General features: G+C 36.0%; 1 protein-coding gene and 1 long non-coding RNA gene across 2 annotated transcripts; both read left to right on the forward strand.

The window, feature by feature from the left end:
- The first annotated feature begins 12,361 nt into the window (after positions 1–12,361).
- On the forward strand, positions 12,362–21,787 carry LOC102800994 (hematopoietic prostaglandin D synthase-like). Its single transcript, XM_006824973.3, has 4 exons — positions 12,362–12,602; positions 19,250–19,342; positions 19,479–19,699; positions 21,498–21,787. The coding sequence occupies exons 1-4, from the start codon at positions 12,452–12,454 to the stop codon at positions 21,660–21,662; spliced, it is 630 nt and encodes a 209-aa protein (XP_006825036.2). The 5' UTR covers positions 12,362–12,451; the 3' UTR covers positions 21,663–21,787.
- A 4,158-nt stretch (positions 21,788–25,945) lies between these two features.
- On the forward strand, positions 25,946–28,339 carry LOC146731536 (uncharacterized). Its single transcript, XR_014927091.1, has 2 exons — positions 25,946–26,095; positions 28,003–28,339. It is a non-coding gene; the product is annotated as an uncharacterized LOC146731536 (long non-coding RNA).
- The last annotated feature ends 43,750 nt before the right edge of the window (positions 28,340–72,089 follow it).

Genomic DNA, 72,089 nt, shown 5'->3' on the forward strand with positions numbered 1-72,089 from the left:
GTTTTCAATCAATCAAACATTTCATGTGATGTCGAATTATATTATAGTGCACTACATTTGACTGTGTAATGATCCACTGACCCACATAGCGCTGCTCCATGTAGTTAATGTACTTAATATTTGTATTATGAAATAATATCATAAAAAAGTGAGCTTAGTGGGCTGTGACATGAGTTCTCCCGGAGTTATTCAAAACTGGTCTGTCAATCGAATAACGTGAACACAATCTGTTGATTTAATGATACAATCGGACAATAGAAGTTTTGTAAAAAACGAATCCAACAAGAAGTTTTAAAAACGTTAACTTTTTGTTACAGATAAAAGAATCTGGTGATTTTTTCTTCTCGTATGAGATCTGAATATTGTGGAATCATTGTCAGGCTTGGATGTCACCTTAAACTTTCGACTTGTCTAACAACAGTCACCACTCTGTTTACAGCAGTCGTTCCTTCACTTGAAACTCATCCACAGGGCCAACCATAATCCAATGTATTAAGGTAGCGAGAAGGGAAATTTTCACTTTTTTCTTGATTTTTCAAAAATTGATAAAACGGTTACTTTAGACCTTGATACATCACCCCAGGTTTACAAAAGATCGAAATTGCGAAATAACGTTGCTCAAATTAGTGTTTTAAAACATTAGCAGAAAAGACTACAACTGCCGTTTCGTGGATATTTGCATAGTGTTTATCTTTGGAAGGAATTAAATGATAAAATCTTATCTGTATACTCTGTTGTTGACGATTCTGATATAACGGGTGATAAGCTTCCAGTTGCAAACAATGCGTGTTTATCTAACGTCCATTGTCAACATTATTGTCAGTCGAGACTTCGTCGGAGAATCATGGTCATACAGTACTCATTTCGCCCAACCTTCCGCTTTTACATCGACCGCTTATCGCTTAATTTCCGACCACGCGGTCTTGTCCGACCGGAAACCGACCGCATTTTAATCGCGTTTTTTTTTTCGCTCGCTCGCTTATTGAAAACATTGACCGCTCGCCCAAACACTGAAAACTGGCACATGGGTGGTCGAAATGGTGGTTTTGATAGTGAAGTGTGAACATACAACTAGTATTAACTATTATTACATTCTGAACGACACTTCAAATCTAATAGCTGTATTACACTTGTATAGTGAAAGCAACTGAACTGGGACCTCTTGTTACGTGTTTTGGGTGCTTGTTCTAGATGTAATATTTTTATTTTTATTTTAATGAGAAAGTTACGTGAAAAAAGCCTAGGTAACTCCTTTTGACAGAGCAGAGAAACGAGGAAATGTTAGTGATTAATTCCAAAAATAACGATATCGAATCCACATCGGTCCACGTCTGGTAAAATTTGACATTCAATTTTTAAAATTAAGTCACGATCATTGAATGAGCTCGGTCTATACTGTATACGTACCGCAAAAGTGTTCCCACAAAAATATTTTCGACTAAAAACGGCCACATGCCCTGAAAAAATCGAACAGAGGTTGACATGTATGAATAATTTATTGGGCTTAAAAGAAAAACGTGTCAAATTTAGTTATAGCCATAACTATTTGGTGGCCAGTCGATGAACAATTCAATGTCCTTCAGGGCTGAAAATCATCGACGCTACTCTGGTTTACTTTATTTCACAACTTGCAGAGAAAACTGATTCGCGTGAGCTCTAATGTATCTTAGCCTAGTATTTTCTTTTTGAACTAAGGTCAAATTCCATCAGTTTGTCAAAATATATGTTTTTCAGCGAATAATTTTGAAGCCTGTTACAGCACAAACAACTATGTGAATCGACGCCGGTGATTGGATTGTACGACGACCCTTCAATTAGCGTCAAATATGCTTTGTTACAACATCATTGATTGGCTGAGAGTCACCTGATCGGAGCACGAACTGGGTCACAGAACCATATTTGTCCGTATTATCAACAGGACTTTGCAAAATAACCACACCCACATTTTCAATCTTTTTTAGCGCGGAAGTTGCCAACAAATGTAAAAAAAAATCGTGAATTTCATGGATTCGAATAAAATAAAGCAAGCGATTGATAAGGATGATCTTTAATATTTTCCCCGATGCTCTTCGAATTTTTATTTTTTTTAATTTCAAGGTAAGAAATGGCTAGTTGAAGTTGCATCGTCTTCAATGCGGTTGTTTCACCGCGAACAACTCTAGCTCTGTTTTGGGCATGGTTTAGTTGCGATGTAAAATAAAATATATATTAAAATAATAATACTTGATTAATTATTTGGGGTTTCAGCCCACAAATTACGGACATGATCTCCATGAATTACGGTCAATGTTTGTCTTCTCTCGGCTGATTGTCACGGTGTTGATCGACGCCCTTCCTAAACTCAGTATGGAGAAACCAATGGGGATCGACATTCCAAACAAACAATCGAAATTATCAACGAAAGACGAGATTTTTCTAGATATTTACAAACATACTGTCATGACAAACATATGTACGAGTAAAATTAACAAATACACAAAGAGGTGTAATATTAGGTTTTATTTTAGGCTTAGAAATATTTTCTTTCACTCAGCCCATGCATGTAACTGCCATTTAGCTTTACGGTCCTTCAGCATCGGGGGAAAACAACAATAATTATACAAAACACATTGCGAAGACTCAACAATCAGGAAAGAAACCCCAGACAACCATGTCGTACTTGTGTTGAAATACATTTTGTATTTCACGTCAGAATATTGTTTAAAATAAAATATTCAGTCCACGCCAAATCGAGGTCAAAGGGTCAGATTGCGTGCATATAATTATATACAGTTAAAACAAAAAGTATTTGAACTTTTGTCAGCTGCTCAACATCTATACAAACCAGAAAGACAATTAAAGGACAATGTGAACCTCGGAAATTATTCTGTTAGTCCGAATTTCAAATGCGCGCGAGCGAGCAGGTGGGCGGTGATATTTCGGGGTTTGCGCGGTCGAAAAAAAAGCGGAAATTGTCCGGTTGAATTCAACAAGCGGTCGCAAAAGCGAGAGAAAAAGGTGATTGGAAAGCGGAAGCGGGCGGGAGGTTGTGCGAAAGGAGTACTGTAACTTTGCACAACTTTCTTTTAAATCGTTTTATTTTCCAAGTCAATATTCTATTTTACTAATACATGTTTTTCTAACGCAATGGCGAAGAAAAGAAAGAAGGCGTTGACAGGCGAGGCAAAGAAAAATCTGCCACTCAGTGTCGCACTCTGACACAGCAATTTTTTTTCAAACATCGGCCATTTTGTTTTACCATGAAAACCGTTTTATTAGATGTCTTATCTGAGACACTTGAAGGATTAGCTTGTTTGTAAACTGTCAGCGTGTACAGTGGGACAGTAATGTTTGTCAGAGGATTATCCCTCGTTGTTCGTTTGCATAACAATGGAAAACCCGAACGTTCCTGGAGTACGGACTCAAATGCCAGCAGTTTTCTTCATTTTTCACGCTCGAGCTTGAAATTATTCATTATCTGACACTCTTTATGAGTTCTATGATATCAGTGGGTAATATGTTTGGCCATTTTTAGTGTATATTTATAATAATGCAGCAAATCTACAGTGTTTTATTAACCAAAACTGTTTTTCGCGTTTTTCTCGAGTTGAAGTTTTGATCGAGAACGACTCATTGGGACCGTCGCCAAATCAAGTGCGTTCGGACTAGGACATTCAAACTCGCAGTTATCGTTCAAAAGATAATGATGGCGCGAAATATGTCTGGGTTTTTAAAGAAAATGCTTTGTCACAGAATAATAGTCTGTTAAAAGTGCCAATTATGAAATAATTTGGGGACAAAAAAACAAACCTGCATAGAAATCGGAATAATAGGTCTTTTGATTATCGGAGACGCATTTCAATGGACTTGATTACGGACAATGCATAACTTAAATTTCACCAGGAAATTCCGCAGTGTGCTCTCGCAATCGCGTACTTAGTCATTTTTACAAGGTTCGCCATTTTTGATGTCACGTGATAATTATGTAAACAATGTCTGTCCAGTTTGTGCGAACTTGCACCTCTATACTTAGTCTTTTGATATATATAACCTAAATTACTGTTCTGAACGAGACAACAGACAGAGAATGTTTTATTTAAAAACGTCACAAAACCTTCTCGCTACCTTAGTGTGAACACTTCAACTTAACTGTCGTTCCTGTTGCTAGAATCTGATCTCGAATGAGTTCTTGTTTCCTAGGTCAAGTCAGCAATGTTCTTTCCTACATCTAATGTAGACTTCCATATAATCGTTGTCAACGACATTAGTGTTATACACAATATAAATTTACCATGTCTTTCTAACATGTGAATATAGAAAAGCATATTTACGTAATTTGTCTGTAAAACAGACTTTAAGAATTGTTTCTTTTGGTAGCTTCGGATCTCTGTAATATCTCACTTTAATTGCATGTGTAACAATTGAAAAAACGTGTGGAGAGTCGCACACGAATTGCTGAGTGGATGAAAAAAAGACCAGAGTCTACCATATGAATGGTTGTTTCACCAATGTTCACATGAATTCACTAATTGATATAGAAAAGTATTTTTGGATGTCATGATATCATTAACATTAGAGTAGACAAGATAGTCAATGAAAGTAACATATTAACCTCTGTGAATCTGTCATGTCATAACACTTTGTTTGTGTGGAAGGGGGTTTATGATGCAACACGAGCAATTCACTTCTTTATTTTGTTTCACATTTCTTTCTCTGATAGTGAATGTTTATTATCTAGTCCATAGTGAATAATTGCCAAGTAGGCAGCAATATGCCATTGACACCTTCATTATACTCCTCACCACTGTGAAATCAATGATCAGGTTAATTGATGAGTCACAAACAAATTAGAAACATCAAATAGTTGTATGCTTTAAAATTCTTTCTCGACAAATCAAGATGCTCCATTACAGAACTTTATATACATTACATCTCCTGTTTCCACTCCGACTCGTGTACTTATTTTTGTCACAATTAAAATCACATCGCTTTCCGGGGACTTTTATATACATTACATTACATCATTGATGAGAACCACGACCTAGTTTTGTTGCAGTGTGAAGAATCCATCAGGGCTGAGTTCAAACTCAGATGCCATACAATGATTGGTATGATACACATGAACTACCTAGACCTCGATACTCGATATTCTCATGTCATTAATTCATAATGCAACTCAATAACATCCACTAGCTTCCAGCATAATCTATTTGAACATAATAGAATGGTTCACTCCTCCTGTACACAATTCGAGCGAACTCGTTGACTGAACTTCTAGAATGACTTCATATTTACCCTTTTGTTTCTTTAAGATTAATTTGCTTGCTTTCTGTCTTCTCTTTCTGTTTCTATTTCTCTGTCCCTCCCATTCCCTTCCTCTTCCTTTCACCTCTTCCCCTATTCCTCTCCCTCCTCTTCTCCTCTCTTCCCTCTCATTCTACCCTCCCCGCCTCTCTCATTCTACTCTACCTCTCACCTCCCTCTTTCCCGTCTCGTTTCTTCTTCCCTGACCACTCCCTTCTCTCTCTTACCCATATCTTCTAGCAGACAAGACCATATGCTATTACAAAACGAGCATTTAAATAGCCTAATGTTGAATGTTGACAATGCTTATATCATAATTGATGAAATGCATTGTATTTATTCAGTAAAATTACACACACAAATGTAATAATGACAGTCACAACACAATTATAAAACCGATAACTCCAATAATGACAAAATTAACAATACCAAGATTCACTAAGAAATCGGTGAGGAGAGCAAATAGATGCACCCTGGGTTCCCTTATTTATATACTCAGTATGTGTTCCAACGTTGTAAGATAAGCGTGCTTCGCAGTTTGCAACACTATTCCACCGGTTTGCACAATAGTTACGTACTTTTCACCACTATCCCACTGCTTTGCACTAAAGTTACGCACTCTGCACCACACTATTCCACTGCTTTGCATTGCAGTTACGCACTCTGCACCACTATCCCACTGCTTTGCACTATAGTTACGCACTTGGCACCACTATCCCACTGCTTTGCACTATATTTACGCACTTGGCACCACTATCCCACTGCTTTGCACTAAAGTTACGCACTCTGCACCACACTATTCCACTGCTTTGCATTGCAGTTACGCACTTTGCACCACTGCTCCACTGCTTTGCACTTTAGTTTCGCACTTGGCACCACACTATTCCACTGCTTTGCATTGCAGTTTCGCACTTTGCAACACTATTCCATTATTTTGCAGTATAGTTACGTACTTTGCATCATTATTCTATTATTTTGCGTCATATTTGCGCACTTTGCATCATCATTTAACTATTTTGGTATTTGTTACGCACTTTGCCCCATTATTCCGCATCAAAGTGCCACACTTTGCACCACTATTCCACTGCTTTGCACTATAGTTACGCACTTTGCACAACTGTTACACAGCTTTGCACTAAAGTTACGCACTTTGCACCACTGCTCCACTGCTTTGCACTTTAGTTTCGCACTTGGCACCACTCTCCCACTGCTTTGCACTATAGTTACGTACTTTGCACCACTATTCCACTGCTTTGCACTAAAGTTACGCACTTTGCACCACTATTCCACTGCTTTGCACTAAAGTTACGCACTTTGCACCACTGTTCCACTGCTTTGCACTATAGTTTCGCACTTTGCACCACTATTCTACTGCTTTGCACTATAGTGACGCACTTTGCACCACTGTTCCACTGCTTTGCACTAAAGTTACGCACTTTGCACCACTGTTCCACTGCTTTGCACTGAAGCTACGATCTTTGCACCACTGTTCCACTGCTTTGCACTATAGTTTCGCGCTTTGCACCATTTTCCACTGCTTTGCAGTATAGTTACGCACTTTGCACCACTATCCCACTGATTTGCACTAAAGTTACGCACTTTGCACCAATATTCCACAATTTTGCATTATAGTTATGCAATTTGCACCACTAGTCTTTAAGTTTGCTCTAAAATTACGTACTCTGCACAATTATTCCATTACTTTGCACTATATTTACGCACTTTTCCGCACTATTCCACTGCATTGAAATATAGTTACGCACTTTGCACCGATGTTTCGCACTGTGGTTACGCATTTTGCACCAATATTCCACTGGCTTTCACTATAGTTTCGCACCTTGCACCATTACTCCACTTCTTCGCGCCATAGTTACACACTTTGCACCATTATTCCACTGCTTTGCACTGTAGTTACGCACTTTGCACCACTATTCCACAGATTTACACTATAGTTCGTACTTTGCACCACTATTCCACTGCTTTTCACTATAGTTACGCACTTTGCACTACTATTCCACTGCTTTTCACTATAGTTACGCACTTTGCACCACTATTCCACAGATTTACACTATAATTCGTACTTTGCACCACTATTCCACTGCTTTGCACTATAGTTACACACTTTGCACCACTATTCCACTGCTTTTCACTATAGTTACGCACTTTGCACTACTATTCCACTGCTTTTCACTATAGTTACGCACTTTGCACCACTATTCCACAGATTTACACTATAATTCGTACTTTGCACCACTATTCCACTGCTTTGCACTATAGTTACACACTTTGCACCACTATTCCACTGCTTTGCACTATAGTTACGCACTTTGCACCACTATCCCACTGCTTTGCACTATAGTTACACACTTTGCACCAATATTCCATTGTTTTGCACAATAGTTACGCACTTTGTATCATTATTCCATTATTTTGCACTATATTTACGCCACTATTCTACCGCTTCGCACTATAGTTACGCACTTTGCACCTTTATTTCACATCTTTGATTATTATTATTATTATTATTCAATTAACGTTTCTTTCCTATTTAGTTTAAATAAAACTCTTTGAAGTGATATATAACTTGATGGGTTAAATTTATATTTTACTCGTGTATTTACCGTAAGTGGAGCCAAGTAAAAATAATGCATCCCAACCTGCAACTCTATCTTAAATCATTCCCTTTATGTAATGTCCTTTATATTCTGTGGTAGCTGGTTCCCTATCTTGGGGCCAGTGTTTTAAATGGAATGTTGGCTTGCATTACTACGGTACTTTGGAATGAATAAATTTCCCTTAGTTTGAAATCCAGTTTTGAATACATGCTGAAAAAGTTGTGATATAGAATTAGGAAACTGTCCATGAAGGTTATCAAAGACGGAAAGGACTAATAGGAACTGGTGTTATTTTTATATGTCAAGTATATTATAGCAATTAAAGAATGGGAAAGTATGTGAAAATGGAGGTGAACCAGAAATAGTACGGAGAATTCGTTTTTGAAATATGTGTATTTGGATGTAAATGAGTTTACACATTATATGAAATATGTGGCTTAATAAATGAATTATACAATAATAATTAAGTTAACCTTTCATAATTTTTTCTCAATTTATATATGATACCTGCTTTGACACTTATTTTGCTCAATATGTTTTTCCCTGCACCGCATATTAGTACAAGTCTGATGTTACACTATTCACACTAACATGTTGTTCCCTGGTAGGCCTCGAATCCCATAACCAGATAATAATAAGTAAAATTGAGTGATTCACGATGTAGACCTTTCTAAGATCTAAACAAATACATTCTATATTCCCTTTATCAATTCCATCCAATACATTTTGTGCTAGAAAAGACTATGACTCTAATATAATATTCAGGGAATAATAATACATACTCTGGGAACACTCTGATTGATCGGTTGCCTAATAAATGTCACAAAACATTTTGGTCTATCATTAGTGCAGATCTTATGTTCGTCGCTTCAATAAATTATCTTTCTCTTTCTTGTTAATTCCTTGTTGCCTGCCTGCGTGCGTCTCCTGTGTAGCAACTAGAAAACAATTTACATAACCCTCTCTTTGAATCTTTGCTCGGTCATGGGTGATATAGTTAACAATGAGTAAAGTCGATGCGTTAATCCTCGACCTGAATAATGTTTTAGCACATACAGGAGAATCGAAAGACATGAAATTATTATGCAAATTAGTCACGTGTCCATATGATAATTTAATAATTATTAAGTTATTTTCACAGTAAATTTTGCAAATGAACCACCGTTCGTTATAGTCCGGTTTAAAACCAAACCGATGTGTCACTGATACAGCTGTAATCTGTGTTTGACCTTTTGTCTATAAGCAAGCTGCTGTGTAATGTGGAAGACATAGAAAATTTGTGCCAAGCTTGAAATCTGTACCTATCTTTTTCTCGAGGTATATTGCAGAAATACATACATACAGTATGATACTTCTTTCAATGGTCAAACTAATTTCAATTTGCCAAAACGAATGAACAAGAATCGATGGACAAATACTATAACGACGTCTTCCCTTTGTTATTACAAGGCCTTGAACGTGTATTGAAGGAAAACGATGGTGGCGATGGATACTATGTTGGAGATAAGGTACGGGGATTGTTTCTCAAATCGAATGTAATCCGTAATCAATCTCGGCCATCGCATTAGGATCGGAAATTAACAAAATAAAATATTTCGAAACGTTATATCGATTATTTGTGATTCATATTTGGTTGCCGTTTTCCTCAGACCTTCTACTGGTTCCCTAATGCATCCATGCAACAAAATACATGTTAAACCACGGGTCCGGATATATAGGAGGAAAGATGGCCGCCAGTTTTTAGTATGCAAATGAAACATCGCTTAGGGGTGCTCCGCAAAATCACTCTTTCCGACAATCTTAACGCATGGGGTGCTTTATTTTCATGTCTTACACAAAAATGAATATATCCGCGATTCAACTTTGATGTTAATTCACAAGTTCGGAGCGATGTCAGTGTGATTTCAGCGTAAAAGATACGGGAAAGCATGACTCAGACAGTCGTTTTGACAGCTCGAAGTGATATCATGAAGCATAGACCCTCTAATAAATTTATTAGTTGACTGAGCTCTAACAGAAGGTCTATATGCATTGAGCTAATAAAAATTGATAAGCTGTTTGTCCTGTCACTACAGGGGCGTCGTCGGCGCTTCACAAAGTGATCCGTCCCGAGCGAGTGCGTTTGGCACGAGCTGAGGTGTGCACGAAAACGGAGGGGCTGTACGTAAACATTCCAATAACTTTTTTGGTGTATGTGACGTTCGCGGTTACAGGGTTGTAAGCTTGCTTGTTTATCATTTTTTCAGCGGGAACAAAGGTGAACAAGGTCAGTTACGAGAAGGAAAAATGGATGTTTTTCACCCAATTTTCGATGAAAAGATCAATCAAGTTGTGGGTACTACCCTAGATGAGTTGGCGGATGTGACGGGCCTGGCTGGTCATGATAATAGCAGGGATCGTTCGAGGGGCTCATCAACAAACAATCCCCTGACAATATGTTTTGAATATACGGATGTTTCTTGAATTAATAATGACGTTTTCGACAATTTCAAAAGTACAAATGTGTCTCGAGATAAATAAATTGTAAATAAAGAGATCCCGCAAAAATGTTATGTTTCTTGAACTATATTCCCGCAATGAAATGATTGCGAGCCGACAAAATTGCGTATACAATTTATGCGAGTCCATGTTTTGTAACATATGAGTCGGACATTTATTTGTATATTCGGCGTCGGGCAACTGGGCATGCCCGTGCCACACACCCATATCACAAAGTTTTGTTTTTGTTTTAATTTGTTGGAGCCTTTTATTTCACGTTGCATGACGTCATTATTGTCTAACCGATAAGACACGTTATAGCACACGTTTCACAATGCAATACTATACATTGTGTATGTAATTCAAATAAACCACAGTTTTTGTTGCAAGCACGGAACTATACAAGGAGCTCCATGATTCAAGTAAGAAAACTGCTTTAAAAAGATTGCGGGGACCCGTGGGCATTGAGTCGAATAACATCGTAATGCATGATGTTAGCTTACAAAATTAACACCATCGATTGAAATGATAACAGCTGTGTATCAAGTGAACAACGGAGCGGACCATGCAAATTACATTTCCCATGATGCACTGGTGCAATCCCTGGGATTGCGGAGCCTTGCTTTAACACTAATTGTTATATCTTGAACATCCAAAGGAACAAAATGTGTGTTAAGTGATATCCACTATCGATTACTCTTAATCATTATGCGATGGTCATGAATGCTCACAAATTGGGTGTTCTCGATTGAAGAGCATAACACACTGTAAGATAGTCAAAAAATACTCATTATGCTATCTCAGTAAAATCCCTTTGAAGATTAAAGTTAGTTACACCGTTGATGCTCTAAAGATTGTCACATTAACAGTTACAAACATTAACAGATAGAAATATGATATTGTCAGAATACTGCTACACCCCTCTCTCTGACTTATTTGCTCATTTTTACCACACTCATGGGTAAAATTACTCCCAATTGCTGCAATGTAAAAGATGTGCTCTTATTTTTTGTTATTTGACAGGCAGTGTTACAGTGTATTAAAACCGCCTCCAGTGTAAGTAATTTCGTGCACGTGTTCTCAGTAACACCATAAAGAGACATTTTTTAAATCTCACATATAGCATGTCAATTCGTGTTTATTTCAGCTATGTATTCCTGAAAATATATAATAATGTAATTTGTTTACTCTTAGGTGACACTCGCTGACTTGTCATTTGCCGATATATGCTACTGTAGGATGAAGCTGCGACTTGATGTTTGGAAAGATTACCCCAAATTAGATTCATTGAAGAAACGCGTTGAGAGTCGACCAAGAACTTCCGAGTGGATGAAGAAGAGACCAAAATCTATCAAATAATAATAAATTTAATAAACGAACATTCGTGGTTGAACAACACGTGTTTTAGTTCTTTTTATTATTTTCAGTTTGTTAGTTGAATTTTCGAGCTCACGAAGATCAGAAGATTGTTATGTTTGAAATCATTGCCTTGCTTTATAATATTTTAAGTTAACTGTGCATATCAATTTACATGCTCCATTTCACATCAGTATCATAAATGAATCGGACTAAGCAGCCAGCAGTACTTACAGGTCATAATATGTAAATATTAATGGATAGTTTAGCTAAATTGTTAGATCCATTAAATAGTAAACAGTCTTCTTTTTACTTCTCTTGTCTGAATTTGTTGATCTAATAGTATTAATCAACACATATATAATGACGCTGTTGACAATAAGGTAACGTGATCAGGCCGCAGTTACAAATACTAGTTTCCCCTCTAGCAGAAGCATTTAATTTAGGATGATACAATTGTTGACAATTATAACTACAGATGCTACGGGAGTAGCACGGTTACCCTCGGAAAAATCTCTTCAGTTGTTGCAAAGTTTCTACGTAAGTAGGTCAAGGCAACTAACATTAGAATAACAATGAAGCAATACAAAGGTCGGCGTTGGACAGAAGCGCCGCCTATAATTGTAGGCAATGAAATACGTGCGGTCGCGATTACTACACGATTACATACTAGTTCGAACATTTTCGTTCACTAGCGCTTTATCGAGAAAATCACTGAAATGTCACAATATAAGCTAGTATACTTTCAGTTTAGAGCACGGGCAGAATTGGCGCGGCTGGTTATGGCTGAGGCCGGAGTCGAGTACGAAGACGTCATAATAGACGAATTTGAAGAATGGCCGGCATTGAAAAGCTCACCAGGCGTCAAAAGTAAGTGAACTCAGTGTTTATGTCTTGCATATTTGAGTAGGCATTACGCAGAGCGCCATTGTGATTTGAGTTTATTGTACAAAACATCTGTACAGATAAATGACGAATGTTCATTCTGCACGTTTTTATATTAATTGTAATTTAAAACACATGTTGATATTATCAGACTATTACCCGAGAATGTCTGAATATAGTCAAATAGGGTTAGCAGACACATACCGTTCCGCTTTGGATTACCATACACAATGCACACTTAAGTTAATTCTATTGTGGGCAACGTGAAACGAGCGAAAGATTGACCTGGATTTTGTGTGATACGTGACCTATATCACCCACCTTTCTTGAAGATATTACTGGTACAGTTCAATTACAATCGAATTTTCTAAAATCAGAGACAAATATTCCTAGAAGGGAACAACAACAAAATAGATGCAGGCACTGGTGGGCGGAATACAATCGATGGTCACACCTTGACAAATCTAATGACGGGATTGGATAAAAATATTCTTAATCAGATTATGAACACGGAGATGTGGCAGAATGTAGAATCAGCGTCATATATTTGAATGAAGTACTTGGCAAAGTGTGGAAATGGTAACATTTATGTAATTCCAGCGAAACAAAAGACAATGAACACTTGATTATAAATACCTGACATATAAGAATAAATACGTTGACGAATGAGTTATTATCAAAACATCGATGGCAGTGGTGGATCCAGAGGAGGGGCCAGGGTGGCCATGGTCCCCAAACCCCCCTCATCTGGCTTACGCATAGCTTCTCTGCGATTTTTGCTCCGTAATGTTAAGCGAAGCTTGGCCCCCCAATACATTTTGCTGGATCCCCCACTGATCGATGGCAATAGTTTAAATTAGGTTACAAAATAATTATTGTCATATAATTAGTTCTACTAAGCTAACATCTTGGCCTCAGTTGTGTGAATATTTCATGCGTGAAATTTGTTGCGTTATTCTATTATTTGCTGTAATATAAATGTATTTTGATAATGCCCGGTTAGCTAGCGAGGCTTTCCCAGCTGCGAAATTAGAATAGACAGCATGTATTTCCATTGCTAATTAATATTCTTTTATTCGTGCTTGTGTAAGACGAACGTGAACACAGTCAGTTGTCATCCATCGTCCGCCTGCACGGTGTTGCTCCGTTTGAACATTCCTCCCTCCACAACACCGTGCGGTAATTTTATTCATTCACGTGAATGTCACGTGGTTGCGCGATAGAAAGTTTATCGGCCAATGGAAAGCTTTGTTACGATGACTACCAAAAAGCGCTTGGGGCTTTGCATTTCTTATGTCTTCATCTTCGGCTTCATTTCTGTCAATATATGTTGCAGTGACACCATGAGCTTTGAAGTATAACACCTACTCTTCTATAATACTCAACAGTGGCTCAACACTATTACCACGACCACGCTCGATGCAAGGCTGGTAAAGCATAATAACATAATGATTTACCATTTCCAGTGCGACTAAAAACGAACACATCAGACTCGGAACTCGGTACCCTGAACAGCTTTTGTCCGAATATTGTATTCCTCGACATCAACTGCAAGCCAACACAGCTTTAACTGAGCGAGCATTTTCATCGCCTGGCAACCATCATGGTGAAAACAAAGGCCAACAACTCTCAGAAAACAGTACTTTGGAATGGTTGTTGACACCCCCTGAACCGTGTAACAAGATTACCCTGCATATGCTGCATATGCAACATATTTAAATTTGGTTGTTTAGGATTTCTTGAAAATTAAGTTTGTGCTGTTTTTTCGATTTTAGCTATTTTCAACGGCTTTTCGACCGGCGTTCCACAGAGTCCATGGACATACATGGTAGAGTGGTGCGCGTCTTTAAAGCGTCTTGTGACTTAGCTCCGTCCCGACAATGTTGATAGCTTGGCCAAGCGCGTTGATGAAAGAAGCAATATGATTGGCTGTTGGTAAACTGATTCAAAACTGTGAGGGCATTGTCACATACACATATTCCTAAGTAATACTTCAAGGTAATAGTGGAATTCTTCGCCGGAACATTCACCTTGAAAATTCAAGATGGTTGTCACCCAGCTCCCGGCCAGTGCACTGCAGTTCAGCTCCGCTCCGTTGACGTGGCAACCAGCGCACGTCTCAAGATAATGCCTGTCCAATTCGGCATGTGAGCTGGTAGATGTAAGACAGCGTGCTGTGGTTCTGCGCTGAAAAAAAACAACATTACTAAAGATTGGTCTTTTCTTTTCACGGTTGGTATGGAAGTTGGGTAACATAGTGTAGTTTTCCTTCCTTGAGACCTCGCCGTTAGGAGCTGTAGAACCGATTTCGTCGCCGACATTGCTTTGAATGACTGTACTGTCGCTGAAACTACGCAGTACGAGTTCTGCACCTAGATAGGCTAGGCAATGTTCATTATTGTTATTATTGTGATGTATATTGCAGACCAGTTTGTGATTTATATTATTCCTTTATATTATATTATGGTTTATGTTATTGTATTATTAAATAAGTATTATTTGACATATTCTGGTTGTGTGGCTTTTTTCGACCTTTAGTGTTGCGTCCTGGAGCGCGGGATATTGGCGGCAAGGTTCGTATTCCCATTCGTAACAATTTTACTTAGTGAAACCATTCTTACCTTGCACCTAATCAATAAATATCGATTGCGCATTACTCGAACATGATCCCAAATTCGATACCCTTTCAGGGCCCTTTGATTAAGTTTAATTTTTTTGACAGTTGTCATGATTTTTCGTATATCAATAAATAAATCAACAGGGCAAATCTACCAAACGTAGGAAGCTTTTTATACCACCTTCGGTGGACAGGTAATTCAGTTAGAATATATCATTATAAGGGCTTGAATTCTAAAATCATTGTACTCGACAAATGTATCGCTTTTTAGTAGATTGTGTGAACTTACATGATGTGTTTAAAATATTAACTATGTAGTCAAGGAAGCTGATGTTCTGCAAGACTGGTCTGAAAAAATATGTAAATACTATATCTTAATACACATAACAAAGTCAAATCAAATAAAAACAGGTTATATAACATCCATGCTAAAATATAACAGTCAATGTGTAAGGAAATCATGTCATTTTATTGACAATGCTTTCATAGTCTATGATGCAAGTGGTTGCTGCTAATAGTTCGATACTTTAACTTCACCACATGCACCAATCTATACAAGTACACACAAATGGTTACATGTAGTATGAGTAACAATGAAAAGATACCACATCCAAAATATTCTAGCAATGAAAACTTGCGAACACATCGTGATTTTAATGAGTGAAAGGTATCTATGGATTCAAATTTTTAAAACAGCCATCAAGTTGCAAAAGATGAGCGTGACACTACACGAGTCGCGAATTGGTGAAAAATAGTGGGAAATCACATGCCTGCATTTCACTCCTACATTTTTGTGGTGAACAAAAGCAAGAGTGCCAATTATATACCTAAACTGACATAAAACAGATTCTGTGCGAACAAAACCTCCAGCACACATGTGCTAATATGATTTCCTAGCATCATTATATCTAAACAAGGTACATATCTGCATATACCGATCCACTCGTAAGGGTGCTGAGGAGTCAAGGTCTGACACGTCGGATTGAATGTTGCTGCTATATATTCACAATGTTAGGGCATTGTTATGAAGACCGAAATCGAACTAACGCCCGACGTATAAATGAACAGATACTGGACTATGAGGCATATCTAATACAAATGCATATGATATTTAATACAGCAATACGAAATTGGTACACGGAATTATTACATCAAAACGCAAGTTGTGCAATACAGAATGGGTGTATGTCAGCATCCTTTATTTTATGTTTTTTGTCTTATCACCTCAAACCCTGCAAATAGAAGTGTGCATGGAATCATGGGAAGAAACGGTGTGCATTGCCGGCGATAACTGCCATAAAGGTGATTGACAGGTCATACTTGTTTTCAACTCTGGAAAGACAGCTGGAATCTACCAGGTATGCTGTTATTTGAATAACAAAAGATGGTTATGATCTACTGAGTTGCCTACGTGACACAGTTGCTAGCAAGTCCACATTCTGATTGGTTCATGTGGAAACCCAGGTGGTGTCACTGAATCATGTCTATAAATTAGACAGACTGAGGACAGTTGTGGTCCATCATTTCAACTTAGTATCCTTTGTGTTGCTGCTATATTGTAAGACAAGTGATACAGGCTTCACCATCATTCTGTGACACTTGTATGAACTGCTCTGCGATCTCCTTCTAACGTGTCCTCCAGAATAACAACGTTCCTCTGCAAGCAAGACTCCTGTGTTTCTTCGTTGTTGTGTTGCGGAAGCCATTGACTGTTGTCCATTTCTACATCCTGGAAGTGTGAGTTATCACCAATGCACAATGCACAATGTAATTATTTTGAGAGGTATTAAAATCAGGAGCTTTAACTCGATAATTTATTTCCAGTACTATTGTCTTGTCTAGCCCATACTAGCAGTGAAATGACTAACTGTCCAGTGTGAGTTTTGTGGGTGCCCTCTCATTAGCGATAAACAGGCCTTACACTGTGACAGTGTATATCACTGACAACAAAATGTACTACAGCAAAATGGATATATTGAATATAATAAATTAACTGGAAGGCTACAAGCAAAATGCTGGTGTGTGATAAGATTTATAATATATACAATTCAATCGTTAATGTCACTAAATACTCATCCGAAAAGTCAATAGTCCCAGCTTACCAAAAGTCCAGGTACAATTACGAATAGATGCCAGGAAACAATACGACATGATACGATTTTGTCTAAAGGCCACACCTGATGGTTCGACGTCCGAGTGCGCGGATATACATGACAAAAACAAACTCCTTATAACGGCACAATTGCGATACACAGCGGTTAATTCTAAGCACACAATAATCCCAGTAATTACAGTAATTAATCAAAATATGGCAATCTCACAAGCAGTAGCTGCAGCACTCATATCAGTACACCTTCAAGCAGTGTGTTGCGTTCTGTAACAGTCCCACGCAACCGTAATATACTCGCTTAATTATTCAAACCCGGTTGCCACTAAATTACTGTAGACAGACGTGGTGAAATCTAACGAGCCACCATTAATGCAAACTTGGCATACACAATATCCACGTAGCGAAAGTTCAGTTAGAAGATTAGCAACGTAACTTAATACACGTGTTCACGTGGACGACATTCCATTTCTCACTTGTTGCACACGGCAATTTCAACAAAGGCCATTACATTAACCCAGCTATAAAACTCTCACCAGAACCTATGCAATACCCCTGCAACGAGTCAGTCTCTTCGACCCATCGAATACTGGGTTAACTGGCTTGCCTTTTCACTAACTTGCCCGTCGTCAGCCTCGTCGACCAGTCAAACGATCACTTCTCGTTTACCCTTCTAACCTGCCACACTTCTCAATTTGCATAACAATTTGTTCACGAAATTCATTTCTCAAATTGTCAATATTTGCATAAGAATTCATTGCATACTACCTCGATTGCAAACATGGAAAAGCAATTATATAGATTCAGTTTTACCCTGACACACAATATTATTGTGAATACCAGTAGCATGGCTATTAATACCTAGATATTACTAGATCACTTGCTCTTACAATATTAGCGAGATAAGGTGCATTAGCACATGTACAAAATACATTCACAATCTTGCTCTTCCTTGGTTTCATAGTAAACCAACAAAAGACGTTCGTGCATATGAAATTTAACATGCAGTCGGATATAGTGATACCCTCGCTAGCACGGTGTACACACATCACTATCAAGTGATCCTCTGGCTACCCCTTTTCTTGCATTAGTGATTATGAGTACAGTAGAAAGAAGCCCCCACCACATGGACCCCGTAAAATAACCCATTTTGTGTTTGACGTACTTAGTAAATGTATGGCGGAGATCACATATCAATCCATCACCTTCATCTATAATTCTGTTATTGGATGCCTCAAAAGTGGGGTGGGGAGCCTACTTCATGAGCTTAAATATTGGTGAATGGAAACAATGGCGAGCAAGCCATGATATAGACATACTGTTGTTAGCCCTCAATGCGCTAGTTCTCATTTTTAGGGAACATGCCCAAATGACACAATGATTGTTTAAATAAGTAGATAACAGTATCACAAAATCAAATTTTAATATGAAGCATTTTATATTCAGATTCAGTCTCCTGAATGTATGGATTGTCTCTTTTACAACATTATACTGCATAGTAGGGAACAGTGGAGAGCATTAAGTACTCTCTAGTTTTGTGAGACGATTCTTACAATAAATAAATATGAACAGAATATTAATATCCTATTTCACTGAATAAAACAAAAATGTGATGTTTTGGCAAACAAAAGTGCCCTGCGCAATTGATGGAGAATTGTAACAGCAATACAAGACGAAATTCGGTGTGCTGAAGTTAATAAGGCTTAGATTAAGATGGCTTTGACATGCCGTAACTTCCAGATATTGATTTATTTGCCCAAATTACTCAAGAGGCTTTTTTGACATCTTTTTTTTCTAAGTATAACAAATGAAAACAATTGTTAAATATAAAAAAAAAACATATAAAAGCCCTTTGACGACACTATAAACTGTAAGTTGTACTTATGTTTCAACTTACACACTTTTCAGGGTTTCCGTTTGCACGTACACCAATCTTGGAAGTGGATGGAGTGACCATTGCAGAGAGTCGAGCTATAGCCAGATTCCTAGCAAGACGACATGGTAAGATTCTAACGCTTATATTATAGAACAATCGGGTGATGTTTTTTATCCTAGGCTTCTCTATCGTTCGTGTGCGAATTGTAATTTAACATTTCAGATTAAGACTAGATTGGATATATTTGTTTTACTCACACAGATTTGTATGCGGAAGACCTGTTTGACCAAGCAAAGATAGACATGATAACAGACACAATGAAAGATATTTTTGAAAAACTTGGAGACATATGGTTTGCCAAGGAGAATAAACAAGAATTGATGGACAAATACTATAACGACGTATTCCCTTTGTTATTGCAAGGACTTGAACGTGTATTGAAAGAAAACAATGATGGGGATGGATACTTTGTCGGAGATACGGTAAGAATAACAAATAGTTTTCAATCAAACAAATATTTCATGTGACGTCGAATTATATTAGAGTGTAGTACATTTAACTATGTAACTTTGACGCACGTAACGCTGCTCTATGTAGTATGGTGTACTTAATAATATTTGTTTGATGAAATAAATATGAAAAAGTGAGCTTAGTGGGCTGTGACATGAGTTCTCCCAGAATTAATCAAAACTGGTCTGTCAATCGAATAACGTGAAAGATCTGTTGATTTAATGATATAATCGGACAATAGAAGTTTTGCAAAAAATGAATTCAACAAGTGTAATTTTTAAAAACGTCAACTTCTGATACTTTAAACTACAATGCTAATCAAAGAATCTGGTGATTTTTTCTTCTCTTTTGAGATCTGAATGTTGTGGATCATTGTCAGGCTTGAATGTTACCTTAAACTTTAGTGGTGACTATTGTAAGGCAAGTCTATGTTTACAACAGTCTTTCCTTCACTTCAAACTCATCCACAGAGCTAACCATAATCTAATGTATTAATGTATTCATCTGAACTATCGTACCTGTTGCTATAATCTGGTCTCGAAATAGTACTTGATTCCTAGGTCAAGTCAACAATGCTCTTTCATACAACCAATGTAGACTTCTATATAATTGTTGTCATAATATTAATTTACCCTATCACTCTAACCTGGGAATATAGAACAGCATATTTACGTCATTAGTCTGTAAACAGACTTTACGAATTGTTTCTTTTGGTAGCTTCTGATCTCTGTGTTATCTCGCGTAGCTTCTGATCTCTGTGATATCTCACGTTAATTGCATGTGCAACATTTGGTGCAATAAATGTACTTCACCTGGTTTTCATCACTGCGTTTTGTGAGATGAGCATAGCATCATTAAGAGTTTGATCAACGTTTTCAGTTCTCACTTTGAACAAATGGTGTGTCATTGGTAAGAAACAGAGGTCGTATAATGGCAATGGCATTCCAACGCAAATTCCTTTGTTGTTTGCGATCTGACATACTGCATATAATTTGTATTGGTAATATTGAAATAAGTATGATGCCAAACTGGTCTTCCTGATAACAAAGTCTTGGTGCTATATTTATCATCTGAACATGTATGTATCTTGGAAACTGGCTCGATACTGTAACGCCTCCAGTAAATTGTAGTAAGATTCTATTTTAGGATGTGATACGTTGGGATTGCATTGAATCAACTTGACACGGTTTTTCAGTTTTGGGATATCCAAGATACATCTCATTGCCCGACATTCTCTGTAATATTACTCATGAGGTCTTATTATTAACATGAAAAAATAAACTATTTATGCTGACATTATGTCCATATTTGACAGAGTCGTGAATAATTATGTGCTGAACACTTAAAGTTTAGTAAAAATTGATTCAAATTCACAAGGTGACCTGTTCAGTCCATGACCAAAAATTTGATTCATTGTGTCTTCTAGAACATATTGATGAACAACTGATGCAAAATATCGTTTTTGTCAAGAAGGTTTTTAAGAAATTAATATTTTGTTTGTGTGTGTTTTTAAGGGAATTATCAGGTTTTTACAAAAAAATGCCCAAGAACGCATTGAACATTACATTCTGCACTTGCAAAGTAACGAGCTGTATGCCAGATATAATGTTGGTATATTGCTGCAAGACGTACTGTACCACGCCATATGACTATCATAGTCCAATACTCTTCAACTTCAAACAAGCAGTATGACGTATATCTTTGTATTTATTTGTGAATGATATTAATATAGTTTTGATAAATAATGATATACCGTTTTATTATGCTTAGGTGACACTGGCTGACCTGTCATTTGCTGATACAAGCTACTTTATGGTGGAGTGGAGACCGGATGTATTAAATGAATATCCCAAATTAAAGGCGTTGAAAAAACGCGTGGAGAGTCGCCCGCGAATTGCTGAGTGGATGAAAAAAAGACCAGAGTCCACCATATGAATGGTGTTTCTCCAATGTTAACATCAATTCACGAATTTAAAATACAGAAAAGTATTCTTGTGTGTCATGATATCATTAACATCAAAGTAGACAAAATGGTCAATAAAAGTAACCTATTAACCTCTGTGAATCTGTCATGTCATAACACTTTTGTATGGAAGGAGGTTTATGATGCAATTCACTTCTTTATTTTGTCCGTTTTGTATCACATTTCTTTTTCTGATAGTGAATGTTTATTATCTAGTTCATAGTGAATTATAGCCAAGTAGGCAGCAATATGTCGTTATACTCCTCACCACTGTGAGATCAATGATCAGGTTGATTGATGAGTCGCAAACAATTTATAATACAAGGAACATTCAAATGGTTTCATGCTTTAAAATCCATTCTCGGCAAATCAGGATGTTCCATTACAGAACTTTATATACATTACATCTACTGTTTCCACTCTGGCTCAAGTATGTATTGTTGTCACAACTAAAATCACATTTCTGTGTTCTCATAAGTTTTCCGGAGACTTTTACATACATTACATTACATCATTGATGTGAACCACGACCTAGTTTTGTTGTAAAGTAAAGAATCCATTAGGGCTGAGTTCAAACTCAGATGCCATACAATGATTGGTATGATACACATGAACTACCTGCACCTCGATAACCTCATGTCATTAATTCATATTCGAATTATAATGCAACTCATTAACATCCACCAGCTACCAGCATATTCTATTGAAAACAAGAGCATGGTTCCCTTCTCCTTTACACAATTCCTTGACTGAACTTCAAGAATGACTTCATATGTACCCTTTACGTGTTCCTTTAAGATAGATTTGGTTGCCTTCTGTCTCTCTCTTTCTGTTTCTATTTCTCTGTCCCCCCTCCTCTTCATCTTCCCTTCACCTTCTTCCCTATCACTTTCCCTCCTCTTCTCCTCTTTTCCTCCCATTCTACCCTTTTCCACCTCGCTCATTCTACTCTCTCACATCCCTCTTCTCCCCGACTTCCCTTCTCATTTCGTCCTCCCTGACCACTCCCATCTCTCTGTCCTCTCCCTTTTCTCCCTTTCCCATATCTTCTTGCAGACAACCACATGTTATTATAAAATGAGCATTTAAATAGTCTAATGTTGAATGTTGACAATACTGATATCACAATTGATGAAATATACTTTGTATTTATTTAGTAAAATTACACACACAAAATGTAATAATGACACAGTCACCAAACAATTAATTATAAAACTGATAACACCAATAATGACAAATTAACAATACAAACATTGTTCATACGACATGATACAATTGATATTACCACTAATAATTATAACATTGATCACATTGATAGAAATAAACAAAATGAGGATATTTTGATACCAATATAGATGATAGTAAAATTATTATTACAAATACTGAAAACAACAACATTCAGCTAATAACACACTTTCAACTGAAAACGAATGAAATCACAAGCGGATATGCAAAAGTGAACATTTCTAGGTACAAAGAAATGAGGATATTTGCAATATAAACATAAAAAAATTGACAAAAATAGTGCACCACCGGAAAATCAGTATACCTAAATCAAATTAAACTCAACAGTAATGAATTGTCAACTCCTTTTTTTTATAAATCATCATGGGGATTATTTCCGTCGTCTCGTTTAATATCAGTGGTTGTTATGACTTTCTTAAGCGCTATGATCTGTTTAATTACTTGAAACTTAATTACAAAGATGTCTTCCAATTTCTTCAGAAAATGCACTCATTTACATTGATGAACTCAGGTGATATGGCGTTTACCAATTTATTTTTCTCATTGTTCTAGTACTTTTGTTGCTGTTGCTATAAATCGTAATGAATGAATGTGACTGATGTTTATACAATTTTCCATATGTGTATGCACCATTGGAACCGATCGCCATTCGCTCTATCAAAGTTTTAAAAGATTCTAGATGATTTAAATTGTTCATATAGATCGCAATAACGAACGAGAACCTCATCCATGTTCAGAGGAGACAGCGACATTGGACACTTTATATTAATGAAACATTAACTTCAAAAATTGTACAAATGACCTCTTTTTTTAATTCTGCAATCATTCTTTTCGTCTAGTCTTAAAAACAGTTTAGTATCCTATTACCTTTGTGGTGCTTTAATACTAAACGTATTTACGACTGTGACCTAAATAATAAATTCATGGTTATGTGTCGAAAACAAACAAGTAATTATACAAATATACAATATAAAAACTATGGTGGAATATTGGTAAATACAAAATTAAAGAGTCAACAAAAAATACACTTCTAACACCTCATCTCAATTTAAAAACACGAAGGAAAGATTTGAAACCATTCGAAACGAATACTAAGTAAATAAAGAAGGGAACCAAGGGTGCATAAATTTGCTCTCGTCACCGCCTTCTTAGTAATTGAAGTTTTGTGTTTGATCTTAAAAAATAGGTAGTGTAACATAAATGTATATCCCAACTCCGTACTCATGACAACATTCTTACAAATGACACAACTGAAATGTGTCTCCTGATCGAGATTCTAAGTGATCTACCATAGTTTGAGCCTGACACTGTTTAAATATGTGTACTCCAAAAGGTGAGGGAGAGTGTACTTTGCATGTGCAACCGGAGATCTCCAGCATGTTGCTCATTATTTTGTCTGGTGTTTGTGTTTTCTGTCATGAAAAGAATGCATATATTTGTACAATGCACTCGTCTACCACCTTTGCCTGAGTTTCTTGGGAAAAATAAGTAGCAAACCGATCGAAGAAGTTTTTCTGCATTTGTGGTTTATTCTTGGTTTCCCACCACTCGAGGGCCAGTAAAAGATCTTGGCCTTGTTAAGCTATATTCTGATAGCTTCGAAACTAGCCATTCGGATCACACGACACAACGGCCTGATGATGTGACTAAGAATGCACTCGAGAATATATGGTGAATACTACCTCTACAATAGTATAGAAAAGTCCAACAACATCTGAAGTCTAGATAAACTTTTTTATTGTAATTTGTATACTTATTTTCGCTACAATGGTTCCCTTGTATAAAACAAAACATGTGATAACAGTAACATATTATGTTACCAATTATGTACAATTTGTATTATTTGTGGTTTTTTTCTGAATAAATACCGCATACAATTTATTGTTCATACTGTTTGTCATGGCTCAAACTGCGAGAGATGGAATAATACACATATTACATACACAACACCGTTATATATATTTACAACATTGAAATACTATATTATAAGATATTAATTCATAAAATGTATTAATGATTCCATTTAGTAATTAGTTACAAAAGTTGGGATGCAAGCTGCAATTCATTACGTATAAATCGGAGCCTAATGTATGTACTTTATGAGCCACAATAGTTGGATTTTCAGTCTCCAGTTCCGTTGTTTCATTATCAGAGTTCAAACAGTGGTTTCTCTCATCATCTACACTTGCAGCCACTTTGTTTCGTGTAAAGCATGCGCCAAGAAAGGTCAAGATAACGGACAAAAACAGCAGACCGTCTACAGCACGTAATATAAAAATATTACTCACACAGCGTTCTACAGGTTACTTGTTAGTGCCAAGTAATTGTTCGGCCTATTGAACAAAAGCGGTACTTTCACACTTAAACAGGCACGGCTACTTGTGTGATTAACTACACACACATTAATATTTCATTTTGCTGACTTCTGTTGACAAGAACGAGATGGGAGTTGTGACAGAATTATTATGATTCGTGTTGTGGAAAGTTGGAATGGAATGCTTGCATACAATTTTGTTTTAGCTTAATCTACGATTATTTTTGAATACTACATTTTTTTCGTCGTGGCCGCAAATACGGTGTAGCAGTTTAAAAACAACAGACGTTTCAGTAACGTGTAAAGTGACAACGTGAGTCACCAAATCAATTCTAACCTCACTAATAAACACATAAGTAGTTCTATTGTACTTTATCAGTGAGTCTGACCTGCCACCTGTTAACATATTTTAACCCGAAGACTTTGTTCACACGTACCTCATATCGGGATTAAACACGGATCTCGGAGGCCGAAACCAGCCCTCTAAGCAAAATATTCCTAATCTTTTTACAGTTGTTTTCCATCAAGAGGGTTAAAATTACCCCCCCCCTTTGAACCCGCGCTTCGTTGCACGTGTGGACATCACATTATGTTAATTCCATTCATACTATGCCACTTGCAAAATTCAGTTCAAACCACGTCACCTAACCAGGTCATGTTACTCGTTATCTTATTTACAGCTAGTGAATACCAAGATGTCGCAGTATAAGCTAGTCTATTTTCAGTTCAGAGGACGTGCCGAATTAGCTCGTTTGGTTTTTGCCGAGGCTGGAATTGAATACAAAGACATACTAATCGATCGGAAAGATGAATAACCGAAACTGAAGAGCTCACCAGGCATTAGTAGTAAGCCAAACCAGTTTTCATATATGTAGCCCACTTGAGGGCACGTCATTATTTTTTTACGATACGCTATTACCCATCGAACATTGGACCTAAAACCACCACGAGCTCAGAGCCAACGTCCGCACGTTCCAGTGAACAAATACTAAATAACTATGAGTAAAGTATCAGGGTTAAAACTGAACACGTATCGGACACACCGATTTGTTTGATAACACGCAGATATACTCCGCCTAAACTTTTCCTTGTTTTGCATTTTTTGGGACTTTCTAACTGTATATAAAAAACAACAATTACTCAATAAGCCATGTCATTGACCCAGGTGTCAATTTCAGTCGCAATCGGCGTCATAAAACTAATATTTTTCTAAAACTACTCTTAGATGGGGAACGGTCCAGGCATACGATGCCGTCACGAGGACCCGACGTACTAATAATTCAAAATTACGTACGTATTGGAGGGCGTTGTTGTGTGTTTTAAAATGATGTGTGCATTTTAAAAACGTCGAGACTGAATTTTAATGGTGGGTGTTTTAAAACGACTTGTGTGTTTAAAAATGATTGATGTATGTATGTATGTACATTAAATGTATGTGCATTAAAAATGATGTGCGTATTTTAAATGGCGTGTGTTTTAAAATGACATGTGTATTTTAAAATTTGTTGTGTTCAAAATGACATGTGTATTTTAAAATAATGTGTTTAAAAATGATGTGTGTGTTTCTAAATATGAGTGTGTGAGGTCGAATGAACATTTCGTGTCTGTGAACATTAAAAAAAAACGCGTGCATTAACCTTTTTACGCCTGTAGGAGATGTCATTTTTGAATGATTTATTTTCGTGTGTGTGCAAACAACGCGTGCATTAACCTTTTTACGCCTCTGGAGGGCGCTATCTTTGACTGATTTGTTCCGTGTGTGTGTTAAAAAAATCGCGTTCATTAACCTATTCACGCCTGTGGAGGCGTCTTCTCAAGTGGTAGCCATTTTTGTTTGTGGATTAATGTCAACAAGGCACGTACAAAGGAACGTGTCCAGCACGAACGTTTTATTCATTCGGCCCTATAAATTTACCAATATTGTCAGAGGCCTGTCGTTTTACTCGTGTGGTTGGTTGCTGAAGACAATACGCGGACGTCTAGGCCCATAGGGCCGAATACTGGTCTATCCGTAATAAATGGACAGGCGTAATTGTATTTACTAGTAGCAAAGAATTAACCGTGAGACACATCCCTGGTAATCACGTGATCGCGGCAGCGACTATGGCGATTGGCTGATCGCATGTGTACTCTGCAACTCCTTAGATTTTATGACAGAGTTTGTAAGAGATTGTGGGAGAGGAAAGAGAAAAGGGGGTGGCAAGGTGCGACACAGCTGAAAGTTCGAAAGAATAAAACTGTAAAAAAACTAATGTGTATTCATTGCGGTACGACACTAGCACCTCCGCGTCTTTTGCACGCACGCCTTGGTTCCCCGCACCTTGACCGCCCCTTTCACAACACAATAACGAGGTACAATCTAGGCATTTTAAAGAAGAAATCTTGTCGGTTTGTGCACGTAATAATTTGCGATAACAACTTTGGCTTTACAAAAATGCGGTGTTTGTTACTAAACTAGGGGTTCTTACCATTTGCCCTGGTTGCGCCTAATCGTTTAAAACTTTACGGGGTTGGTACAACTATGGTTAACTGTTACCCCTCAGCTCATAATTGTTTGTATTTATTAGAGTGTATTAGCTATATAATAATAATTTAGATTAGAATGTTGAAATCCATGTTCGAACAACATTCAATTACACAACATTACAAGGTAAATGCATGTCAAAAAAAATAATCTTATAATAAATACCTTGCATTCAAAATTAATTCAATGATCTCAATTGTAAATTGATTTTCGTATTGAAATGTTTCAGGGTTTCCATTCTCACGGGCACCAATCTTGGAAGTGGATGGAGTGACCATTGGAGAAAGTCAAGCCATAGCCAGATTTCTAGCAAGACGACATGGTAGTTGATGTTGTAAGAATCCAATGTGACTATAATTGTTGCGGGGAACATAGTTTTATTTTAAAACCCCTGTTACTCATCGCTCACGTACATAAGTCGTGCTGCTAATTATTAACCAATTTTGTTTATTTCCCTAAAAGTACCACCACAAAGATTGATGTGAACATTGAATAGATCATTAATTTATTTCGACGGACGGTAATCAAATAACGTAAATTAAAGACTGATTTCAGTTACAAAATAATGAATTGTCTGTTATGACATACAGAATCGGAGGAGAATGTGTTGTTGATATACCTTTATTGATCAACATCTAATGTTAACTTCAGCATTTGTCCAATCCCACGCGATGTTTTGACAAACTGAGACACTATAACCTCGCACATAATTTCAAACATAACGCGGGATTTTGAGAAGTTCGGAAATTGTATATTATCTATTACGATAAGCCATCCAGTATGAATACAGTCAAACAAATAGTGTTTCTGTTGATTGCAAGCCATCATTGTCGCCTATGAAATCAATCTTTCATACCACTCGGTGAACAGTCATTATATGTAAATGGTATATCGTATAAAATTACAGCAAGATTCTAATAGCTTTATGTTGCCGATTTTTAATGAGGACGCTGTTCATAATTATGACATTATTCGTGATCATTTTATAGAAAATTTGGAATAAATCATTTGAGTGCTCAAATAGTAGTCCAATCAAGCACGCTGATATTCCAATAATATAGCCTGCCGCACTGTGACGTCATTTATTTACGTTTTTGTCAAGCACTAAGTCGTGATTCGCTGTGACAACAGTGTCTGTTAGTTGTTTTATTAACTGCAACACATACAGTCATGTATATTTAATAACTATAACAGTTCTTGATAAGTTCTTGGTAAGTTACTGCGCAGGCGCAAGACAAGTGCGGCGGTCAATAAGTCCAACTCTCAAGCAACAAAGCGCTCGTAAATGTACCACTTGCTCAGACTCCGAGTTTTAAAATACGTACGTCTAGCGCGTACAAGACGTGGCCACGCACTTTTTGAAAACGTTCGAATCAGGCCCGTAGCCAGCACTTTTGAATAGGGGGTTCGAAAACAACAATGAATGATATATTTGATGTGAAGCGTGTGAATTTTATAATATTCAAAAAGTGTGTTTGAGCTCTGTTACATACATTTTTATATTCTCGGTTTTAAATTCAATTGGTTTATTTTGTGTTACGCTGGTAAATTATTCCACATAACATTTTTGAACTATTTTACCATTTTAGAGAAGGGGTCCTAGGCCATTCCCCACCCACAAACACACCCACACCCTTGATTCATTACGGCAAAATGTTGTACACAAAAAAACAAGACTGTACGTATCTTAGCATTATTGTCCAAGCATTTTAAGGTAGAATGCTACTCACGAGCTTTTTCGCTCTTCACAGATGTTAGCGCACATATAAAGTGACACAATGTCATGTCGAAATCTGTCTACAATTATTCATTTTTGTATTAGTCAATTATGTAATTTTATTTCCGTACAGGGCTTCACCACAACGTACAAAATGTAATGGGTAGAAAAGTGCATATCACGTTTTAAAAACAACACAACATCCATGTAACATATGGTACTAAGTTAAGCTGGATTCATATTTATCTCGTCGCTTGAAAACTTTTAAAAGATACAGAGCTAGTTGATATATCGTGTGACAGTTTGTGTAGCGACGAAGTAAGCCCAGACTGTCAGTATTTGCATAATTGCATAAAATTATTGCCAAAAGATCAGCCCTTAGATCATTATAAAATGAACATATAAAAACAAAATGAATTTCATTTTCTATCATGCTATATCCAAACGTATCACTGCAAAAACTAAAAATTTATTGATCTAACTGTATCTTTTTGTGTCTGCCTAATTCAACATTATGTTTATGACCAAATGAATATAAATATAAATATAAATTTTAGTCTATAATTGCTTGCCAATAAATCTTCCAGGTTATAATACTACATTGATTTCTTCGAAAGTACACAGCCTGGATGATTGTGAAATTGAGGCATGCCATTCTTGCTGACAACATTTTTTTTTATTCTTTGAGTAAATATTCCTAAGAAATTTGCAGTATCTGCCAACTTGTTTTTCAAACCAGGCAATGCCGAAACCATATTTGAACAGACGATTTTTATGTGGGTTTCCCAAGTAAGTTTGCCGGTTTTGTCTAATCGTTTAATCATGATATACCATGTTTTGGGGTTCCAGCTATTTATTATTTAATTTTAACCAATATAAGATACAACGCTTTAAATAACCACATCATAATGGCAGCCTTCCACATTCTTCCAACATCGCTACATTGTTTGTACAACTATTAATGCTAAGTAGATATCTGCAAAATGTTGTCTGTACCCTCTCGATTTCCGAATTTTCGTACCCCCACATCGCTACCATAAGAAATAGCTGGCACAATGATTGCATCAAACAAATTAAATGCACTAACCAATAGCATACTACCAAGTTTCTTGCAGTACGTAAATTTGTTGGTTTACTGTAAATCTGTTTTTAGAGGGCGGTAAAATAATATGCATAAAGTAGCAGTTTAGCAGCGGTCTCAGTAAACTTCAATGACTACATCTCCTTTTTATGAACCCACTAAACATATGGAAAATTTTCTAAGACATCAAAAAAAACGTGTAAAATAAATATGTTTGAAAAATATGATTTATCGCATAGTTTCAGTGCAGAAGCAACACTGTGGGATAAATTGTTGGCTGCAAGAAGCTCTTCAACCTATACAACTCGTGATGATAAATCTTCGTCATTTTTTTAATGATGTTTTCAACCCTTAGCTGTACACTATGTCCAATAACACAAGCTACACGTACTAATACAATAAGTTGACTGCATTTGGCTGATACACTTAGAACAAAACAGTATATATGCCATCATTAACTTGAAGAATACAAAACCAATGAACCAATATGAAAGTACAGTGTCGTGTTGCCGTCTCAATCCCGTTCGATCCCCACACTTTACTAACTGAGCGAACACTAGCACAAGACAAACGGAACCTATTCAGGACCACAACATCCTTCAGAGAGTGACTACCATTACATTATTGTTTCAATGTTGCTTTAATATTTAACATCATCAGCTGCTTGGACGCGATCTTCATTACACCATCGCGGAATCACCGAATAAAAGCTTCCGTATTTATAACAACCTGTTTTGATTGGCAGCTGCTGAACTGAGACGGCGTAACTTCACGATTGACATTTAAAGCTCGTTGTCACCTAAATGCTCATTACTATGCAATTTCGACCGAGTCTGATAGTTACCTCACTGAGTCAAGTGATTTAATCGATGATAATTATTAGGGGCCCAAGCCCAAAGGGCGAGGCCCCTATTATTATCGTTCAGTTTTTTCTTTCTTTCTTTCTTTCTTTCTTCCGTAACTTTTTTCGTCAAGTCGTTTGAGAAAACCGCTGAACGGAATGGTCTGATAATGCTCTATACTGATAGTCCCTAATGTGAACTGGTGCAACATGCTTTCAGAATTTCGATTGGTCAATTAGTTTGGCAGCCATATTGGATTGAAATAAAATCGGAAGTGGCTGTTTGACCACTTTCTGAGGGTCTAGGCGTCTAGATTTTTTTATGGTATATAGTACAACTCATGTGTAATAAATATCAGCAATAAAAACTTTAGCGGTCATGTGACTTTTCCCGCCATTTTGTTTTTCGTAAAAACGGCAAAAAACACTTAAAAATCTTCTTCTTCAGAACCACCAAGTAGAATGCTCTCATATGTAGTATTTAGCTTCTATATATGAATCCCATTTAGGTTTGATAAAATTTTTACGATTGGTCACGTGGTTTGGCCACCATTTTGGATTTCTTCTAAACAGGAAGTAGTTTTTTACTATGGCAACACTTGAGGGATTATTTTCAATTTTGCTTCATGGCATCTGTATATCTATCTCTTTCAGAAACCTAAAAAAGATTTCAGATCAGTCACGTGGTTTGGCCGCCATCTTGGATTTTAAGCAAAATTGCCCAAAAGTTTGGGCATTTGTTTCTCAGAGGTGATTCAACCAATCTACCAGATGTTTTTATATTTACCATGCCTGGCCTTAGCTCCATATGAGAAAAATAATATTATTTTGATCAGTCACATGGTTTGGCCGCCATCTTGGATTTTATGAAAACAGATCTTGTGCAATTACATGTGTTGTATTGGTCCGATTTGGCTAAAATTGTATATGTGCATTCTACTCTTGAGATGCATTTTTTCAACCGAATGGCACGTGGCTGGGTTTTGTCGATGGGCGCCTAAGGGGTGGGGGCTTCTAACCTCATTAATATGCATTACTGATATATCTCAAGCACTGTTGGAGTTAGGAAGATGAAACCTGTGTTATTATGACAACATTAAACAATTGATTTCATTAAAATAACAGATTACCATATATGGTCATGTGAACTCATTAATATGCATAACCATTATATCTCAAACACTGTTGTAGTTAGGAAGATGATTCCTGTGTTATCATGACAACAGTGAACAAGAGATTTGATTAAAATAACAGATGACCATATATGGTCATGTCAACTCATTAATATGCATAACCATTATATCTTAAGCACTGTTGCAGTTAGGAAGATGAATCCTGTGTTATTATGACAACAGTGAACAAGAGATTTGATTAAAAATAACAGATGACCATATATGGTCATGTGAACTCATTAATATGCAAAGCAGTCATATCTAAAACACTGTCGCAGAGCAGGACGTGTAACAAGTGTCATTACGAAGACATTGAATGAAAGATGTAACTGACATTAGAAATGGCTATATATGATTATGTAATCTCATTATTAAGAACATGGCTCATTATATATCCTGAAAACCATATTTCGATAACCAAACCAGGTAAATACATGGTACCAACTTCATTTTGACCTCATGTTACTGATAATTCAAGCTACCTGATTGTCTAACATGTGACCACATTAATTATGAAACAGAATCTTGTCAGCTTGGGCCCCGGTGACGCCGCTTGCGGCTTTAATTTCTTCTTTCTTCTTTCTTTCTTTCTTCCGTAACTTTTTTCGTCAAGCCGTTTGAGAAAACCGCTGAACGGAATGGTCTGATAATGCTCTATACTGATAGTCCCTAATGTGAACTGGTGCAACATGCTTTCAGAATTTCGATTGGTCAATTAGTTTGGCAGCCATAGTGGATTGAAATAAAACCGGAAGTGGCTGTTTGACCACTTTCTGAGGGTCTAGGCGTCTAGATTTTTTTATGGTATATAGTACAACTCATGTGTAATAAATATCAGCAATAAAAACTTTAGCGGTCATGTGACTTTTCCCGCCATTTTGTTTTTCCTAAAAACGGCAAAAAACACTTAAAAATCTTCTTCTTCAGAACCACCAAGTAGAATGCTCTCATATGTAGTATTTAGCTTCTATATATGAATCCCATTTATGTTTGAACATTTTTTTACGATTGGTCACGTGGTTTGGCCACCATTTTGGATTTCTTCTAAACAGGAAGTAGTTTTTTACTCTGGCAACACTTGAGGGATTATTTTCAATTTTGCTTCATGGCATCAGTGTATCAAACCCTTTTAAAAATCTAAAAAATAATTCAGATCAGTCACATGGTTTGGCCGCCATTTTGGATTTTAAGCAAAATTGACCAAAAGTTTGGGTATTTGTTTCTCAGAGGCGATTCAACCAATCTACTAGATGTTTTTATATTTACCATGCCTGCCCTTAGCTTCATATGAGAAAAATAATATTATTTTGGTCAGTCACATGGTTTGGCCGCCATCTTGGATTTTGTGAAAATAGACATTATGCAACTACATGTTTTGTATTAGTCTGATTTCTTTCAAATTTTGTATGTGCATTTGTGTTATCAGATGCATCATTTTGCCCCAACAGCACACTGCTAGGCCACGTGGCTGGGCACCCATGGGGTGGGGGCTTCTAACCTGATTAATATGCATAACTGTTATAACTCAAACACTGTCGCAGTTTGGGTGATGAATCCTGTGTTATTATGACAACGTTGAACAAGAGATTTGATTAAAATAACAGATGACCATATATGGTCATGTGAACTCATTAATATGCATAACCATTTTATCTTAAACACTGTTGCAGTTAGGAAGATGAATCCTGTGTTATTATGACAACAGTGAACAAAAGATTTGATTAAAATAACAGATGACCATATATGGTCATGTGAACTCATTAATATGGATAACCATTATATCTTAAACACTGTTGCAGTTAGGAAGATGAATCCTGTGTTATTATGACAACAGTGAACATGAGATTTGATTAAAATAACAGATGACCATATATGGTCATTTGAACTCATTAATATGCAAAGCAGTCATATCTAAAACACTGTCGCAGAGCAGGACATGTAACTAGTGTCATTATGAAGACATTGAATGAAAGATGTAACTGACATTAGAAATGGCTATATATGATTATGTAATCTCATTATTGTGCATAAGAACATGGCTCATTATATATCCTGAAAACCATATTTCGATAACCAAACCAGGTAAATACATGGTACCAACTTCATTTCGACCTCATGTTACTGATAATACAAGCTACCTGATTGTCTAACATGTGACCTCATTTATTATGAAACAGAATCTTGTCATGATAGATCAGCTTGGGCCCCGGTGACGCCGCTTGCGGCTTTAATTTTAATTAATACTGTTTGTTTTATTATGTTCTAATCTACGATCATAAATCTATTCACTTCCAAAATTTAGGAGGTTCGACCGAACCCCCCGAACCCCAACCCCCCCAAACTACGGGCCTGCGAATGTAGGACGCTTTCATCCCACTCTTCATAATACATGTAAATAGGGTATGACACACTGACGCTGCAGGTCGGCGTCTTCTTCACCGATCTGACGCATATCGCGCAAGGTGTCCCGGGAGTTGGTTCGAAACTTCGAACGTTTCAAAGTCAATCGTCGATTGGCACGTATTCTACTGATATATTAAATCGTTTCAGGGGCCTGTTTACTAAATAATGATAAATGAAACTTAGAAAACTTGTAAGAACAAACTGGCCCAAAAATTGCGCAAATTTGCAATAAGTTTACGCTGCTAGAGTCTGGTTCCGGTAGGCGTTCTACGAGTGATTTTATTGCGCTCAAGGACGTTCTATTTCCGAACTATTTGAAACCTGAAATTACGCGAACACAAATTTGAATATCGGTATTATGTGTTAGTTTCTGTTCTGTAAAAGATTAACTTATGTATGACAATAATATTTCACTCACTGAACAATATTTCACTAAAATATGTGATTAAAAGGCAACTTAAATTGTAAAAAGCAGTATCAAGTTCCATGTATAAACACTTGTGTAAAGAGGCGGCGGAGCGCTATTTTAGTCAAAATCGGCTAGTAAGGCGTCATATGACAAAGGTCCGTGCTGGGACAGCGCTTCCTGTGATGACACAACGGGGTATGACACCGTTGTGTCGTCCCAGGTGTAGAAGACGCCGGCCTGCAGCGTGTCACCAATCTGGTGTGGTGCCCGCATACACGTATGACATGACAATTGCATTCAATTGTCTATGTCAATACGTGTTAACTTTCCCATGCTTATTACTTTAATGTTCACATTCCTACACCTATATGTGATATCTAATGTATTGTTTAAAGCCTAAACCATGTTGACACTTTTATACACGCCGTGTCAATCGTCACCATGACTGTCTAGCACTCCTTATTTGGCATGTTAGTAAGTTCTAACCAATCACGTTGACTTGTGCTAGGCGTCGTAGTGACGTCACGATATCACGTGGTTTCACTTATAAATAGGGGGACTGATGAGAAAGAGGGAGCTGAGGTTATACGGGGGCGGAGGTTATACGGGAGGTCTGTCTCTAGGCGTGGCTGTAAAGCCATCGCCTGGAAACCAAATTTACACTTCACTGTATTATCACTGTATCTGATGTCTCCACGAATAAATATCCTGATTGTATCACCACTACCCTCAACAGTTCAATATATGAGTCTGTTACATGGTGTCATGGTGACGATTGACACGGCGTGTATAAAAGTGTCAACATGGTTTAGGCTTTAAACAATACATTAGATATCACATATAGGTGTAGGAATGTGAACATTAAAGTAATAAGCATGGGAAAGTTAACACGTATTGACATAGACAATTGAATGCAATTGTCATGTCATACGTGTACGCGGGCACTACACCAGATTGGTGACACTGTCCCTTCCAACGAAAAATGAAAATGTCCCCATTTTCGTAATATCAAATCATACGCTAGGAAAAAAATAACAGAAATATTGATAGAAAAATATTTACAAATACAAATAAACAAATCGAATCTTATTCAAATACAATGTAGAAACGAAGAAGCCATGGCAGTATACGCACAACAATAGAACAATCAAATCATGGTCAGTACAATAGAAGGTGTCTTTCATTCTAATTCTTATTTTGCTAATTCCCTTTGTTCAGGTAGATTAATTCTTACATCGTTAATCATGTCTTAACTATATTTCTTTCTGCTCCGTATGCTTAGTTTGTGTTATCTTAGAGAAAATTAAAAAAAACATGCCTCAGTGGTACAATATTTAATAGAACTTAAAAAAAAAGAAAAAAAAAGCGAGTTAGGTTATCCAGGTAACCGAATGTGACTCACTTCCGTAGCAAACAAACAGTAGTTACAAATCTCTGAGATATGCCACTGAGCAGCGATGGCCTAGTCTGAATTCGACGTGGCATTTGTATTATTCGGTGTTTGTTGCCATAAAATAAAATTTAAAATAACGATATTTCTCAAATTTCAAACAAATCTAGCCTAGGATTTAAAATTCACTTCATTCGGTTCGTGTTTTCTATTGGTTGTAAAATACCATGGCAACTGGTTTTTGCATGTTCAAAACAAGAATCCTTAAAGTACATATGTGGCTAACAATTACGTAAAGAAAAAAATCACAAATAAAATAGTAAAGTAATATAAAAACATAAAAACTCGACTTATTGACAATAAAATAACCAGAAAATGGATGTGTCTGTGCCAAAAATAAATACACACACAATGAACATCATATAATGTGCTCAACGTGTTATTCCTCTCCGAAAAAAAAAACAAGACGGAGCATGTCAAATTAAGTGTGTCACAATTGTGGGCATAATACGTGTACTAACGAGATCAAACTTGTGCTCAGTATAATATTGCGTGAATCGAAATCCTGAATAAGTTGGTGCCAACATTATTTACACACACAATGAACATAATGAAATGTGCTCAACGAGATGTTCACCGCAAAACAAAACGGAGCATGTCAAATTACATTTTGTTACAATCGGGTGCATAATTATACAGAAATCACTGTGCTCAACAAGAACAATTCGCAAAATCTTGGAGCATTCACAATAATTAATGTTTTATGGCTGACCTATATAGCAGAATGAGTCAGTGATATAAAAGACAGTCAATGCGAGTAGAAGAAAACAAATAGATACCCAAAACCATACCTTGTGCAAATGATCTGAAAAGTGTAGTTGTGCTAGAATAGGAAAGTTGCGTCTAAAAAGAGTTTATATACAAAAGTTCATATGAGTCATTGAATGCGTTGTCAAAGTCTTCAGTTGAACTCACATCTGCGCGTTTCTGTACTTCTCAGTGGTTGAGTTTTTCTTGTGACATCGGCAGGATCGTTGTCATCAAGTTGTTTGGTTGGTTGGTTGCCTCCCGTGCAGTCACATATGGTTAGCTTTGGTTGCAGTATTTTACGGGTTGGCTTCGCTGAAGTTGTGTCGCTCTGGTCGTGGGTAGTTCGATGATGTCTGTTTTCCTGTCTTGTCGTTCCACCTCAAGTTTAGCGATGTCATTTATGTCGTTGCTTCGCTGTTAACGTCTTTGATCACGCCAAGTACAAAGTAGCTTTCCACCAACTGCATTGCGCGTCTTGTCTTGTAGGGAATAACTCGCTAGCTTCTGTGAAGGCACCGTCAGCCGCACCGATTTCAGCTGATTTCGGACCGTTTGATTCTAACACCATGTAACAGACTCATATATTGAACTGTTGAGGGTAGTGGTGATACAATCAGGATATTTATTCGTGGAGACATCAGATACAGTGATAATACAGTGAAGTGTAAACTTGGTTTCCAGGCGATGGCTTTACAGCCACGTCTAGAGACAGACCTCCCGTATAACCTCCGCCCCCGTATAACCTCAGCTCCCTCTTTCTCATCAGTCCCCCTATTTATAAGTGAAACCACGTGATATCGTGACGTCACTACGACGCCTAGCACAAGTCAACGTGATTGGTTAGAACTTACTAACATGCCAAATAAGGAGTGCTAGACAGTCATGGTGACGATTGACACGGCGTGTATAAAAGTGTCAACATGGTTTAGGCTTTAAACAATACATTAGATATCACATATAGGTGTAGGAATGTGAACATTAAAGTAATAAGCATGGGAAAGTTAACACGTATTGACATAGACAATTGAATGCAATTGTCATATCATACGTGTATGCGGGCACCACACCAGATTGGTGACAAGCGTCAATGGGTATGACACGACTCAAACTGACCAGTGGGTGATCGCCATATACGTGACCTGCAATTTTTTTTCAATGCTCGTTCCATGGAATACGTGTACCATGCTCTTCTTAGCATTATTATGCATGTCTGCCTTTTATAAAAGAAGGTACACACCATGTTTAATCATTAAAAAACATAATTCACTAATCTGGGCTCAATATTGAATATTTGCTGTGAAATGCAGAACCTTTAATAATCGCTGTTGTGCGGTCACTCATGATGCATCGCTGTCACTAGATGCGTAGCTGCCGTTCACTGCATATATTTGAAGTTAGTTCAATGACGGGCAAAATAAGCTTATCGGAAATAAAACAATGGTATACCCTCGCACTACTGCAGCTCCTTGTGCGTTGTTCGCAACCAACTTCCCGGGTGACTCTGATTTAGAACAATATTTGTATAGCCGGCGTCAGGGTGCGATAACTCAAAATCATGCAACATTTTCAATATGTTCTTGAAAAATTTGGTTTATGTCTGTATTCATAAATATTTCTCAAAACCATCACATAAAATTACGTACTATTTTACACTAAAATTATGATGATGTAGTTATTTGGCACTCGGCCGTCAGCTACGAACACCGTAAATAATATTCGCGAACGAGAAGTCTGGTACGCGGTGTGTCCGAACATGGAATGCGCTGTGCCATACCCCGTCTCAATTTCCTTCACAGAGGCCTTTACGCTATACGCAACAGTGCCTTTACCACAGGCAGCCTTCAATTTTGTGGCCAATCACCCCACTACGCACGGCCATTTTTTCCGTTGTTTCATTTGAAACCAAACTACAAAAAGTGGAAAAAACGTATGTGACATCCGAACTATTCATTAATGTCAGACTTCAGTAAAAACGTAAATTTGAACCATTTTATCACGGACTATATTTTGCAAGGTAATGTTATAGTAGTGAAATGGCGCATGTGATACTTTGAGGAAACAACGTTCTGTTAACGAATAGAGTTGGGAAAATATTAAAGACTAATTTCACTGAAAGGGGTTTACTAACATTTCTGTTCATCTTTTATTCTGGTGAATATTTCAATACTATTTCTGGCTTGAACGGGTTCGATTTTCCGCGTTTAACAGCAATAGAACACAAATGTTCTAGTAAGTTTATAAAGTTAGTCATTAATTGTACAATCTAATGGTTTGGCATCTAGGAAAAGATTGCCCTTTTCTAACGCAAGTCATGTATATTTCAGTCTAATTAACTGCACATTTTATTCGGAGTCATGGCGTTAAACGTCTTATTAAAGTGATTAAAGTACGAAGTAACTTGCGCATAACTTTGTTAACCGACAGGGACTTGTAGTTCGAACATATTCGAATATGCAAATGAGTTCTATTCAAAGCTGCTTTGTGCAGTGATGATAAGTAACGCATGTCGAACTGTGCGGAGTTCGACCCCATCTATTTATAGTTTGGCGGAATTTCTTATTTATAGCGAAACACAGACGCGCACGCAATCGTGAAATGGAAGCACGCAGAATTCTTCGATGGCGACGCTGTTAAATATGTTTTGCAACTCTCATGTACTCATGTGCTATTGATAATTTACGACTTTCTCAATTTATCTAATGTGTGTCAAATTGGTAAGGAAATTAAATATAGACATAATGGCGTAGTGTGTAGTTTGTATGTATATTTAATACGAATAAAAATGTATTATTTTTTAAATCTTTAAAAGCAGAATGTATCACTGATACAACACTTCTGCCTAACGCTCTTGGTTTTACTATATTCTAATGACACGACCGAAATCAGTTTTAACGGCATGCCTTCCATCCATATACGTCATTATGGCGTTACAGAATTGTTCGTCACTAGAGGGCGCCATTTATAGAAATAGTGTATTGATAAATCTCAATATGCAGAACAATCTTTCCTTACCATATCGTCTTGCTAGAAAGTGATTGCAAAGTTGTGCAACGTTAGGGCAAAGTTGATAGATGTATTTGTATGTATGACCAGGAGAAAGCAGCCTATAAATGTTCACATGAGCTGACTGTAAAATGTTGAAAACACAACGTGCAAAGTTGGAAAAATCGAATGAAATGTTGGCGGAGTTGCTTGTATATTTAACCTAAGTCATTGTCATGACAACCCCGCAGTTATATTTTGAAAACATTAAGTAATTGCATCGAGTATGCCTCATATAAGCAAATTATCACAACAGCCAACCGAAAAATCGACAACAAACTGCTTATAAAGTTGTGAAAAGCGATTGCAAAGTAGGTAGTTTCATTCGGGATTGTTACCTGTCATATCATATTAACAAGTCCCATGCTTAAAAGTTCGAAAATGTGAATACAAATTTTCTAAATGACCGTTAAATAACCGTAGTGTTACTCCGAGTTTGTAAATGTCATAGGTTAATTCCAGAAGAAATTTGTGCCAGCAATATCGATTTAAAATATCTGAAAACATGAAATAGCCGCCAATTCGGCTTAATTTCAAATAATTCATGCAGCTGTGAGGTTGGGTGACCGACAAATGTTTAAATTAAAGCACAATCGGGCGTGGTTAGTACTTGCATGGGAGACTCCAGTAGTAAACAAGCATTGAATTTTCGTTTTCATCACACACATGGACGATATAGAAAGCAACGTTCCTGCTGTCTTTCTCACTGTGTTATCAATTATTTATACTGCAAAATCGTGCAATTTGTGTAACTATTTTAATTAATGGAAAGTTTTCAAATTCCTTCTCATTTTCAAGAACAAGTTATCGATGCTGTCGGCACGTAGTGGGTTTTAAGCTGTTAAAACACCGTGCAAAGTTGTTCAAAGTTGTGCAAAGTTATGGCAAAGTTGATAGATGTATTTGTATATATGAGCTTAGTTGTTGGTATATAAAAACGCGTAGTTGTAAAGTCGACAATTTTAATAAAAGCCAGGAGAACGCAGCCTATAAATGTTCACATGAGCTGACTGTAATATGTTATAAAACAACGTGCAAAGTTTGAAAAATCGAAGGAAATGTTGGTGGAGTTGCTTGTATATTTAACCTAAGTTTTTGTCATGACAACCCAGCAGTTAAATTTCGAAAACATTAAGTAATTGTATCGAGAATGCCTCATATATAAGTAGATTATCACAACAGCCAACCGAAAAATCGACAACAAACTGCTTACAAAGTTGTGAAAAGCGATTGCAAAGTAGGTAGTTTCATTCCGGATTGTTACCTGTGATATCATATTAACAAGTCCCATAGTTAAAAGTTCGTAAATGTGAATAAAAATGTCCTAAATGACCGTTAAATAACCGTAGTGTTACTCCGAGTATGTAGAGGTCATAGGTCAATTCTAGAAGGTATTTGTTCCAGCGATATCGATTTAAAACATCTGAAAACATGAAATAGCCGCCAATTCGGCTTAATTTCAAATAATGTATGCAGCTGTGTGGTTGGGTGACAGACAAATGTTTGAAGTAAATCACAATCGGGCGTGGTTAGCACTTGCATGGGATACTTCCGTAGTAAACAAGCGTTGAATTTTATTTTTCATCACACACATGGACAATATATAAAGCAACGTTCCTGCTATCTTTCTTATTGTGATATAAATTATTTATAGTGCAAAATCGTGCAATTTTTGTAAATATTTTAATTAATGGAAAGTTTTCAAATTCCTTCTAATTTTCAAGAACAAGTTATCGATGCTGTCGGCACGTAGTGGGTTTTAAGCTGTTAAAACACTGTGCAAAGTTGTTCAAAGTTGTGCAAAGTTATGACAAAGTTGATAGATGTATTTGTATATATGAGCTAAGTTGTTGGTGTCTAAAAACGCGCAGTTGTAAAGTCGACAAATTTAATAAAAGCCAGGTGAACGCAGCCTATAAATGTTCACATGAGCTGACTGTAATATGTTAGAAAACAACGTGCAAAGTTTGAAAAATCGAAGGAAATGTTGGTGGAGTTGCTTGTATATTTAACCTAAGTCTTTGTCATGACAACCCAGCAGTTAAATTTCGAAAACATTAAGTAATTGTTACGAGAATGCCTCATATATAAGTAGATTATCACAACAGCCAACCGAAAAATCGACAACAAACTGCTTACAAAGTTGTGAAAAGCGATTGCAAAGTAGGTAGTTTCATTCCGGATTGTAACCTGTGATATCATATTAACAAGTCCCATAGTTAAAAGTTCGTAAATGTGAATAAAAATGTCCTAAATGACCGTTAAATAACCGTAGTGGTACTCCGAGTATGTAGTGGTCATAGGTCAATTCTTGAAGGTATTTGTGCCAGCGATATCGATTTAAAACATCTGAAAACATGAAATAGCGGCCAATTCGGCTTAGTTTCAAATAATTTGTGTAGCTGTGTTGTTGGGTGACCGACAAATGTTTGAAGTAAAGCGCAATCGGGCGTGGTTAGCACTTGCATGGGAGACTTCCGTAGTAAACAAGCATTGAATTTTGTTTTTCATCGCTTACATGGACAATATATAAAGCAACGTTCCTGCTATCTTTCTTACTGTGATATCAATTATTTATGGTGCAAAATCGTGCAATTTTTGTAACAATTTTAATTAATGGAAAGTTTTCAAATTCCTTCTAATTTTCAAGAACAAGTTATCGATGCTGTCGGCACATAGTTGGTTTTAAGCTGTTAAAACACCGTGCAAAGTTGTTCAAAGTTGTGCAAAGTTATGGCAAAGTTGATAGATGTATTTGTATATATGAGCTTAGTTGTTGGTATATAAAAACGCGCAGTTGTAAAGTCGACAATTTTAATAAAAGCCAGGAGAACGCAGCCTATAAATGTTCACATGAGCTGACTGTAATATGTTAGAAAACAACGTGCAAAGTTTGAAAAATCGAAGGAAATGTTGGTGGAGTTGCTTGTATATTTAACCTAAGTTTTTGTCATGACAACCCAGCAGTTAAATTTCGAAAACATTAAGTAATTGTATCGAGAATGCCTCATATATAAGTAGATTATCACAACAGCCAACCGAAAAATCGACAACAAACTGCTTACAAAGTTGTGAAAAGCGATTGCAAAGTAGGTAGTTTCATTCCGGATTGTTACCTGTGATATCATATTAACAAGTCCCATAGTTAAAAGTTCGTAAATGTGAATAAAAATGTCCTAAATGACCGTTAAATAACCGTAGTGTTACTCCGAGTATGTAGAGGTCATAGGTCAATTCTAGAAGGTATTTGTTCCAGCGATATCGATTTAAAACATCTGAAAACATGAAATAGCCGCCAATTCGGCTTAATTTCAAATAATTTGTATAGCTGTGTTGTTGGGTGACCGACAAATGTTTAAAGTAAAGCGCAATCGGGCGTGGTTAGCACTTGCATGGGAGACTTCCGTAGTAAACAAGCGTTGAATTTTGTTTTTCATCGCATACATGGACAATATATAAAGCAACGTTCCTGCTGTCTTTCTTACTGTGATATCAATTATTTATAGTGCAAAATCTTGCAATTTTTGTAACTATTTTAATTAATGGAAAGTTTTCAAATTCCTTCTAATTTTCAAGAACAAGTTATCGATGCTGTCGGCACGTAGTGGGTTTTAAGCTGTTAAAACACCGTGCAAACTTGTTCAAAGTTGTGCAAAGTTATGGCAAAGTTGATAGATGTATTTGTATATATGAGCTTAGTTGTTGGTATATAAAAACGCGCAGTTGTAAAGTCGACAAATTTAATAAAAGCCAGGTGAACGCAGCCTATAAATGTTCACATGAGCTGACTGTAATATGTTAGAAAACAACGTGCAAAATTTGAAAAATCGAAGGAAATGTTGGTGGAGTTGCTTGTATATTTAACCTAAGTCTTTGTCATTACAATCCAGCAGTTAAATTTCGAAAACATTAAGTAATTTTATCGAGAATGCCTCATATATAAGTAGATTATCACAACAACCAACCGAAAAATCGACAACAAACTGCTTACAAAGTTGTGAAAAGCGATTGCAAAGTAGGTAGTTTCATTCCGGATTGTTACCTGTGATATCATATTAACAAGTCCCATAGTTAAAAGTTCGTAAATGTGAATAAAAATGTCCTAAATGACCGTTAAATAACCGTAGTGTTACTCCGAGTATGTTGAGGTGATAGGTCAATTCTAGAAGGTATTTGTGCCAGCGATATCGATTTAAAACATCTGAAAACATGAAATAGCCGCCAATTCGGCTTAATTTCAAATAATGTATGCAGCTGTGTAGTTTGGTGGCAGACAAATGTTTGAAGTAAATCACAATCGGGCGTGGTTAGCACTTGGATGGGAGACTTCCGTAGTAAACAAGCGTTGAATTTTGTTTTTCATCGCATACATGGACAATATATAAAGCAACGTTCCTGTTATCTTTTTTACTGTGATATCAATTATTTATAGTGCAAAATTTTGCAATTTTTGTAACTATTTTAATTAATGGAAAGTTTTCAAATTCCTTCTAATTTTCAAGAACAAGTTATCGATGCTGTCGGCACGTAGTGGGTTTTAAGCTGTCAAAACACCGTTCAAAGTGATTGCAAAATTGTGCAAAGTTATGGCAATTTGATAGATGTATTTGTATATATGACCTAAGTTGGTATTATATAAAATCGCGCAGTTTTAAAGTCGACAAATTTAATAAAAGCCAGGTGAACGCAGTCTATAAATGTTCACAACAGCTGACTGTAATATGTTAGAAAACAACGTGCAAAGTTGGGAAAATCGAAGGAAATGTTGGTGGAGTTGCTTGTATATTTAACCTAAGTTTTTGTCATGACAACCCAGCAGTTAAATTTCGAAAACATTAAGTAATTGTATCGAGAATGCCTCATATATAAGTAGATTATCGCAACAGCCAACCGAAAAATCGACAACAAACTGCTTACAAAGTTGTGAAAAGCGATTGCAAAGTAGGTAGTTTCATTCCGGATTGTTACCTGTGATATCATATTAACAAGTCCCATAGTTAAAAGTTCGTAAATGTGAATAAAAATGTCCTAAATGACCGTTAAATAACCGTAGTGTTACTCCGAGTATGTAGAGGTCATAGGTCAATTCTAGAAGGTATTTGTTCCAGCGATATCGATTTAAAACATCTGAAAACATGAAATAGCCGCCAATTCGGCTTAATTTCAAATAATTTGTGTAGCTGTGTTGTTGGGTGACCGACAAATGTTTAAAGTAAAGCGCAATCGGGCGTGGTAAGCACTTGCATGGGAGACTTCCGTAGTAAACAAGCGTTGAATTTTGTTTTTCATCGCATACATGGACAATATATAAAGCAACGTTCCTGCTGTCTTTCTTATTGTGATATCAATTATTTATAGTGCAAAATCGTGCAATTTTTGTAACTATTTTAATTAATGGAAAGTTTTCAAATTCCTTCTAATTTGCAAGAACAAGTTATCGATGCTGTCGGCACGTAGTTGGTTTTAAGCTGTTAAAACACCGTGCAAAGTTGTTCAAAGTTGTGAAAAGTTATGGCAAAGTTGATAGATGTATTTGTATATATGAGCTAAGTTGTTGATATATAAAAACGCGCAGTTGTAAAGTCGACAAATTTAATAAAAGCCAGGTGAACGCAGCCTTTAAATGTTCACATGAGCTGACTGTAAAATGTTAGAAAACAACGTGCAAAGTTTGAAAAATCGAAGGAAATGTTGGTGGAGTTGTTTGTATATTTAACCTAAGTTTTTGTCATGACAACCCAGCAGTTAAATTTCGAAAACATTAAGTAATTGTTTCGAGAATGCCTCATATATAAGTAGATTATCACAACAGCCAACCGAGAAATCGACAACAAACTGCTTACAAAGTTGTGAAAAGCGATTGCAAAGTAGGTAGTTTCATTCCGGATTGTAACCTGTGATATCATATTAACAAGTCCCATAGTTAAAAGTTCGTAAATGTGAATAAAAATGTCCTAAATGACCGTTAAATAACCGTAGTGTTACTCCGAGTATGTAGAGGTCATAGGTCAATTCTAGAAGGTATTTGTTCCAGCGATATCGATTTAAAACATCTGAAAACATGAAATAGCCGCCAATTCGGCTTAATTTCAAATAATTTGTATAGCTGTGTTGTTGGGTGACCGACAAATGTTTAAAGTAAAACGCAATCGGGCGTGGTTAGCACTTGCATGGGAGACTTCCGTAGTAAACAAGCGTTGAATTTTGTTTTTCATCGCATACATGGACAATATATAAAGCAACGTTCCTGCTGTCTTTCTTACTGTGATATCAATTATTTATAGTGCAAAATCTTGCAATTTTTGTAACTATTTTAATTAATGGAAAGTTTTCAAATTCCTTCTAATTTTCAAGAACAAGTTATCGATGCTGTCGGCACGTAGTGGGTTTTAAGCTGTTAAAACACCGTGCAAAGTTGTTCAAAGTTGTGCAAAGTTATGGCAAAGTTGATAGATGTATTTGTATATATGAGCTTAGTTGTTGGTATATAAAAACGCGCAGTTGTAAAGTCGACAAATTTAATAAAAGCCAGGTGAACGCAGCCTATAAATGTTCACATGAGCTGACTGTAATATGTTAGAAAACAACGTGCAAAATTTGAAAAATCGAAGGAAATGTTGGTGGAGTTGCTTGTATATTTAACCTAAGTCTTTGTCATTACAACCCAGCAGTTAAATTTCGAAAACATTAAGTAATTTTATCGAGAATGCCTCATATATAAGTAGATTATCACAACAACCAACCGAAAAATCGACAACAAACTGCTTACAAAGTTGTGAAAAGCGATTGCAAAGTAGGTAGTTTCATTCCGGATTGTTACCTGTGATATCATATTAACAAGTCCCATAGTTAAAAGTTCGTAAATGTGAATAAAAATGTCCTAAATGACCGTTAAATAACCGTAGTGTTACTCCGAGTATGTTGAGGTCATAGGTCAATTCTAGAAGGTATTTGTGCCAGCGATATCGATTTAAAACATCTGAAAACATGAAATAGCCGCCAATTCGGCTTAATTTCAAATAATGTATGCAGCTGTGTAGTTGGGTGGCAGACAAATGTTTGAAGTAAATCACAATCGGGCGTGGTTAGCACTTGGATGGGAGACTTCCGTAGTAAACAAGCGTTGAATTTTGTTTTTCATCGCATACATGGACAATATATAAAGCAACGTTCCTGTTATCTTTTTTACTGTGATATCAATTATTTATAGTGCAAAATTTTGCAATTTTTGTAACTATTTTAATTAATGGAAAGTTTTCAAATTCCTTCTAATTTTCAAGAACAAGTTATCGATGCTGTCGGCACGTAGTGGGTTTTAAGCTGTCAAAACACCGTTCAAAGTGATTGCAAAATTGTGCAAAGTTATGGCAATTTGATAGATGTATTTGTATATATGACCTAAGTTGGTATTATATAAAATCGCGCAGTTTTAAAGTCGACAAATTTAATAAAAGCCAGGTGAACGCAGTCTATAAATGTTCACAACAGCTGACTGTAATATGTTAGAAAACAACGTGTAAAGTTGGAAAAATCGAAGGAAATGTTGGTGGAGTTGCTTGTATATTTAACCTAAGTTTTTGTCATGACAACCCAGCAGTTAAATTTCGAAAACATTAAGTAATTGTATCGAGAATGCCTCATATATAAGTAGATTATCACAACAGCCAACCGAAAAATCGACAACAAACTGCTTACAAAGTTGTGAAAAGCGATTGCAAAGTAGGTAGTTTCATTCCGGATTGTTACCTGTGATATCATATTAACAAGTTCCATAGTTAAAAGTTCGTAAATGTGAATAAAAATGTCCTAAATGACCGTTAAATAACCGTAGTGTTACTCCGAGTATGTAGAGGTCATAGGTCAATTCTAGAAGGTATTTGTTCCAGCGATATCGATTTAAAACATCTGAAAACATGAAATAGCCGCCAATTCGGCTTAATTTCAAATAATTTGTATAGCTGTGTTGTTGGGTGACCGACAAATGTTTAAAGTAAAGCGCAATCGGGCGTGGTTAGCACTTGCATGGGAGACTTCCGTAGTAAACAAGCGTTGAATTTTGTTTTTCATCGCATACATGGACAATATATAAAGCAACGTTCCTGCTGTCTTTCTTACTGTGATATCAATTATTTATAGTGCAAAATCTTGCAATTTTTGTAACTATTTTAATTAATGTAAAGTTTTCAAATTCCTTCTAATTTTCAAGAACAAGTTATCGATGCTGTCGGCACGTAGTGGGTTTTAAGCTGTTAAAACACCGTGCAAAGTTGTTCAAAGTTGTGCAAAGTTATGGCAAAGTTGATAGATGTATTTGTATATATGAGCTTAGTTGTTGGTATATAAAAACGCGCAGTTGTAAAGTCGACAAATTTAATAAAAGCCAGGTGAACGCAGCCTATAAATGTTCACATGAGCTGACTGTAATATGTTAGAAAACAACGTGCAAAATTTGAAAAATCGAAGGAAATGTTGGTGGAGTTGCTTGTATATTTAACCTAAGTCTTTGTCATTACAACCCAGCAGTTAAATTTCGAAAACATTAAGTAATTTTATCGGGAATGCCTCATATATAAGTAGATTATCACAACAACCAACCGAAAAATCGACAACAAACTGCTTACAAAGTTGTCAAAAGCGATTGCAAAGTAGGTAGTTTCATTCCGGATTGTTACCTGTGATATCATATGAACAAGTCCCATAGTTAAAAGTTCGTAAATGTGAATAAAAATGTCCTAAATGACCGTTAAATAACCGTAGTGTTACTCCGAGTATGTTGAGGTCATAGGTCAATTCTAGAAGGTATTTGTGCCAGCGATATCGATTTAAAACATCTGAAAACATGAAATAGCCGCCAATTCGGCTTAATTTCAAATAATGTATGCAGCTGTGTAGTTGGGTGGCAGACAAATGTTTGAAGTAAATCACAATCGGGCGTGGTTAGCACTTGGATGGGAGACTTCCGTAGTAAACAAGCGTTGACTTTTGTTTTTCATCGCATACATGGACAATATATAAAGCAACGTTCCTGTTATCTTTTTTACTGTGATATCAATTATTTATAGTGCAAAATTTTGCAATTTTTGTAACTATTTTAATTAATGGAAAGTTTTCAAATTCCTTCTAATTTTCAAGAACAAGTTATCGATGCTGTCGGCACGTAGTGGGTTTTAAGCTGTCAAAACACCGTTCAAAGTGATTGCAAAATTGTGCAATGTTATGGCAATTTGATAGATGTATTTGTATATATGACCTAAGTTGGTATTATATAAAATCGCGCAGTTTTAAAGTCGACAAATTTAATAAAAGCCAGGTGAACGCAGTCTATAAATGTTCACAACAGCTGACTGTAATATGTTAGAAAACAACGTGCAAAGTTGGAAAAATCGAAGGAAATGTTGGTGGAGTTGCTTGTATATTTAACCTAAGTTTTTGTCATGACAACCCAGCAGTTAAATTTCGAAAACATTAAGTAATTGTATCGAGAATGCCTCATATATAAGTAGATTATCACAACAGCCAACCGAAAAATCGACAACAAACTGCTTACAAAGTTGTGAAAAGCGATTGCAAAGTAGGTAGTTTCATTCCGGATTGTTACCTGTGATATCATATTAACAAGTTCCATAGTTAAAAGTTCGTAAATGTGAATAAAAATGTCCTAAATGACCGTTAAATAACCGTAGTGTTACTCCGAGTATGTAGAGGTCATAGGTCAATTCTAGAAGGTATGTGTTCCAGCGATATCGATTTAAAACATCTGAAAACATGAAATAGCCGCCAATTCGGCTTAATTTCAAATAATTTGTGTAGCTGTGTTGTTGGGTGACCGACAAATGTTTAAAGTAAAGCGCAATCGGGCGTGGTTAGCACTTGCATGGGAGACTTCCGTAGTAAACAAGCGTTGAATTTTGTTTTTCATCGCATACATGGACAATATATAAAGCAACGTTCCTGCTGTCTTTCTTATTGTGATATCAATTATTTATAGTGCAAAATCGTGCAATTTTTGTAACTATTTTAATTAATGGAAAGTTTTCAAATTCCTTCTAATTTTCAAGAACAAGTTATCGATGCTATCGGCACGTAGTGGGTTTTAAGCTGTCAAAACACCGTTCAAAGTGATTGCAAAATTGTGCATAGTTATGGCAATTTGATAGATGTATTTGTATATATGACCTAAGTTGGTATTATATAAAATCGCGCAGTTTTAAAGTCGACAAATTTAATAAAAGCCAGGTGAACGCAGTCTATAAATGTTCACAACAGCTGACTGTAATATGTTAGAAAACAACGTGCAAAGTTGGAAAAATCGAAGGAAATGTTGGTGGAGTTGCTTGTATATTTAACCTAAGTTTTTGTCATGACAACCCAGCAGTTAAATTTCGAAAACATTAAGTAATTGTATCGAGAATGCCTCATATATAAGTAGATTATCACAACAGCCAACCGAAAAATCGACAACAAACTGCTTACAAAGTTGTGAAAAGCGATTGCAAAGTAGGTAGTTTCATTCCGGATTGTTACCTGTGATATCATATTAACAAGTCCCATAGTTAAAAGTTCGTAAATGTGAATAAAAATGTCCTAAATGACCGTTAAATAACCGTAGTGTTACTTCGAGTATGTAGAGGTCATAGGTCAATTCTAGAAGGTATTTGTTCCAGCGATATCGATTTAAAACATCTGAAAACATGAAATAGCCGCCAATTCGGCTTAATTTCAAATAATTTGTGTAGCTGTGTTGTTGGGTGACCGACAAATGTTTAAAGTAAAGCGCAATCGGGCGTGGTTAGCACTTGCATGGGAGACTTCCGTAGTAAACAAGCGTTGAATTTTGTTTTTCATCGCATACATGGACAATATATAAAGCAACGTTCCTGCTGTCTTTCTTACTGTGATATCAATTATTTATAGTGCAAAATCTTGCAATTTTTGTAACTATTTTAATTAATGGAAAGTTTTCAAATTCCTTCTAATTTTCAAGAACAAGTTATCGATGCTGTCGGCACGTAGTGGGTTTTAAGCTGTTAAAACACCGTGCAAAGTTGTTCAAAGTTGTGCAAAGTTATGGCAAAGTTGATAGATGTATTTGTATATATGAGCTTAGTTGTTGGTATATAAAAACGCGCAGTTGTAAAGTCGACAAATTTAATAAAAGCCAGGTGAACGCAGCCTATAAATGTTCACATGAGCTGACTGTAATATGTTAGAAAACAACGTGCAAAATTTGAAAAATCGAAGGAAATGTTGGTGGAGTTGCTTGTATATTTAACCTAAGTTTTTGTCATGACAACCCAGCAGTTAAATTTCAAAAACATTAAGTAATTGTATCGAGAATGCCTCATATATAAGTAGATTATCACAACAGCCAACCGAAAAATCGACAACAAACTGCTTACAAAGTTGTCAAAAGCGATTGCAAAGTAGGTAGTTTCATTCCGGATTGTTACCTGTGATATCATATTAACAAGTCCCATAGTTAAAAGTTCGTAAATTGTGAATAAAAATGTCCTAAATGACCGTTAAATAATCGTAGTGTTACTCCGAGTATGTAGAGGTCATAGGTCAATTCTCGAAGGTATTTGTTCCAGCGATATCGATTTAAAACATCCGAAAACATGAAATAGCCGCCAATTCGGCTTAATTTCAAATAATTTGTGTAGCTGTGTTGTTGGGTGACCGACAAATGTTTAAAGTAAAGCGCAATCGGGCGTTGTTAGCACTTGCATGGGAGACTTCCGTAGTAAACAAGCGTTGAATTTTGTTTTTCATCGCATACATGGACAATATATAAAGCAACGTTCCTGCTGTCTTTCTTATTGTGATATCAATTATTTATAGTGCAAAATCGTGCAATTTTTGTAACTATTTTAATTAATGGAAAGTTTTCAAATTCCTTCTAATTTTCAAGAACAAGTTATCGATGCTGTCGGCACGTAGTGGGTTTTAAGCTGTCAAAACACCGTTCAAAGTGATTGCAAAATTGTGCAAAGTTATGGCAATTTGATAGATGTATTTGTATATATGACCTAAGTTGGTATTATATAAAATCGCGCAGTTTTAAAGTCGACAAATTTAATAAAAGCCAGGTGAACGCAGTCTATAAATGTTCACAACAGCTGACTGTAATATGTTAGAAAACAACGTGCAAAGTTGGAAAAATCGAAGGAAATGTTGGTGGAGTTGCTTGTATATTTAACCTAAGTTTTTGTCATGACAACCCAGCAGTTAAATTTCGAAAACATTAAGTAATTGTATCGAGAATGCCTCATATATAAGTAGATTATCACAACAGCCAACCGAAAAATCGACAACAAACTGCTTACAAAGTTGTGAAAAGCGATTGCAAAGTAGGTAGTTACATTCCGGATTGTTACCTGTGATATCATATTAACAAGTCCCATAGTTAAAAGTTCGTAAATGTGAATAAAAATGTCCTAAATGACCGTTAAATAACCGTAGTGTTACTCCGAGTATGTAGAGGTCATAGGTCAATTCTAGAAGGTATTTGTTCCAGCGATATCGATTTAAAACATCTGAAAACATGAAATAGCCGCCAATTCGGCTTAATTTCAAATAATTTGTGTAGCTGTGTTGTTGGGTGACCGACAAATGTTTAAAGTAAAGCGCAATCGGGCGTGGTTAGCACTTGCATGGGAGACTTCCGTAGTAAACAAGCGTTGAATTTTGTTTTTCATCGCATACATGGACAATATATAAAGCAACGTTCCTGCTGTCTTTCTTATTGTGATATCAATTATTTATAGTACAACATCGTGCAATTTTTGTAACTATTTTAATTAATGGAAAGTTTTCAAATTCCTTCTAATTTTCAAGAACAAGTTATCGATGCTGTCGGCACGTAGTGGGTTTTAAGCTGTCAAAACACCGTTCAAAGTGATTGCAAAATTGTGCAAAGTTATGGCAATTTGATAGATGTATTTGTATATATGACCTAAGTTGGTATTATATAAAATCGCGCAGTTTTAAAGTCGACAAATTTAATAAAAGCCAGGTGAACGCAGTCTATAAATGTTCACAACAGCTGACTGTAATATGTTAGAAAACAACGTGCAAAGTTGGAAAAATCGAAGGAAATGTTGGTGGAGTTGCTTGTATATTTAACCTAAGTTTTTGTCATGACAACCCAGCAGTTAAATTTCGAAAACATTAAGTAATTGTATCGAGAATGCCTCATATATAAGTAGATTATCACAACAGCCAACCGAAAAATCGACAACAAACTGCTTACAAAGTTGTGAAAAGCGATTGCAAATTAGGTAGTTACATTCCGGATTGTTACCTGTGATATCATATTAACAAGTCCCATAGTTAAAAGTTCGTAAATGTGAATAAAAATGTCCTAAATGACCGTTAAATAACCGTAGTGTTACTCCGAGTATGTAGAGGTCATAGGTCAATTCTAGAAGGTATTTGTTCCAGCGATATCGATTTAAAACATCTGAAAACATGAAATAGCCGCCAATTCGGCTTAATTTCAAATAATTTGTGTAGCTGTGTTGTTGGGTGACCGACAAATGTTTAAAGTAAAGCGCAATCGGGCGTGGTTAGCACTTGCATGGGAGACTTCCGTAGTAAACAAGCGTTGAATTTTGTTTTTCATCGCATACATGGACAATATATAAAGCAACGTTCCTGCTGTCTTTCTTATTGTGATATCAATTATTTATAGTGCAAAATCGTGCAATTTTTGTAACTATTTTAATTAATGGAAAGTTTTCAAATTCCTTCTAATTTTCAAGAACAAGTTATCGATGCTGTCGGCACGTAGTGGGTTTTAAGCTGTCAAAACACCGTTCAAAGTGATTGCAAAATTGTGCAAAGTTATGGCAATTTGATAGATGTATTTGTATATATGACCTAAGTTGGTATTATATAAAATCGCGCAGTTTTAAAGTCGACAAATTTAATAAAAGCCAGGTGAACGCAGTCTATAAATGTTCACAACAGCTGACTGTAATATGTTAGAAAACAACATGCGGCCAATTCGGCTTAGTTTCAAATAATTTGTGCAGCTGTGTTGTTGGGTAACAGACAAAAGTTTGTAGTAAAGCACAATCGGGCGTGGTTAGTACTTGCATGGGAGACTCTTGTAGTAAACAAGGGGTTGAATTTTGTTTTTCATCACACACATGGACAATATATAAAGGAACGTTCCTGCTGTCTTTCTCACTGTGATATCAATTATTTATAGTGCAAATTCGTGCAATTTTTGTAACTATTTTAATTAATGGAAAGTTTTCAAATTCCTTCTAATTTTCAAGAACAAGTTATCGATGCTGTCGGCACGTAGTGGGTTTTAAGCTGTCAAAACACCGTTCAAAGTGATTGCAAAGTTGTGCAAAGTTATGGCAATTTGATAGATGTATTTGTCTATATGACCTAAGTTGGTATTATATAAAATCGCGCAGTTGTAAAGTCGACAAATTTAATAAAAGCCAGGTGAACGTCGTCTATAAATGTTCACATGAGCTGACTGTAATATGTTAGAAAACAACGTGCAAAGTTTGAAAAATCGAAGGAAATGTTGGTGGAGTTGCTTGTATATTTAACCTAAGTTTTTGTCATGACAACCCAGCAGTTCAATTTCGTAAACATTAAGTAATTGTATCGAGAATGCCTCATATATAAGTAGATTATCACAACAGCCAACCGAAAAATCGACAACAAACTGCTTACAAAGTTGTGAAAAGCGATTGCAAAGTAGGTAGTTTCATTCCGGATTGTTACCTGTGATATCATATTAACAAGTCCCATAGTTAAAAGTTCGTAAATGTGAATAAAAATGTCCTAAATGACCGTTAAATAACCGTAGTGTTACTCCGAGTATGTAGAGGTCATAGGTCAATTCTATAAGGTATTTGTTCCAGTGATATCGATTTAAAACATCTGAAAACATGAAATAGCCGCCAATTCGGCTTAATTTCAAATAATTTATGCAGCTGTGTTGTTGGGTGACCGACAAATGTTTAAAGTAAAGCGCAATCGGGCGTGGTTAGCACTTGCATGGGAGACTTCCGTAGTAAACAAGCGTTGAATTTTGTTTTTCATCGCATACATGGACAATATATAAAGCAACGTTCCTGCTATCTTTCTTACTGTGATATCAATTATTTATGGTGCAAAATCGTGCAATTTTTGTAACAATTTTAATTAATGGAAAGTTTTCAAATTCCTTCTAATTTTCAAGAACAAGTTATCGATGCTGTCGGCACGTATTTGGTTTTAAGCTGTTAAAACACCGTGCAAAGTTGTTCAAAGTTGTGAAAAGTTATGGCAAAGTTGATAGATGTATTTGTATATATGAGCTTAGTTGTTGGTATATAAAAACGCGCAGTTGTAAAGTCGACAAATTTAATAAAAGCCAGGTGAACGCAGCCTATAAATGTTCACATGAGCTGACTGTAATATGTTAGAAAACAACGTGCAAAATTTGAAAAATCGAAGGAAATGTTGGTGGAGTTGCTTGTATATTTAACCTAAGTCTTTGTCATGACAACCCAGCCGTTAAATTTCGAAAACATTAAGTAATTGTATCGAGAATGCCTCATATATAAGTAGATTATCACAACAACCAACCGAAAAATCGACAACAAACTGCTTACAAAGTTGTGAAAAGCGATTGCAAAGTAGGTAGTTTCATTCCGGATTGTTACCTGTGATATCATATAAACAAGTCCCATAGTTAAAAGTTCGTAAATGTGAATAATAATGTTCTAAATAACCGTTAAATAACCGTAGTGTTACTCCGAGTATGTAAAGGTCATAGGTCAATTCTAGAAGGTATTTGTGCCAGCGATATCGATTTAAAACATCTGAAAACATGAAATAGCCGCCAATTCGGCTTAGTTTCAAATAATTTATGCAGCTGTGTTGTTGGGTGACCGACAAATGTTTGAAGTAAAGCACAATCGGGCGTGGTTAGTACTTGCATGGGAGACTCCCGTAGTAAACAAGGTGTTGAATTTTGTTTTTCATCACACACATGGACAACATATAAAGCAACGTTCCTGCTGTCTTTCTTACTGTGATATCAATTATTTATAGTGCAAATTCGTGCAATTTTTGTAACTATTTTAATTAATGGAAAGTTTTCAAATTCCTGCTCATTTTAAAGAACAAGTTATCGATGCTGTCGGCACGTAGTGGGTTTTAAGCTGTCAAAACACCGTGCAAAATTGTTCAAATTTGTGCAAAGTTATGGCAAAGTTGATAGATGAATTTGTATATATGAGCTAAGTTGTTGGTATATAAAAACGCGCAGTTGTAAAGTCGACAAATTTAATAAAATCCAAGTGAACGCAGCCTATAAATGTTCACATGAGCTGACTGTAATATGTTAGAAAACAACGTGCAAAGTTTGAAAAATCGAAGGAAATGTTGGTGGAGTTGCTTGTATATTTAACCTCAGTCATTGTCATGACAATCCCGCAGTTAAGTTTGGAAAACATTAAGTAATTGTATCGAGAAAGCCTCATATATAAGCAGATAATCACAACAGCCAACCGAAAAATCGACAACAAACTGCTTACAAAGTTGTGAAAAGCGATTGCAAAGTAGGTAGTTTCATTAGGGATTGTTACCTGTGATATCATATTAACAAGTCCCATAGTTAAAAGTTCGTAAATGTGAATAAAAATGTCCTAAATGACCGTTAAATAACCGTACTGTTACTCCGAGTATGTAGAGGTCATAGGTCAATTCTAGAAGGTATTTGTGCCAGCGATATCGATTTAAAACATCTGAAAACATGAAATAGACGCCAATTCGGCTTAATTTCAAATAATGTATGCAGCTGTGTGGTTGGGTGACAGACAAATGTTTGAAGTAAATCACAATCGGGCGTGGTTAGCACTTGCATGGGAGACTTCCGTAGTAAACAAGCGTTGAATTTTGTTTTTCATTGTATACATGGACAATATATAAATCAACGTTCCTGCTATCTTTCTTACTGTGATATAAATTATTTATAGTGCAAAATCGTGCAATTTTTGTAACTATTTTAATTAATGGAAAGTTTTCAAATTCCTTCTAATTTTCAAGAACAAGTTATCGATGCTGTCGGCACGTAGTGGGTTTTAAGCAGTCAAAACGCCGTTCAAAGTGATTGCAAAGTTGTGCAAAGTAATGGCAATTTGATAGATGTATTTGTCTATATGACCTAAGTTGGTATTATATAAAATCGCGCAGTTGTAAAGTCGACAAATTTAATAAAAGCCAGGTGAACGCAGTCTATAAATGTTCACATGAACTGACTGTAATATGTTAGAAAACAACGTGCAAAGTTGGAAAAATCGAAGGAAATTTGGTGGAGTTGCTTGTATATTTAAGCTAAGTTTTTGTCATGACAACCCAGCAGTTAAATTTCGAAAACATTAAGTAATTTTATCGAGAATGCCTCATATATAAGTAGATTATCACAACAACCAACCGAAAAATCGACAACAAACTGCTTACGAAGTTGTGAAAAGCGATTGCAAAGTAGGTAGTTTCATTCCGGATTGTTACCTGTGATATCATATTAACAAGTCCCATAGTTAAAAGTTCGTAAATGTGAATAAAAATGTCCTAAATGACCGTTAAATAAACGTAGTGTTACTCCGAGTATGTAGAGGTCATAGGTCAATTCTAGAAGGTATTTGTGCCAGCGATATCGATTTAAAACATCTGAAAACATGAAATAGCGGCCAATTCGGCTTAGTTTCAAATAATTTATGCAGCTGTCTTGTTGGGTGACCGACAAATGTTTGAAGTAAAGCGCAATCGGGCGTGGTTAGCACTTGCATGGGAGACTTCCGTAGTAAACAAGCGTTGAATTTTGTTTTTCATCGCATACATGGACAATATATAAAGCAACGTTCCTGCTATCTTTCTTACTGTGATATCAATTATTTATAGTGCAAAATCTTGCAATTTTTGTAACTATTTTAATTAATGGAAAGTTTTCAAATTCCTTCTAATTTTCAAGAACAAGTTATCGATGCTGTCGGCACGTAGTGGGTTTTAAGCTGTTAAAACACCGTGCAAAGTTGTTCAAAGTTGTGCAAAGTTATGGCAAAGTTGATAGATGTATTTGTATATATGAGCTAAGTTGTTGGTATATAAAAACGCGCAGTTGTAAAGTCGACAAATTTAATAAAAGCCAGGTGAACGCAGCCTATAAATGTTCACATGAGCTGACTGTAATATGTTAGAAAACAACGTGCAAAATTTGAAAAATCGAAGGAAATGTAGGTGGAGTTGCTTGTATATTTAACCTAAGTCTTTGTCATGACAACCCAGCCGTTAAATTTCGAAAACATTAAGTAATTTTATCGAGAATGCCTCATATATAAGTAGATTATCACAACAACCAACCGAAAAATCGACAACAAACTGCTTACAAAGTTGTGAAAAGCGATTGCAAAGTAGGTAGTTTCATTCCGGATTGTTACCTGTGATATCATATAAACAAGTCCCATAGTTAAAAGTTCGTAAATGTGAATACAAATGTCCTAAATGACCGTTAAATAACCGTAGTGTTACGCCGAGTATGTAGAGGTCATAGGTCAATTCTAGAAGGTATTTGTGCCAGCGATATCGATTTAAAACATCTGAAAACATGAAATAGCCGCCAATTCGGCTTAGTCTCAAATAATTTAAAATTATGCAGCTGTGTTGTTGGGTGACCGACAAATGTTTGAAGTAAAGCACAATCGGGCGTGGTTAGTACTTGTATGGGAGACTCCCGTAGTAAACAAGGTGTTGAATTTTGTTTTTCATCACACACATGGACAACATATAAAGCAACGTTCCTGCTATCTTTCTTACTGTGATATCAATTATTTATAGTGCAAATTCGTGCAATTTTTGTAACTATTTTAATTAATGGAAAGTTTTCAAATTCCTTCTCATTTTCAAGAACAAGTTATCGATGCTGTCGGCACGTAGTGGGTTTTAAGCTGTTAAAACACCGTGCAAAATTGTTCAAATTTGTGCAAAGTTATGGCAAAGTTGATAGATGAATTTGTATATATGAGCTAAGTTGTTGGTATATAAAAACGCGCAGTTGTAAAGTCGACAAATTTAATAAAATCCAGGTGAACGCAGCCTATAAATGTTCACATGAGCTGACTGTAATATGTTAGAAAACAACGTGCAAAGTTTGAAAAATCGAAGGAAATGTTGGTGGAGTTGCTTGTATATTTAACCTCAGTCATTGTCATGACAATCCCGCAGTTAAGTTTGGAAAACATTAAGTAATTGTATCGAGAAAGTCTCATATATAAGCAGATAATCACAACAGCCAACCGAAAAATCGACAACAAACTGCTTACAAAGTTGTGAAAAGCGATTGCAAAGTAGGTAGTTTCATTAGGGATTGTTACCTGTGATATCATATTAACAAGTCCCATAGTTAAAAGTTCGTAAATGTGAATAAAAATGTCCTAAATGACCGTTAAATAACCGTACTGTTACTACGAGTATGTAGAGGTCATAGGTCAATTCTAGAAGGTATTTGTGCCAGCGATATCGATTTAAAACATCTGAAAACATGAAATAGCCGCCAATTCGGCTTAATTTCAAATAATGTATGCAGCTGTGTGGTTGGGTGACAGACAAATGTTTGAAGTAAATCACAATCGGGCGTGGTTGGCACTTGCATGGGAGACTTCCGTAGTAAACAAGCGTTGAATTTTGTTTTTCATCGTATACATGGACAATATATAAAGCAACGTTCCTGCTATCTTTCTTACTGTGATATAAATTATTTATTGTGCAAAATCGTGCAATTTTTGTAACTATTTTAATTAATGAAAAGTTTTCAAATTCCTTCTAATTTTCAAGAACAAGTTATCGATGCTGTCGGCACGTAGTGGGTTTTAAGCTGTCAAAACGCCGTTCAAATTGATTGCAAAGTTGTGCAAAGTTATGGCAATTTGATAGATGTATTTGTCTATATGACCTAAGTTGGTATTATATAAAATCGCGCAGTTGTAAAGTCGACAAATTTAATAAAAGCCAGGTGAACGCAGTCTATAAATGTTCACATGAGCTGACTGTAATATGTTAGAAAACAACGTGCAAAGTTGGAAAAATCGAAGGAAATTTGGTGGAGTTGCTTGTATATTTAACCTAAGTTTTTGTCATGACAACCCAGCAGTTAAATTTCGAAAACATTAAGTAATTGTATCGAGAATGCCTCATATATAAGTAGATTATCATAACAACAGCCAACCGAAAAATCGACAACAAACTGCTTACAAAGTTGTGACAAGCGATTGCAAAGTAGGTAGTTTCATTCCGGATTGTTACCTGTGATATCATATTAACAAGTCCCATAGTTAAAAGTTCGTAAATGTGAATAAAAATGTCCTAAATGACCGTTAAATAACCGTAGTGTTACTCCGAGTATGTAGAGGTCATAGGTCAATTCTAGAAGGTATTTGTTCCAGCGATATCGATTTAAAACATCTGAAAACATGAAATAGCCGCCAATTCGGCTTAATTTCAAATAATTTATGCAGCTGTGTTGTTGGGTGACCGACAAATGTTTAAAGTAAAGCGCAAGCGGGCGTGGTTAGCACTTGCATGGGAGACTTCCGTAGTAAACAAGCGTTGAATTTTGTTTTTCATCGCATACATGGACAATATATAAAGCAACGTTCCTGCTATCTTTCTTACTGTGATATCAATTATTTATAGTGCAAAATCGTGCAATTTTTGTAACTATTTTAATTAATGGAAAGTTTTCAAATTCCTTCTAATTTTCAAGAACAAGTTATCGATGCTGTCGGCACGTAGTGGGTTTTAAGCTGTTAAAACACCGTGCAAAGTTGTTCAAAGTTGTGAAAAGTTTTGGCAAAGTTGATAGATGTATTTGTATATATGAGCTAAGGTGATGGTATATAAAAACAAGCAGTTGTAAAGTCGACAAATTTAATAAAAGCCAGGTGAACGCAGCCTATAAATGTTCACATGAGCTGACTGTAATATGTTAGAAAACAACGTGCAAAGTTTGAAAAATCGAAGGAAATGTTGGTGGAGTTGCTTGTATATTTAACCTATGTTTTTGTCATGACAACCCAGCAGTTAAATTTCGAAAACATTAAGTAATTGTATCGAGAATGCTTCATATATAAGTAGATTATCACAACAGCCAACCGAAAAATCGACAACAAACTGCTTACGAAGTTGTGAAAAGCGATTGCAAAGTAGGTAGTTTCATTCCGGATTGTTACCTGTGATATCATATTAACAAGTCCCATAGTTAAAAGTTCGTAAATGTGAATAAAAATGTCCTAAATGACCGTTAAATAAACGTAGTGTTACTCCGAGTATGTAGAGGTCATAGGTCAATTCTAGAAGGTATTTGTGCCAGCGATATCGATTTAAAACATCTGAAAACATGAAATAGCGGCCAATTCGGCTTAGTTTCAAATAATTTATGCAGCTGTCTTGTTGGGTGACCGACAAATGTTTGATGTAAAGCGCAATCGGGCGTGGTTAGCACTTGCATGGGAGACGTCCGTAGTAAACAAGCGTAGAATTTTGTTTTTCATCGCATACATGGACAATATATAAAGCAACGTTCCTGCTATCTTTCTTACTGTGATATCAATTATTTATGGTGCAAAATCGTGCAATTTTTGTAACAATTTTAATTAATGGAAAGTTTTCAAATTCCTTCTAATTTTCAAGAACAAGTTATCGATGCTGTCGGCACGTAGTTGGTTTTAAGCTGTTAAAACACCGTGCAAAGTTGTTCAAAGTTGTGCAAAGTTATGGTAAAGTTGATAGATGTATTTGTATATATGAGCTAAGTTGTTGGTATATAAAAACGCGCAGTTGTAAAGTCGACAAATTTAATAAAAGCCAGGTGAACGCAGCCTATAAATGTTCACATGAGCTGACTGTAATATGTTAGAAAACAACGTGCAAAGTTTGAAAAATCGAAGGAAATGTTGGTGGAGTTGCTTGTATATTTAACCTAAGACTTTGTCATGACAACCCAGCAGTTAAATTTCGAAAACATTAAGTAATTGTATCGAGAATGCCTCATATATAAGTAGATTATCATAACAACAGCCAACCGAAAAATCGACAACAAACTGCTTACAAAGTTGTGACAAGCGATTGCAAAGTAGGTAGTTTCATTTCGGATTGTTACCTGTGATATCATATTAACAAGTCCCATAGTTAAAAGTTCGTAAATGTGAATAAAATGTCCTAAATGACCGTTAAATAACCGTAGTGTTACTCCGAGTATGTAGAGGTCATAGGTCAATTCTAGAAGGTATTTGTTCCAGCGATATCGATTTAAAACATCTGAAAACATGAAATAGCCGCCAATTCGGCTTAATTTCAAATAATTTATGCAGCTGTGTTGTTGGGTGACCGACAAATGTTTAAAGTAAAGCGCAAGCGGGCGTGGTTAGCACTTGCATGGGAGACTTCCGTAGTAAACAAGCGTTGAATTTTGTTTTTCATCGCATACATGGACAATATATAAAGCAACGTTCCTGCTATCTTTCTTACTGTGATATCAATTATTTATAGTGCAAAATCGTGCAATTTTTGTAACTATTTTAATTAATGGAAAGTTTTCAAATTCCTTCTAATTTTCAAGAACAAGTTATCGATGCTGTCGGCACGTAGTGGGTTTTAAGCTGTTAAACCACCGTGCAAAGTTGTTCAAAGTTGTGAAAAGTTATGCCAAAGTTGATAGATGTATTTGTATATATGAGCTAATTTGTTGGTATATAAAAACGGGCAGTTGTAAAGTCGACAAATTTAATAAAAGCCAGGTGAACGCAGCCTATAAATGTTCACATGAGCTGACTGTAATATGTTAGAAAACAACGTGCAAAGTTTGAAAAATCGAAGGAAATGTTGGTGGAGTTGCTTGTATATTTAACCTAAGACTTTGTCATGACAACCCAGCAGTTAAATTTCGAAAACATTAAGTAATTGTATCGAGAATGCCTCATATATAAGTAGATTATCATAACAACAGCCAACCGAAAAATCGACAACAAACTGCTTACAAAGTTGTGACAAGCGATTGCAAAGTAGGTAGTTTCATTTCGGATTGTTACCTGTGATATCATATTAACAAGTCCCATAGTTAAAAGTTCGTAAATGTGAATAAAATGTCCTAAATGACCGTTAAATAACCGTAGTGTTACTCCGAGTATGTAGAGGTCATAGGTCAATTCTAGAAGGTATTTGTTCCAGCGATATCGATTTAAAACATCTGAAAACATGAAATAGCCGCCAATTCGGCTTAATTTCAAATAATTTATGCAGCTGTGTTGTTGGGTGACCGACAAATGTTTAAAGTAAAGCGCAAACGGGCGTGGTTAGCACTTGCATGGGAGACTTCCGTAGTAAACAAGCGTTGAATTTTGTTTTTCATCGCATACATGGACAATATATAAAGCAACGTTCCTGCTATCTTTCTTACTGTGATATCAATTATTTATAGTGCAAAATCGTGCAATTTTTGTAACTATTTTAATTAATGGAAAGTTTTCAAATTCCTTCTAATTTTCAAGAACAAGTTATCGATGCTGTCGGCACGTAGTGGGTTTTAAGCTGTTAAACCACCGTGCAAAGTTGTTCAAAGTTGTGAAAAGTTATGCCAAAGTTGATAGATGTATTTGTATATATGAGCTAATTTGTTGGTATATAAAAACGGGCAGTTGTAAAGTCGACAAATTTAATAAAAGCCAGGTGAACGCAGCCTATAAATGTTCACATGAGCTGACTGTAATATGTTAGAAAACAACGTGCAAAGTTTGAAAAATCGAAGGAAATGTTGGTGGAGTTGCTTGTATATTTAACCTAAGTTTTTGTCATGACAACCCAGCAGTTAAATTTCGAAAACATTAAGTAATTGTATCGAGAATGCCTCATATATAAGTAGATTATCACAACAGCCAACCGAAAAATCGACAACAAACTGCTTACGAAGTTGTGAAAAGCGATTGCAAAGTAGGTAGTTTCATTCCGGATTGTTACCTGTGATATCATATTAACAAGTCCCATAGTTAAAAGTTCATAAATGTGAATAAAAATGTCCTAAATGACCGTTAAATAACCGTAGTGTTACTCCGAGTATGTAGAGGTCATAGGTCAATTCTAGAAGGTATTTGTGCCAGCGATATCGATTTAAAACATCTGAAAACATGAAATAGCCGCCAATTCGGCTTAATTTCAAATAATTTGTATAGCTGTGTTGTTGGGTGACCGACAAATGTTTAAAGTAAAGCGCAATCTGGCGTGGTTAGCACTTGCATGGGAGACTTCCGTAGTAAACAAGCGTTGAATTTTGTTTTTCATCGCATACATGGACAATATATAAAGCAACGTTCCTGCTGTCTTTCTTACTGTGATATCAATATTTTATAGTGCAAAATCTTGCAATTTTTGTAACTATTTTAATTAATGGAAAGTTTTCAAATTCCTTCTAATTTTCAAGAACAAGTTATCGATGCTGTCGGCACGTAGTGGGTTTTAAGCTGTTAAAACACCGTGCAAAGTTGTTCAAAGTTGTGCAAAGTTATGGCAAAGTTGATAGATGTATTTGTATATATGAGCTTAGTTGTTGGTATATAAAAACGCGCAGTTGTAAAGTCGACAAATTTAATAAAAGCCAGGTGAACGCAGCCTATAAATGTTCACATGAGCTGACTGTAATATGTTAGAAAACAACGTGCAAAATTTGAAAAATCGAAGGAAATGTTGGTGGAGTTGCTTGTATATTTAACCTAAGTCTTTGTCATTACAACCCAGCAGTTAAATTTCGAAAACATTAAGTAATTTTATCGAGAATGCCTCATATATAAGTAGATTATCACAACAACCCAACCGAAAATCGACAACAAACTGCTTACAAAGTTGTGAAAAGCGATTGCAAAGTAGGTAGTTTCATTCCGGATTGTTACCTGTGATATCATATTAACAAGTCCTATAGTTAAAAGTTCGTAAATGTGAATAAAAATGTCCTAAATGACCGTTAAATAACCGTAGTGTTACTCCGAGTATGTTGAGGTCATAGGTCAATTCTAGAAGGTATTTGTGCCAGCGATATCGATTTAAAACATCTGAAAACATGAAATAGCCGCCAATTCGGCTTAATTTCAAATAATGTATGCAGCTGTGTAGTTGGGTGGCAGACAAATGTTTGAAGTAAATCACAATCGGGCGTGGTTAGCACTTGGATGGGAGACTTCCGTAGTAAACAAGCGTAGAATTTTGTTTTTCATCGCATACATGGACAATATATAAAGCAACGTTCCTGTTATCTTTTTTACTGTGATATCAATTATTTATAGTGCAAAATTTTGCAATTTTTGTAACTATTTTAATTAATGGAAAGTTTTCAAATTCCTTCTAATTTTCAAGAACAAGTTATCGATGCTGTCGGCACGTAGTGGGTTTTAAGCTGTCAAAACACCGTTCAAAGTGATTGCAAAATTGTGCAAAGTTATGGCAATTTGATAGATGTATTTGTATATATGACCTAAGTTGGTATTATATAAAATCGCGCAGTTTTAAAGTCGACAAATTTAATAAAAGCCAGGTGAACGCAGTCTATAAATGTTCACAACAGCTGACTGTAATATGTTAGAAAACAACGTGCAAAGTTGGAAAAATCGAAGGAAATGTTGGTGGAGTTGCTTGTATATTTAACCTAAGTTTTTGTCATGACAACCCAGCAGTTAAATTTCGAAAACATTAAGTAATTGTATCGAGAATGCCTTATATATAAGTAGATTATCACAACAGCCAACCGAAAAATCGACAACAAACTGCTTACAAAGTTGTGAAAAGCGATTGCAAAGTAGGTAGTTTCATTCCGGATTGTTACCTGTGATATCATATTAACAAGTCCCATAGTTAAAAGTTCGTAAATGTGAATAAAAATGTCCTAAATGACCGTTAAATAACCGTAGTGTTACTCCGAGTATGTAGAGGTCATAGGTCAATTCTAGAAGGTATTTGTTCCAGCGATATCGATTTAAAACATCTGAAAACATGAAATAGCCGCCAATTCGGCTTAATTTCAAATAATTTGTGTAGCTGTGTTGTTGGGTGACCGACAAATGTTTAAAGTAAAGCGCAATCGGGCGTGGTTAGCACTTGCATGGGAGACTTCCGTAGTAAACAAGCGTTGAATTTTGTTTTTCATCGCATACATGGACAATATATAAAGCAACGTTCCTGCTGTCTTTCTTATTGTGATATCAATTATTTATAGTGCAAAATCGTGCAATTTTTGTAACTATTTTAATTAATGGAAAGTTTTCAAATTCCTTCTAATTTTCAAGAACAAGTTATCGATGCTGTCGGCACGTAGTTGGTTTTAAGCTGTTAAAACACCGTGCAAAGTTGTTCAAAGTTGTGAAAAGTTATGGCAAAGTTGATAGATGTATTTGTATATATGAGCTAAGTTGTTGGTATATAAAAACGCGCAGTTGTAAAGTCGACAAATTTAATAAAAGCCAGGTGAACGCAGCCTATAAATGTTCACATGAGCTGACTGTAAAATGTTAGAAAACAACGTGCAAAGTTTGAAAAATCGAAGGAAATGTTGGTGGAGTTGCTTGTATATTTAACCTAAGACTTTGTCATGACAACCCAGCAGTTAAATTTCGAAAACATTAAGTAATTGTTTCGAGAATGCCTCATATATAAGTAGATTATCACAACAGCCAACCGAAAAATCGACAACAAACTGCTTACAAAGTTGTGACAAGCGATTGCAAAGTAGGTAGTTTCATTTCGGATTGTTACCTGTGATATCATATTAACAAGTCCCATAGTTAAAAGTTCGTAAATGTGAATAAAATGTCCTAAATGACCGTTAAATAACCGTAGTGTTACTCCGAGTATGTAGAGGTCATAGGTCAATTCTAGAAGGTATTTGTTCCAGCGATATCGATTTAAAACATCTGAAAACATGAAATAGCCGCCAATTCGGCTTAATTTCAAATAATTTATGCAGCTGTGTTGTTGGGTGACCGACAAATGTTTAAAGTAAAGCGCCAGCGGGCGTGGTTAGCACTTGCATGGGAGACTTCCGTAGTAAACAAGCGTTGAATTTTGTTTTTCATCGCATACATGGACAATATATAAAGCAACGTTCCTGCTATCTTTCTTACTGTGATATCAATTATTTATAGTGCAAAATCGTGCAATTTTTGTAACTATTTTAATTAATGGAAAGTTTTCAAATTCCTTCTAATTTTCAAGAACAAGTTATCGATGCTGTCGGCACGTAGTGGGTTTTAAGCTGTTAAACCACCGTGCAAAGTTGTTCAAAGTTGTGAAAAGTTATGCCAAAGTTGATAGATGTATTTGTATATATGAGCTAATTTGTTGGTATATAAAAACGGGCAGTTGTAAAGTCGACAAATTTAATAAAAGCCAGGTGAACGCAGCCTATAAATGTTCACATGAGCTGACTGTAATATGTTAGAAAACAACGTGCAAAGTTTGAAAAATCGAAGGAAATGTTGGTGGAGTTGCTTGTATATTTAACCTAAGTTTTTGTCATGACAACCCAGCAGTTAAATTTCGAAAACATTAAGTAATTGTATCGAGAATGCCTCATATATAAGTAGATTATCACAACAGCCAACCGAAAAATCGACAACAAACTGCTTACGAAGTTGTGAAAAGCGATTGCAAAGTAGGTAGTTTCATTCCGGATTGTTACCTGTGATATCATATTAACAAGTCCCATAGTTAAAAGTTCATAAATGTGAATAAAAATGTCCTAAATGACCGTTAAATAACCGTAGTGTTACTCCGAGTATGTAGAGGTCATAGGTCAATTCTAGAAGGTATTTGTGCCAGCGATATCGATTTAAAACATCTGAAAACATGAAATAGCCGCCAATTCGGCTTAATTTCAAATAATTTGTATAGCTGTGTTGTTGGGTGACCGACAAATGTTTAAAGTAAAGCGCAATCTGGCGTGGTTAGCACTTGCATGGGAGACTTCCGTAGTAAACAAGCGTTGAATTTTGTTTTTCATCGCATACATGGACAATATATAAAGCAACGTTCCTGCTGTCTTTCTTACTGTGATATCAATAATTTATAGTGCAAAATCTTGCAATTTTTGTAACTATTTTAATTAATGGAAAGTTTTCAAATTCCTTCTAATTTTCAAGAACAAGTTATCGATGCTGTCGGCACGTAGTGGGTTTTAAGCTGTTAAAACACCGTGCAAAGTTGTTCAAAGTTGTGCAAAGTTATGGCAAAGTTGATAGATGTATTTGTATATATGAGCTTAGTTGTTGGTATATAAAAACGCGCAGTTGTAAAGTCGACAAATTTAATAAAAGCCAGGTGAACGCAGCCTATAAATGTTCACATGAGCTGACTGTAATATGTTAGAAAACAACGTGCAAAATTTGAAAAATCGAAGGAAATGTTGGTGGAGTTGCTTGTATATTTAACCTAAGTCTTTGTCATTACAACCCAGCAGTTAAATTTCGAAAACATTAAGTAATTTTATCGAGAATGCCTCATATATAAGTAGATTATCACAACAACCAACCGAAAAATCGACAACAAACTGCTTACAAAGTTGTGAAAAGCGATTGCAAAGTAGGTAGTTTCATTCCGGATTGTTACCTGTGATATCATATTAACAAGTCCTATAGTTAAAAGTTCGTAAATGTGAATAAAAATGTCCTAAATGACCGTTAAATAACCGTAGTGTTACTCCGAGTATGTTGAGGTCATAGGTCAATTCTAGAAGGTATTTGTGCCAGCGATATCGATTTAAAACATCTGAAAACATGAAATAGCCGCCAATTCGGCTTAATTTCAAATAATGTATGCAGCTGTGTAGTTGGGTGGCAGACAAATGTTTGAAGTAAATCACAATCGGGCGTGGTTAGCACTTGGATGGGAGACTTCCGTAGTAAACAAGCGTAGAATTTTGTTTTTCATCGCATACATGGACAATATATAAAGCAACGTTCCTGTTATCTTTTTTACTGTGATATCAATTATTTATAGTGCAAAATTTTGCAATTTTTGTAACTATTTTAATTAATGGAAAGTTTTCAAATTCCTTCTAATTTTCAAGAACAAGTTATCGATGCTGTCGGCACGTAGTGGGTTTTAAGCTGTCAAAACACCGTTCAAAGTGATTGCAAAATTGTGCAAAGTTATGGCAATTTGATAGATGTATTTGTATATATGACCTAAGTTGGTATTATATAAAATCGCGCAGTTTTAAAGTCGACAAATTTAATAAAAGCCAGGTGAACGCAGTCTATAAATGTTCACAACAGCTGACTGTAATATGTTAGAAAACAACGTGCAAAGTTGGAAAAATCGAAGGAAATGTTGGTGGAGTTGCTTGTATATTTAACCTAAGTTTTTGTCATGACAACCCAGCAGTTAAATTTCGAAAACATTAAGTAATTGTATCGAGAATGCCTTATATATAAGTAGATTATCACAACAGCCAACCGAAAAATCGACAACAAACTGCTTACAAAGTTGTGAAAAGCGATTGCAAAGTAGGTAGTTTCATTCCGGATTGTTACCTGTGATATCATATTAACAAGTCCCATAGTTAAAAGTTCGTAAATGTGAATAAAAATGTCCTAAATGACCGTTAAATAACCGTAGTGTTACTCCGAGTATGTAGAGGTCATAGGTCAATTCTAGAAGGTATTTGTTCCAGCGATATCGATTTAAAACATCTGAAAACATGAAATAGCCGCCAATTCGGCTTAATTTCAAATAATTTGTGTAGCTGTGTTGTTGGGTGACCGACAAATGTTTAAAGTAAAGCGCAATCGGGCGTGGTTAGCACTTGCATGGGAGACTTCCGTAGTAAACAAGCGTTGAATTTTGTTTTTCATCGCATACATGGACAATATATAAAGCAACGTTCCTGCTGTCTTTCTTATTGTGATATCAATTATTTATAGTGCAAAATCGTGCAATTTTTGTAACTATTTTAATTAATGGAAAGTTTTCAAATTCCTTCTAATTTTCAAGAACAAGTTATCGATGCTGTCGGCACGTAGTTGGTTTTAAGCTGTTAAAACACCGTGCAAAGTTGTTCAAAGTTGTGAAAAGTTATGGCAAAGTTGATAGATGTATTTGTATATATGAGCTAAGTTGTTGGTATATAAAAACGCGCAGTTGTAAAGTCGACAAATTTAATAAAAGCCAGGTGAACGCAGCCTATAAATGTTCACATGAGCTGACTGTAAAATGTTAGAAAACAACGTGCAAAGTTTGAAAAATCGAAGGAAATGTTGGTGGAGTTGCTTGTATATTTAACCTAAGTTTTTGTCACGACAACCCAGCAGTTAAATTTCGAAAACATTAAGTAATTGTTTCGAGAATGCCTCATATATAAGTAGATTATCACAACAGCCAACCGAAAAATCGACAACAAACTGCTTACAAAGTTGTGAAAAGCGATTGCAAAGTAGGTAGTTTCATTCCGGATTGTAACCTGTGATATCATATTAACAAGTCCCATAGTTAAAACTTCGTAAATGTGAATAAAAATGTCCTAAATGACCGTTAAATAACCGTAGTGGTACTCCGAGTATGTAGTGGTCATAGGTCAATTCTTGAAGGTATTTGTGCCAGCGATATCGATTTAAAACATCTGAAAACATGAAATAGCGGCCAATTCGGCTTAGTTTCAAATAATTTATGCAGCTGTGTTGTTGGGTGACCGACAAATGTTTGAAGTAAAGCGCAATCGGGCGTGGTTAGCACTTGCATGGGAGACTTCCGTAGTAAACAAGCGTTGAATTTTGTTTTTCATCGCTTACATGGACAATATATAAAGCAACGTTCCTGCTATCTTTCTTACTGTGATATCAATTATTTATGGTGCAAAATCGTGCAATTTTTCTAACAATTTCAATTAATGGAAAGTTTTCAAATTCCTTCTAATTTTCAAGAACAAGTTATCGATGCTGTCGGCACGTAGTGGGTTTTAAGCTGTCAAAACACCGTTCAAAGTGATTGCAAAATTGTGAAAACTTATGGCAATTTGATAGATGTATTTGTATATATGACCTAAGTTGGTATTATATAAAATCGCGCAGTTTTAAAGTCGACAAATTTAATAAAAGCCAGGTGAACGCAGTCTATAAATGTTCACAACAGCTGACTGTAATATGTTAGAAAACAACGTGCAAAGTTGGAAAAATCGAAGGAAATGTTGGTGGAGTTGCTTGTATATTTAACCTAAGTTTTTGTCATGACAACCCAGCAGTTAAATTTCGAAAACATTAAGTAATTGTATCGAGAATGCCTCATATATAAGTAGATTATTACAACAGCCAACCGAAAAATCGACATCAAACTGCTTACAAAGTTGTGAAAAGCGATTGCAAAGTAGGTAGTTTCATTCCGGATTGTTACCTGTGATATCATATTAACAA

The sequence above is a fragment of the Saccoglossus kowalevskii genome, chromosome 18 (genome assembly GCF_978046115.1).
Source record: "Saccoglossus kowalevskii chromosome 18, keSacKowa6.1, whole genome shotgun sequence".
In the NCBI taxonomy this organism is placed as follows: Eukaryota; Metazoa; Hemichordata; class Enteropneusta; family Harrimaniidae; genus Saccoglossus; species Saccoglossus kowalevskii.

Bases quoted from the DNA above. Each gene is read 5' to 3' on its own strand.
- LOC102800994 (XM_006824973.3), top strand. From the start codon at position 12,452: ATGTCACAATATAAGCTAGTATACTTTCAGTTTAGAGCACGGGCAGAA. The intron at 19,343-19,478 runs GTAAGATTCTAA...TTACTCACACAG, and splicing joins ATTCCTAGCAAGACGACATG to ATTTGTATGCGGAAGACCTG. The intron at 19,700-21,497 runs GTAAGAATAACA...TATTATGCTTAG, and splicing joins GATACTTTGTCGGAGATACG to GTGACACTGGCTGACCTGTC.